The sequence below is a fragment of the Anopheles marshallii genome, chromosome 3, assembly GCF_943734725.1.
Source record: "Anopheles marshallii chromosome 3, idAnoMarsDA_429_01, whole genome shotgun sequence".
Lineage (NCBI taxonomy): Eukaryota > Metazoa > Arthropoda > Insecta > Diptera > Culicidae > Anopheles > Anopheles marshallii.
This window is the reverse complement of record NC_071327.1, coordinates 43,232,158-43,304,246: the sequence shown is the minus strand read 5'-3', so window position 1 is coordinate 43,304,246 and position 72,089 is coordinate 43,232,158. Positions and strand designations below refer to the sequence as shown.

The 72,089-nt window shown below is 40.7% G+C and overlaps 5 protein-coding genes and 1 pseudogene across 5 annotated transcripts; 3 read left to right on the top strand and 3 right to left on the bottom strand.

Annotated features, from left to right (window-relative positions):
- Positions 1-2,321: 2,321 nt before the first annotated feature.
- On the top strand, positions 2,322-9,108 carry LOC128714870 (uncharacterized). The gene is made up of 7 exons (XM_053809752.1): positions 2,322-2,334; positions 2,448-2,901; positions 2,971-4,538; positions 5,778-6,004; positions 6,230-6,408; positions 8,048-8,241; positions 9,089-9,108. Exons 1-7 carry the CDS (start codon positions 2,322-2,324, stop codon positions 9,106-9,108), a joined length of 2,655 nt encoding a protein of 884 aa, XP_053665727.1.
- Positions 9,109-16,304: 7,196 nt separating this feature from the next.
- Positions 16,305-21,026, top strand: LOC128711880 (DNA-directed RNA polymerase III subunit RPC1). Its single transcript, XM_053806766.1, has 8 exons — positions 16,305-16,348; positions 16,414-17,377; positions 17,463-17,669; positions 17,760-19,023; positions 19,120-19,555; positions 19,647-20,174; positions 20,252-20,759; positions 20,838-21,026. Exons 1-8 carry the CDS (start codon positions 16,305-16,307, stop codon positions 21,024-21,026), a joined length of 4,140 nt encoding a protein of 1,379 aa, XP_053662741.1.
- Positions 21,027-21,908: 882 nt separating this feature from the next.
- LOC128714056 (CXXC-type zinc finger protein 1-like) lies at positions 21,909-23,596 on the bottom strand. The gene is made up of 4 exons (XM_053808933.1): positions 23,564-23,596; positions 23,358-23,479; positions 22,204-23,271; positions 21,909-22,131 (listed from the first exon to the last, which is right to left on the bottom strand). Exons 1-4 carry the CDS (start codon positions 23,594-23,596, stop codon positions 21,909-21,911), a joined length of 1,446 nt encoding a protein of 481 aa, XP_053664908.1.
- A 3,987-nt stretch (positions 23,597-27,583) lies between these two features.
- Positions 27,584-54,495, bottom strand: LOC128714053 (uncharacterized). Its single transcript, XM_053808931.1, has 20 exons — positions 52,743-54,495; positions 52,349-52,598; positions 49,018-49,072; positions 47,962-48,942; positions 42,164-42,346; positions 41,927-42,085; positions 41,628-41,837; positions 41,415-41,568; positions 41,181-41,351; positions 38,897-39,074; positions 38,610-38,775; positions 34,721-35,125; positions 32,989-34,060; positions 32,577-32,926; positions 30,000-30,115; positions 29,561-29,648; positions 28,171-28,810; positions 27,964-28,099; positions 27,749-27,878; positions 27,584-27,673 (listed from the first exon to the last, which is right to left on the bottom strand). The coding sequence occupies exons 1-20, from the start codon at positions 54,493-54,495 to the stop codon at positions 27,584-27,586; spliced, it is 7,287 nt and encodes a 2,428-aa protein (XP_053664906.1).
- LOC128714054 (putative per-hexamer repeat protein 5) lies at positions 43,137-45,252 on the top strand. The gene is made up of 3 exons (XM_053808932.1): positions 43,137-44,214; positions 44,281-44,427; positions 44,501-45,252. Exons 1-3 carry the CDS (start codon positions 43,137-43,139, stop codon positions 45,250-45,252), a joined length of 1,977 nt encoding a protein of 658 aa, XP_053664907.1.
- Positions 54,496-57,719: 3,224 nt separating the features above from the next.
- LOC128712641 (ornithine decarboxylase 1-like) lies at positions 57,720-59,244 on the bottom strand (annotated as a pseudogene).
- Positions 59,245-72,089: the final 12,845 nt, after the last annotated feature.

Sequence of the window (72,089 nt, the reverse complement as noted above, 5' to 3'; positions counted from 1 at the left end):
AACATATTTAATGGAGACAATGGAGTTTTAGAATGTATAATTTTCCCTCTTTTTTATATCTTAATTCAATATTCCTAATTCAAATGCACTAGTAACTAGCAACTCCATGTAAATTGTGACATTTATTGCATTTCTTTTTTTTATATATGTATTATCGTATTTGTGCTTTTTGTTTTGTTTGTTATTGGCCGAGAGGTGAATGCCTACCGCTAAGGCTAGGCTGATTGCCCTAGAAATGAATTAGGATTTTTTATTTTTATTTTACATTACCCATATTTTCACAACATTGTTTTACATTACCCATACATTATCACAACATTGTTTTAATCTTTTAATGTCTTTGAACCAATGGGACTGTTTGTTACGTCAGAAGAAGTGTTATCGTGTATAAAGACTATAGAATGTTAAAGCAACGATTCTTGGATACTACCGAACCGCGCCAAACTCATATTTAAACTAGTTTTTTTATCTTACTATATTATATATATTTTTATAAACTTATTTTTAAAGTAGAGCAAAAATATGCGGTGTACATGCAGTCTTCGAGTTACACTATTAAAGGGGACCGCAATAACCCCCGAAAAATTCGTGTAAATCGAATCCGGAATTTTCGACCCATTCTTCACCTTACTGCTTAGATTTTGAGCTATAAATCAACTCAACTGTCAATTTTCCAAAAACCCTGTATCTGCGAAACCGTGTTTCTCGGGAACTATCTGTACCCGATCGTAGCATGCTATGACTTTCGGACTGTTTAGTCATTTCCTCATCTGACCAAACTTTTGCATGCTCATAATTTAATTCGTAATTACAATAACTTGTTGAATTTCCCTGTAAATCCCATATTATGCATTACAAAGTTGTAACTACATCTAGATTGTAGATTACAGCTGCCCAGTCGCAGCCTCTAATAGCATTCATTGTCTAATTGCACAACCTAATGTCCTGTATCCAACGGTGCAATTCGAAGCCATCAATTGTTACAACACGTAACCGATTCTTTGCTGGCGCTTGCCCCTGGAAACTACGCATTGAGGTAATTTAATGTTTTAATTGAACTCTTCAGAGTAAAATAACTACGCGAGTTTAAATATTATTCTTCTGCGGAATGAATTTAATCAGCTTTTGATTGTATCAATTCAGTCTGGATGGTCAGAGAAATCAAGTTTATATTTCATAATTTCGAATTCTGCACTATGGACAAACAATCAACAGATGTGACAACTGGCCAAAACGCTCATCACAATGACAGCCGTCAGTCACAGCTGTCAATAAACACAACACAACCTTGCAAACAAAAATAGGAGTGTCAAAAATTTTCTCCAATGCAGTGCGGTGGTGTCGTTGCTTTGTTTTCTTCTACTTGAAGCGTATATTTTTACATCCGAATTAGGTGGGCACTTTTAATTCGAAGCGTAAGGTAATTCATACTGCGTCCAATGCCGAGTGTTTATCACTGGCATGATGCTACGGACTACGACAATTGGTTACGCGATGCTGCATCATGCGCGGAGTTTCAGTCCGATCGCTTGAGTACGTGTGCGCCGTTCGTGCAATGGTATAGGGTTAGAAAACATTGAAGTTAAAAAAGGAAGAAATTGCGCGATGCTTGGCATTTCAAAAAACTTTACTATCAAAATATCTACACAACATAAAGTACCATAAAGTCTGCCGATGCGTTATGTGACAGTGTGGCATGTTTATCGTAGTGTAACAACAAGCTTGCACGGAAGAAAAAAGAACGTATAATAGCAAACCAGTTTGTATTGCGTCAATTATATGCCCTTCAATCGGGGTTGAATTGACTTAAAATTCGCTTTCCTTGCCAACACGAACGTGGACAGCAAATACCCAAAGACGAAAGTTTGCTAGCGCATCATTGCTTACTGGAACAAAACAATGCCAGGAAGTAGAAGAAGAAGTGTAATCGATAATGAATTAGTGATTAGACATGCGAAGAAAATATAGATCCGCGGTGTGTAAATATGCCAGATAGGTGACGAGTCTTGATAAAATGTTCAGCTGTTTGTGTTCCGACTGTAATCTTATTCGGTTGTGTGGAATTCTAAAAGACACGGTTTGTATTCTAACGCTATCTATATATTTGCTTCGTCTGCTGCGTCTTTTACGAAGAACACGCACAGAAAGAAATATGCATTGCTAATGATCAAAAGAGTTTCAACATGTTTTTATTACTTTGTAGTTTGCTGACAATGTTATGAATATTGGTTTGTGTGGGTGTGATTGTAACGCGATAAACAATTCAGATTTGATCATTCAAAAGATACAGTGCAATTAATTAGAGCAACAACTGCGGTACAATGCATGTCGCAAGTAAGTAAAGTTTTTTGTGCATGTATTGATTCTTTATTGTAATTGTGCCGGTGTTAAGAAATCGATACGCTAAAAAACGCAACAAACTAAACGTGTCGTATGTTTTCATTCAGGTCTTGAAATGATACAACCTCATTTCGAACCGGCATCCATCGATTACCAGCAGCAACAAACGCACCACCAGCAACAACAACAGCACAAGCAACAGGAACAACAGCACCAACACACAGCACAGCAACAGCATCAACAGCAGCAGCAACAACAGCGCCAGCAGCAGCAACAACAACAGCAGATTTCCAAAATTATCAGCAACCCTCCCCCAGCAATCGTTAGTGCCCCAAATGGAACAACGATGTGCGTCGCCAAGCTTATGATTGGGCTAGATCATGCACCCCACGCATTTAATGTGCGATCGCGTGTATTGGGTGATGGTGGTACAAACTTAAACTATATTCGTACTGAAACAGGTGCTATAGTCACGCTAAGAGGTCGGGGATCCATGAATCTTGAACCACAAACAATGCAAGAAGCTCCTGAACCATTGCATTTGTTCATTGAACATCCGTCGTAAGTGTTCCAGAAAGTCGCTACCAGAAGTCCACAAGCAGTGATTAAAATGATATTTTTTTCTTTTAGATTGGAAGGGCTGCAGAGTGCCAAACAGTTGGCGAAAAATTTAATTGAAACTCTACAGGAAGAGCTCTCCTTTTTCCAAGAGAACAATATTCCTAAAGCAAACTTTCAGCTAATACCCCAGTCGAACATAGTGCAAACGACCCAAGTCACGCAAATGCCTCCGATCATAAGAACCCAACATGTTACGCAACCCAATGGTATTATTCATCAACCACCACCGACAGTTCTTGGTCCACCGCCTCCAAATTTTGTGCAACATCCACCCGCTTTGCCACAAAGTCAGCCACCTCCACCGCAAATCATTCAGCAAGCACCTACAATAATACAGTCACACGTGCCAGTACAAATCCACCAGCAGCCGAATAACGTCGTAATCTCACAAATCCAAACCACAGCGCCTCCAACGCAGATTGCAAACGTAAGCAATCCTCCACCGGGGACACAAATACGTCCCCCTATAGTGCAGATCAAAAACTCACCTGCTGGAACCCATTTGTCTCAGCCACCGCCAAGCATACAAATCCAGCAGGCACCGGCTGAGGCTGCCCAGCAGATCATTGTCAATCCAGCACCGCCATACCAGGTGCAGTATATACAGCAAAATCCATCCATTCAGACCAGCAGTGGTCCCCATCCGAGTGGACAGGTTACGATTCAGCATCTCATTCAGCCCCAACCGCAGCCTGTACAGGGAATTGTACAAACAACAATACCTCCGCCTCAATTCGACCACTTTCAGCGGCCACCACAAACTCAACAGATTATTACTGTGCAGGGTAGCACAGCTTTCATGGTTCCGCCGCCGAACATTATTCATCAGACGGCACCACAACCACAGAATCAGATCATTTTCCAAACACAGCAACCGATTCTTACACACCATCCGCCGCCGGAGTTGGCCCCCATGGGACCACAAGCGTCCATTACTCAACCAACCGGAATGCTCATAAACGGGGCGGACGGAAAGAAAGTTGGTGGTCCTGCGGAGTTGCAAATCAAGCAAGATTCGCTTAAGCTCGATGAGGGTCCACCTCCCGGAACCATCTTGCAGCAGATTCCGACCAGCGGCCAACTAACTAAAACCACTGTGATTCCTGTTTCGTCGATACCGGGCATACCGATCAGCCAGCCGCCACCACCGATCATGTCTGTGCCTCCACCGACAGTGCAACATATAGTCGGCAATACGATCATTACGTCGCAACCGAATGCGCCAATCAGTCATGGTGGGATTCCGCAGCAAATTTTTAGCCAAATACCTGTGTCGATTCAATCGTTTGCTCCACCTCCCCAACAAATGCAAGTGAGTGGGTCTCATTTTGTCGTCAGTGCCCCACAACCATGGCCTGTGGTAACTGCATCAGCCGCAGGGCAACAAATACAGCAAGTTCCGGTTAGCACGGTGCCGAGTATACAGATAACTACACAACCCATGCGGAACCCGAATGAAATTCACATCATAAGCCAACCCACAATTATTAGCGCTGCAGAGTACCGGCCGCCGGCGTCACAGCAGCAGCAAATCATAGCGACTAGTGCATTTAATCCACAAATTCAACCTCCGCAAGGTAAGTTAACCATATTGTGTACAGTTTAATTTGAAACGCAAATGAAAAAATGTTGAAACAACATGAAGCATTTAAAACAATAGCTGCGAAGTCATGTCTTTTTATGGCCCTCTTCTAAGTGATTTCTTTTTATTTTTATATATTGTATAATAACGGCTATTCGCCGATTAGTAGAATTTGGTAATTCTAAGATTTTGCTAACAAACACTCTCTTATTGATTCTGTTAGAGTAACATTCAATTATAATAAAGCCATCGGTGTAATTAGACAAAAAATGTCATCGATCTGCGTGGTATGATGCAAGCGTCGCCGGTCTTCACACAAAAGGGTCCGGACCAAAATCCCATTCGAATCAAATCCCCAAACGCAGGAATTGACTATCCAGCTACGGGTAAATAAAGTCACAGACAACCAGAAATGACATGCCTTAGACCTCTTGAGATTGTTGTGCCAATAATGAAGAGGAAGTCATTGGGCTGTGGAGGTATCAATCAAATTACCGGTAATACGGGGGTCGGCCAGTACAACAAATTTATAGTAGCGAAGAGGTTCTTCCGCAACAGGAGCCAGCCTTTCAGTTTCATAGTTATCTGTAGAATTAATCCAGTCATCTGTGTAATGAAAATTTTAGCAACGAAAGGTTCTTGAGAGAATCTGGAGTGCATTAACCAACTACAGAGAATGTATCATCTACATGTTGGGATGCCAAAGAATCAAATATCATAGCTGATAGTGCATTATTGTCCTCGTGTAAGAATTATTAAGAATTAATCAGGTTAATTAGTTCCAAAACATTTTGTATCCACGAATCTTATTTGATTAGTGTACATTACATTGAAGCTATGCACTCTGTAGGCCAAATGGATGATGTGTTCATCGATTTTAAGGCTGTTCAGCTTGATCTCGGTGAAAATTACGATGAACACTCAATGAACAGTGCAAAACCGTGATGAATGAGGATAATAGAATGAATTTTTTTATAATGAAAAACGCAAAAGGCTTCAGATGCAATGTTTGCCATTCAGGGTAGGTTTAAAAGTCTATCGTATTACATTGTTGTTATAGTACACGTATGCTATACCTGGACCGAGCGTTTTTGAGTAATGCTCCATTGATCGCGATGTGCGCTTTACGAATTAAGTGATCAGTATAATTGCTGCAGCATGGCCATATTACTTATTAAAAATGTATTGCTCTTTCCACAAACACTATTGATGTATTTCATTTTCGTTTTCAAAGGTGTGCAGGTTCAATTTCACACGGTGCCACCGCCAACTCAGCAAATCATCACCAGCTTGGCTAATGCACAAACGCAACCTCCCCCACAAGCACCACAGTCGCAGCTGATAGAAAATCAACAAGGACCACAGCATCAAATTATAATAAATGCCCCGATTCCTCCACAACCACCTCCACCGCCACCGTCATTTACGGCTGTACAATATTCTACTCAAGAGGCTCCAAAGGTATTACTTGTATATTAACTTTATAATTTTTAATAATTCTATTATCACAATAATGTTGACATTCACATATGCACAGCAATAAGCTTAGCATATGCTTGATAATGCTGATCCAGTTCTCGAGAAATGTCGTTAGAACAAGGAGAAAGTAAAAGTTTCAATTCTCGAGTTTATTTTTTAATCTTTACCATATCTACATTTATTTTAATTACTATTCTTATATTGTAGCCTAATGTCGAACAGTTGCAGCAAAGGCCACCACCCCAACCACAACCTCCACAGCAGCAAACGCCGCATAGCTTAACGACGCAATCCCAATCGCATACAATTATGCTGCGGCCAGGCCAAAAACGCAAAATATCAGATGAAGATGTTAATAAATCTATGCCACCCAAAATAGGCATGGGGTAAGTTTGAAAAATTTGCTTGTCGTTTAAAACTAAAGTCATTTTTAATTTTTGTTTCGGCAATATGTTCATTTTAGTTAATTACTGCAATTGATAATCTGTTTCGACTAACGTTTCCTCAATTGAACCTAACAGAAAATGCACCCATTGCTGCTAAATGTGTATTATTACATTACTGCACTGATTACTGCTAAAATACAAAGTTATGATTAAACTAAATACCCCACAGAAGAATTCGTACGACACTCGTCTTGTTGTAGGTTTAGTAAATATGTTTAAGTGACTGTAGGTAGCTGATTCCTGTAAAATAGGAAATATTTGTTTTCCCTCTTTAATAATTTATTTTTGATCACAGGCTTTGTTTTGATACTACTGCAACTGTATTTTATATATATTATAACACCTTTGTTTTGGCCGAATAATCTGAAATGGATATTATTTTTTATCACTACTTTTCTGTCAAATTTGGATAACATTTCAATAACCTAAATAAATTAGAAGATTTCAAATTATTTGTGAATTGAACCAATGATTGCGATGGTTTAAATTAATAAGTTAATTGCAAAACAGAACAGGTCCTAATCGTCGTTTATAAAATTAACAAACACCTGAACACATAATACGTCTACAACACATTTACAAATACAATGCTGTATTTGCTGTACTTTGCAATTAATGTAAAAAGTTTATTGAATATTTCGTCACCCGAAACCCGTTTAATGAAGATATTAAATTATATAATGACAACACTCTTTAGGATTGCAAGCGATAATTCTACAATATTACTGGAAACAATTAAAATTACATTAAACGCAGATAATATTTGAACTAGTATACGGACATTGTAAAATAGAACTGTGGTGAACTTTGATTGAATCGCCGAAACATAGCTTTGAGTGGTACGGTTAGTGCTGTACAATGTGTTGGCGTTATGGCAAATGATACAAACAATGGCTTCATGAACAAATAATAAGTTATAATTTCCAGGGTAGCGATAGATTTTTAATTGAACATTAAAGATAAGTTGACTGACTATTTTGCGCTTTTAATATAAGTTAAGTTTTAATGGAATTTTGATTCATAAACCGTATTTTCGCGTCTATAAAACAACTTTTTATATCCTCGATTTTTTGATGAAAAGTAGAGATGGTGTTATACAAAAAGTTTTTTTGTTTTAACATTTTTTCCACAAGATTCTTGCCAGAAATTTCGCGGTGGTGATAAAGCTAAAGTGGCACTTTATACGCGTGACAATACAGTATGTGTGTATAGGTATATATTAATACAATGTACATATATATATGCCTTATAACAAGCAGTTTATAAGTTTGTTTATGTATTTTTTAAAATCAAAACTTAAATGTTACCTATAGAAACAGCACTTTTTTTTAAAGCACAAATGGTATTTAATTAATTTGTACATTTTTACGCGTTTTATATCTTAGCTCAGGATTAAACTGAAATATAACAAGAAATGGGTCAACATATACAATTGAGTATAATTTTGCTGCAGCAGTTATATTGGGTTATATCTTTCATTTAAAATCTTGTTTTAATTATTGAATCATATCCTGTTATTATAAAACTATTATACTATTACACGCTTGTAACAATTATTGAAATATTTGTCACTTTAAAGTTCGAATTATGGGGGCAATATGTGTAGGATGAGTGGTGCCGCAAGGAATTTGCCAGTAGGAAACAATGGCGGGATCTTGACGGCCGCGCAAGCCAAATGCATAATGTCATCGGTATCGACTGGTACAGCAACTACGACATCTACATCTGGGGTCGGCTTAATATCTTCTCAAATATCTGCTGATCACTTAGTAGGTAAAGTATCTGGAAGTTACAGTGACTCGTTTTCATGTATTTTATGTCTACATGCTACATTCATCCCGTCCCTATCAAATATATTCGCTTGTAGCCACGGTCGTTTCATCCAGAACAGTACATACGTTTATCAGAATTTAAAAAATCTAAATATCAAATATTAGTTGGATTCTCAGATAACATTTCTTGCCATGTAGGTGAAGTCTACTAGAAACAATAGATAAAACTATATCCTTCGTTTAATATGACAAAAGTTTTTTATCATGTTCCATCGTGGTACTAACTGTTATTATTTGCATTACTGTTTGTATTTGATTCTAGGACTCTCAGTAATAATTATTTCACCAGCAGAGAGAGAAAATGTATTGTCAGTCTGTTGCGTACATACGCGCATAGGTGCTAATGCTTACCGATAATTGATATTAGAAACGTAACTTTACATTCCTCAGGCAAATCTCACTATTTTGTTTTACCAGGTCATACGGAGGATTATTTCATATAAGCATTTATTTTTGGCCAACATTTCCAAACATTTTATGAATTACAGCACTTTATGAAAAATTTCAAATGTAATATGCGATTATGTATGTACACCAGCATTTAAGGCATTTTGAGACTTCGAGACCATCACGCAGACATAACCCCTATGCAATGAAAAAGTACATTCTTGTCCAAGTATATATTCCCATAACCTTTCACTTACATAATCTTTTTTTACATATTGCGTATCCTCTATAGAAGCTATGATATAATACATTTGTGATATTCGCTTTATTCAGTGCGTGCCTGTCTGTATTTTCTTTTTTGCATTTCTCACTGGCTGCTGTTTGGGGGAAGCTGACCACAGACTACAGACGTCAAAAATAAACATAGGATCTCTAGGCATCCCGGCTGTTTCAATCCAGGACGGCAATCAGACCAGTTCTACTGTTTTGGTGCAGTGAAACCAATCGCATCGCATCGTAACTGTTAACCAGATGACAACTATGTTCTATAGTAGCCGGTCGTATTTTAAACGCGACTAGTAGAGTAGAATACTTTTCAATTTGTCTGATATCCAGCGCTAATGCAACGGCAACGTAATAGCATCATCAAAAAGAGCACAACGTTGTAGGATACCGAACTACAGCAACTAACAGATTGTATATCTGATTGGTATTGTTAATGTGTTGTTAAATAATTCACGCTATCCTTTTTCATCATAGCAGTGATCAGGTTACATGTAACTCCGATGTTCTTAGGCCACAAGTTTACCCTGAGTGCAGGACAATGTGCAGCATCGCATCTTTTTACAGCCTGATAGTAGTCTCTGCTGGCATGTGATTCTCTAGGGAAACGACATTGTATGATAATGTAATTAATTCTATTTCGATTTATGTAGTATGTACGTCAGTTTTAAATTAAGTTTGATCAACAATAATATCATCATGAGGTAGTAGCAAGCTCGCTCTAGAATCAACAGTTGTATAGGTTAATTTATAGCGACTGTTTTGTATCCAAGCTTTGAATGACCGATGAAGAAGGAAAGTCAATAGCGTAAATGAAAAGTGTCACTAGTGGTGAGCTTCTAGGAAGTGGTGGAATTATTTATATAATTGTGAATATTTTTTCCCAAATTTTGAAAAAAACAGATATCCATTATCGTAAATCATTATTAACATTATTTTTCTTTCTTTTTCTTTATTCTTATCATATCCGAACAATCAGATTGGTTACTCGTAACTGCTACGGTAAGCGTGTAGACAGGTCAAAGCCAAAATACACTTTCTCTTCGTATCTCTTTGCTTCCTTTCCATACATCTTCACCTTTTTCTATTTCGAGTTCTCTCCGTCAATTCGTTTGAAATTCTCTTGTATATATTCTTGAAAAGTTGTATGTTTGGTCGGCTGGCGTCTAACCTACCAAAAACATAGCTCTGCAAAAAAACAGACACGAAGGAATGTGCCAGGTTCCGGCTAGACAGTGAGCTATCCTTGGCGTCAACTTATAATTGATCAGAAAATTCGCTCCCATGTGTGATTCGATACGACCGATCCGGATCCGCCTTGGGATTGGTCAACTGTTGGGTGAATCTGATTCAGATTCATGAGTCAGAATGAATCTTTGAACAGAATGAATGAATCTGACTCTGTATTCCAAAAATTCATTAATCCTAATAATTCATCAATTGAAGATTCCTGAATCTATAAGGATTCAGAAAAAATTGAGGATTGAGAAGAGTAATCCATATGAATCATCAACGAGGACTCATTATATTTCAGAATGATACTTCTCAAAAAATGAATAACGATGTAATTATAGTAGAACGTCGATGTGCATCCAATGCGAAATGATTCGACATGAGTCGAGACATCATCCGAAGGATCGCACGATCTACAGGGAGCAAACCGAAGCAAGGAAGCAGAGACACCTACGGAGAGACCGAGAAAAGGAATCGCCCGAATTCATCCACCTTACACATGTTCTGCGAACGAGACAGGAAAAGTTGCTGTGGAGTGCGTAGGAACTCATGGAAAGAGATGGATCGGTCGGAAAAAAAACACCTTATCTGACGCCTGATTTCGTCAATGAATCTGCCTTCTCATTGCCGGGAATTCCACAATGCGAAGGGACCCAGATTAGCAATAATCTAAACGCCTTGATGAACAATGCATCGAACTCAACAATATTTACTTCAAAATAGTATTGGCTCTTAACAGCCCTTGGAGTTTTCAGTGCTTCAATAACTAAGACTATCTGTAATGATACCGTCGTCGTCTGCTAATTGTGTAAAACTGCAGTTGGGTGCTAGACAAGAATCTAAACTCACTCACCTAAAAATTATATAGATGGGGAAATTCAAAATTATAATTCAAACAGGACCCTTGCGCAAGTCCATGGTAGCTGGTACGTTTCAATTGAACCTTAACACTGTTAAAATTCATAGCTTTTTCCGACAAAAGATTGAAAAAGAAGTTATTCAATTTTGGTCCCATCCCACCACTTACCAATTTTTGACTCAATTTGTTCAGAAAAACTGAGTCAAACGCCCGCTGTAGTTCTAGGAAAGGAAAAAACCATTCTTCTGTACAGAAAAGAATCATGCTTTCAAGGAGTTTCCTCAGGCACGACAACAGAGATATCGGACGATATGAGTCGACGATGGTGGTTTACCAGGCGTTTGCCAGGCTTCAAGATAGTAACAACTTTCACTTCTCTCGATGTTGAATTCCAACATATGGTGGAAGATTCTCAACAGTCGTTTCTTGCCCAATGGTAGGGTTTGAAGCAGTTTGCTACGAATTGCTACGAAAGTATATAATAGCTCCACCATGGCGAATGGTGAGTTGCAACATTGGGTACCAGGCGCATCATGGATGAAATTTTCCCCTGGAACAAAATGGGGGCAAAGCTTGTGAACTAACTCGTTAAGAAATTTGCAGGTAAAACATTAGATCTCGTTGGAATTGTTGCTCTTTCGCATCCTTCTAGCCATTTTCTATCGCGAATTTAGCGAAATGGAAGGATCTCATCTTATTCTTATTAAAAGCCGCTTGGCAGTCATTGTCCTACCAAGGAGGGAGTTTTTTTTTTATTTCCTTGCTTGGTGGGTGCCCCTTGTTTGAGCTTCAAGGGTGCCCTTGGTTACAATTGAAACAACATTTTCATACTCCTTCACAGAAGTCAAATAGACTCCTACAAGAGAAAGCTATGCGACTATTAATTCGCCGTATCGTTTCCAGTCAATATTCCTCGTTAAGTCATATTTAACGGGAATTCCATCGACAGGACATCCTCCCTTGATGCAGGAAATTTCTATCGGTAGGTGATCACTTCCGATTCGGTCCAGGATGACCTTCCAACTAAAATCCAGGGCCATAGCTAATGGACATAGAGACAGGTCCAGTGCACTTTCCCTACTTTTTGGTGCCGCCATCCTAGTTGCCTCTTCTGAATTGCGAATAGAAAACGCAAACCCGTCGCAGAATCTGTCGCTCTCGTATATCATCCTTATCGCTCTCCCATTCGATGCCATGGCAGTTAAAATCTCCCAGGATAAAAAGCGGTCCAGATAAGTCCGTTGCTAAATTTCCATGATCCTCTTTGAACTTTTAAATTTTGTCTTTTTCATTATTGGCAATCGGCGGGATATACACGGATGCAATTGAAACGTAAATATCGCCAAGTTTAGCATGTATTTCAACTGTATGAATAAATTGTATACCAATCAATACCCCCACCCCTGCAGATTCGATCATCACGGATTATGTTATATTCCGGAAAGGTTAGCGTAATGTCTTCCAATTAGCAAGTTTTACAGAGGGCGAACACATCACAACAGCGGCGGATCTAACGGTAGGTGGAGTAGGCGGCCGCCTAGCCACCTTTTTTTTACTCGTGCCATCTCTTGACTCTGTTTTTGAGTATTAGTTCGCCTTTTCCGCGACTCATGATACTTATATTCTCTCCTTCATCTTCGCTTCCTGTGAAGGGACCGTTGTATGGTGCTGCTAGTGTCTTGCTGTTTTCCTCTCGGACTAGTACTTGATCTCCTGGTTTAAACGTTCAGCCATTAGTTGTTGCATTGTAGTAACTTTTACTTTTATTTCCTTGTTTTTCATTAATCGATTTCTCAATTCTTCATGAACTATCCTTAATTTGATTTCTAATACTTTTGCGTAGTCATCTAAGTCGTATTGCACTGTTTGCACTTTATCAGTTGTTATGTTAGATGGTAGGTTAGCTTGTCTCTCATACATTAAACAAAATGGTGTGTATCCTGTAGCGGTTTGTACGGTGTTATTATAAGCAAATGCATAAAATTTCACGCACTTGTTCTAATCTAACGCTTTTTCTTCGCTTTATATTCTTAGAAAGTTTCCTAATTGTTTATGTGAATGTTCGAGTACGCCTATTGTTTCGTGATGATAAGCGGTCGATTGTAGTTTCTGTATTAGCAACACTTTACATATTTCATTAAATAGTTCTAATCGAAATTCAGTACCTCTATCAGTACAAACCATTTCTGGTACTCCACACTTTAGAACGACTTTTTCTACAAAAGCTTTGGCGACTGTATCAGTTCTTTTTTTTGCGATAGGCATGGCTAAATGTTGTTAAGTCGCATTGAGTTGTTAGGAGGATTCAAATCCATGACGGTTAACTAACAAGGTCTAGAAAAATCTTTTCCATTGTTCTACTGGCAGTACCTGTTGTTTTTAGAGGTATTTTAATCGGTTTTCTTGATTTATTAAATTGACACTGTTTGCATTTTGTACACATTTCTTTAACATCTTTATCTATTCCTGTCCAAGTATCTCGATCTGAGAGAATTTCGATCGGATTTCCGAGCGTTTTTGGATAAACCAAAACATGATCGGAAAACCGATCGAAATACAGTATTTTTCGATAAAACGTTAATGTTTTGGGAAGGTTTCGAATATTCCTTCGATGAGCTTTACCATTTTATTTAATTCTAGTACACATTGTGCCATCTACACAGAAAACAGTCTCCGCATGCGTAACTGGATACCGGCACAAAACGACAGGCCTCGTCCTTAGCGGAGTTTGCCATCTCCGCTCGCGCCTTTCGCGCTTCTTTCTCCCGTAGGAGATCGTCGAGTAGATCCAGGACATTGCGAAGTAGCTTAGGCTTAGCCTTCACCACTTCATCCTGACGCGCACTCTCTACCAAGGCCCGGAACTTCCCAAAGACAGCTGTCGGGCCGTCCTTTTTGGGCTTCTTGGCCTTGCGGTCCAGACCCATGCTGGCTTTCGTTAAAGCCAGCACTTGCTGAATCAAGAGCGACGTTGACGCATCATCGTCGCTCTCCACTTCAATCACTTCGTTATTTTAGGATTATCGACTTCAATGTGATATGGGCCCCAACTCCAGTCCGCTATCTCCGTCCGCTAACTGTAGTCCCTTCACACGATCCCGGGGTTGCCTTTGCATGCAGGGAGATCCCACGATGGTTGAAGTGTAGCCTCCATGGGGCTATATACCAGTGCCAGATAAGGGTAAAGCAGGGCCTTGGCTCACCTGCACCTACAGTGGCCGGGTGGCTAGTCCGGCCGCAGACATCGAGCGCAACTGAAGATTTGCCAGGTTTTAACGGGGCGGAGACGGACTCACCATTAATCCAGCCGCCGTTTCAAGGAGATTCCACCCTCCCTTACTAAGGGATAGGCCTGGTTCATCCGCCAGCTTCTAAGCAATCACTCCAGCGTGTTAATAATCTATGTATCCAACCATTCGAACCGTTCCACTTAGTATGCAAACTGGCACGACGATCCAGCTACATTCCGCCCGGGGCCACGAGGAGGTGGGAGACAGATTTTCCCGGGCAGCTGAAGCATGCTTAGAAGAGCTGCAGTTCAACCATCACGATCGCACTTTTCCGGACTGCAAACCAGGCCGCAGTTAATCGAACAGAAAAAAACAACGTGCAGTGTATAACAATTGTTAAAGTAAGCCGTTGGTGGTCTAAATAATGTTATAAATTGCTGTATGAAATAAATTTAACTACGGAGGCCTTTTAGTCACGCTCGATGGAAGTGATGCCGGGGCGATGTTTACGAAGCACATGATGAATTCAACATTGGGCAGCGACATAGGCTAACCAGGTACCAATGGCCTGGTCATGTCATTAACACGAACTCTGATCCACTCGGATCGGGTAAGAAGTGAAGGCATGCATGCGGCATATTTGCGCCAGATATTTGAATGAGTACTACTAATTACCTCAATAACCGATAAACCAAACAAAACCCTGTTCATAGTTCGGCGGCGGCACCGGAACATCAACCTGCCCCAGGATCAGATGGGTATACACATAGATCTAGCAAGAGACACACTCAGGGCGTCTTTCTTGCGCACTAGCGCTAGATACACCGGGAGATCATACGGGGCGAAGCAGATCAAGCAGCCTATGGAGATGAGGTTACATGCGTTCTACATGATAACGTGCGTCCTAAAGAGCTGAGCATTAAAGGCCATTAGATTTCAATCTCCAGTTCGTCGCGGGTACATGGAGCCCCCAGAAACAGCTTCTTTCTTCTTTTCTTTTGGTTTGTCCAATCCCAAATGTGGCTGCTTGGGTACATTTGTATACTTGCACGAAGTTGACAAAACCCCCACGGCGCCGCGCGATGACATTGGTTAGATGTCAGGCGTTCGAAATGTACACTTGCACTTGCACTAATACACTTGCCACAGAATACACCAGCCAACTGCCACTTTTTGACTACAAGACGTGTCCATCCGGGATGGGACAACGTCAGCGTTCGCCTGCCGGGGGTGTATTTGTGACCACTTCCTTTGCCATCCAACTACTGCGTGTGGCTAACTGTGAAGACTTTAGGCGGTCAACGACTGTACGTGGATCTGGAGGATCGGGCCAGCTCCACCGTATTGCAGGACCCGTCACTCCCTACAGCGTTTAGGCCATTCGTCTCACCGTTATTAGCTTTAGTCACTGACACCGATAGGACTCGTATGGGACACACGGATTTAGGTTTGGCCAGATCTACATCCGGCTCCTATGCATCTCGCGACCCCTTTGCGGACACAACGGATTTTAGGCTTGACCTTCCGGTGCCGACAGAGTAAAACACTTTCCAGTTCCTATACATCTCGCGGTCCGCAGCCTTCTCAATTAGTTAGGAAACACTGAGTTAGTGAGGTCCAGTGTATCCGTATCCAGCAGCGCCACGGGGAGGCTTGAGACAGAAACAGCTTATAGTACGCGTTGTTACATACGGTACATTAAAGAAAGAGAGAGAAACTAGAATAACCAATGAAATTTAGTTCCACTAATGCTCCAAGTGAACATGAATTACGAGAAAGAACAAATGCGAAGCAGTGCTATGTAGTATTTGCCACTATGAAACGCAACATTCGGCATAGGTTATCAAAAATGCCGCGCAGCTCTTCGACATTAGCACACTGTGCGGTACTGTCGCTCATGGCCAACTGTCATTCGGGTTGTTTTGTTTGTGCATTCGCCGCACGCGCTTCGGTATTGTGCCGGTGTAAAATACATGAACGATCGCAATAGTTGAAGCCGAATTCGATTTCAAAATGCCAAAGGAGCAGTTTCGTGAAGCGGATGTAGTTAAGAAAATGTAATACTGGTAAATGAGCTTCTAAATCGTTGAATATTTACATGTGATTTTGTTCCGTTCCGCAGATCGCAAGTTTCGTTCAATATTGACAGCCCCCAGCAAATTCAACAGGAGGCTCATCTTCATGTGGTTGCAAAGAATTTGTACAATCAAAATGCGGAACGTACACCAGTTGCGTACGGAGTACTGGACCGACGAATGGGAGTAAGTCAAAAGGAAGCCACCTGCGAAACATGCAAGAAAGGTTTAAATGATTGTGTGGGACACTTTGGCTACATCGATCTGGCTCTGCCGGTATTTCACGTGGGCCACTTTCGTGCTACGATCACGATTCTTCAATCGATATGCAAAGTATGCTCTCGAGTAATGTTGAAGGAAGAGGAAAAGAAACAATTTAGCGCTCGACTGATGAATCCCAATTTATCATACTTGGCAAAGAAGTCTATCCACAGTCAGGTGTTGAAAAAAGCGAAGAAAAGCACCAAATGTCCCTACTGTAACAGCTTGAACGGTCCGGTAAAGAAAGGCCCAGGACTAATGAAGATAGTGCATGAACCATTTCGTGGAAAGAAGCCGTCCGATCCGTTGGTCACCAATGCACTTCATCAGATGCAATCCGCAATAGAATCAAATCGTGAACTTTCGCAAACCGTCGTCGGTCCTGCTTCATTGTCAAAGGAACTGAATCCGGTAGAAGTTTTGGATTTGTTTCGAAATATTCCAAAAAGCGACGTGCCATTGCTCGGGATGACATCCGCACAATCGAATCCGGCTGATCTAATTGTCACGCGCGTTTTTGTGCCCCCGGTTTGCATTAGACCGTCGGTTGTATCGGAAGTAAAGGCAGGCACGACGGAAGACGATTTAACAATGAAACAGAGCGAAATATTACTCATCAGCGACGTGATTGCAAAACACATGATGACCGGCGGTAAGATAGAGCTGATACAGGAAGATTGGGACTACTTGCAACTCCACTGTGCGCTGTACTTCAACAGTGAACTGTCCGGTATCCCGCTTTCGCTAATGGTAGGTAGATTCGCTACCAATGCACGACATAAGCATTCTATTGTTAGGTGAAGTTACTATCATTGAATTATGCTTTGCTTTCTAGCCGAAAAAGCCCACCCGCGGAATCGTTCAGCGATTAAAAGGAAAACAAGGCCGTTTTCGAGGAAATCTTTCGGGGAAACGAGTGGATTTTTCAGCACGTACTGTAATTTCTCCCGATCCTAATTTGATGATACATCAAGTGGGTGTACCGGAAAAGGTAGCAAAAATTCTAACCTTTCCAGAAAAAGTGAACTCGGCCAATATTAAGGTAATTAATAGATTTTGAATTATTATTAGATGTGTAAGTTTGCTCCATATAACATTAGTCCATATGTATGTTTTATTGTCGATTGGACAGCGTATGCGGGACTTGGTTCGCAATGGTACCGACAAACATCCGGGAGCAAACTATGTACAACAGAAAGGGAGCGCGTTCAAGAAGTACCTCGCGTATGGAAATCGCGATAAAGTAGCACAAGATCTGAAATGCGGTGATATTGTCGAGCGCCACCTAATTGACGGTGATGTCGTGCTGTTCAATCGTCAACCCAGTCTGCACAAACTGAGCATCATGTGTCACGTAGCAAAAGTTCAACCGCAAAGAACATTCCGCTTTAATGAATGTGCTTGCACGCCCTACAATGCTGATTTTGATGGTGACGAAATGAATCTTCACTTGCCGCAAACGGAAGAGGCCCGCGCTGAAGCGTTTGTACTAATGGGGAACAAGTCAAACTTGGTAACGCCACGCAACGGAGAGTTGCTTATAGCCGCCACACAGGACTTCATCACCGGGGGATATCTCCTTACGCAAAAGGATCAATTTTTGACCCGCGAACAGGTGATGCAGCTAGCCGCTTGCATGCTATCGGGTCCGGATTACAACATGGTAATCGATTTGCCACGACCAGCCATTTTGAAGCCACGGAAGTTGTGGACTGGTAAGCAAATATTCAGCCTCATCCTGAAACCCAACAGCCTTTCCTGTGTGAACGCGAACCTGTCCACCAAGGGACGAAACTACACAAAAGATATGGATCTGTGTGTGAAGGATTCGTGGGTAGTCATAAGAAACTCGCAGCTGCTATGTGGTGCCATGGACAAGGGTACACTAGGTTCCGGCACGAAGAATTGTATATTTTATGTAATTCTGCGCGACTTTGGCGAGGATTTTGCGATTCGATCCATGTGGAGATTGGCACGGATGGCATCGTACTTCATGATGAACCACGGATTTTCGTTTGGCATCGGTGATGTTACACCAAGCCGGCAGCTACTGGAAGAAAAGCAAAAACTATTGGAAAATGGATATCGCAAGTGTGACGAGTATATAGCGGAGATGAAGAAGGGAACCTTGCAGTGTCAACCTGGTTGCACTGCGGAGCAAACGCTGGAAGCTGTCATGCTGAAGGAACTGTCCAGCATCCGTGAGCTAGCAGCAAAAGCTTGCTTCAGGGAACTACATCCAACCAACAGCGCACTTATTATGGCCCAATCGGGTTCGAAAGGATCGAACATCAATATCTCACAAATGATTGCCTGTGTCGGACAGCAAGCTATCAACGGTAAACGAGTACCTAACGGATTTGAGGACCGTGCGTTACCTCATTTTGAAAAGTTTTGTAAGTATAACCCTGTCCATGAAAGAATACATACTATTCATGAACGATATTTATTTTACAAATCATTCATCAATTGTCATAAATCTTTTCATGCAGCTAAAATTCCCGCCGCTCGTGGTTTCGTGCAGAACAGTTTTTATTCCGGCTTAACACCGACCGAATTTTTCTTCCACACCATGGCTGGCCGAGAAGGACTTGTTGATACGGCGGTCAAGACAGCAGAGACGGGTTACCTACAACGACGTTTGGTCAAATGTCTTGAAGATTTGGTCGTACAGTATGATAGTACCGTTCGGAACGCCATTGGTGAGGTAGTAGAATTCACCTATGGTGCTGACGGCTTGGACCCTGTCTACATGGAGGTGAAGAATAAACCGGTGGATATTGATAGACAATTTATGCATGTGCGCAATATGCTACCCTACCGCGATGAATTGCCATTACGCGGAGAGGAAGTGAATAGTGTAGGAAAACGAATTTTATCCAAACCAGAGTTTTCTAAATGTGGTGAAAATTTTCGCATTGAATGTTTGTAAGTATTACTTATGGTTCAGAAGGAAAGTTTTCCGCTAATAGAGGAAATATGAAGCTACTAATGCTAAATATCGTTGACATGATTTTAGGGATTTTTTGCAAAAGTTTTCCACCCGGTTGACGGCAATTCAACGACTTTATCGCAACGGACCAAAAGTATCAATGGAAGTTGAGCGCACTACCGCCGGTCAGCTAGAACAATTTCTGTTGGAAGTACGCAACAAGTACAACAAAGCCATAACCGAACCGGGCACGGCCGTTGGTGCATTGGCCGCACAGAGTATCGGCGAGCCCGGTACACAAATGACGTTAAAAACTTTCCATTTTGCTGGTGTTGCTTCCATGAACATTACACAGGGAGTTCCTCGTATTGTCGAAATTATTAATGCCACCAAAGCCATTTCTACTCCAATCATAACTGCGGAGATTGAGAACAACACCAACATGGAGTTCGCGCGTAAAGTAAAAGCCCGCATCGAGAAAACAACACTGGGAGAAATTTCGTCCTTCGTAGAAGAGGTATATAAGACAGACGACTGTTTCCTTTTGATTAAACTCGACCTAGATCGCATTCGAGTGCTTGGTTTGGAGGTGAATGCCGAGACTATACGTTACTCGTAAGTGTACCATTGATAAGGGTTATTTCATTTTCTCATCGTTCTGACGTTCATACATGTATACCCTTTCATACCAGGATATGTACGTCCAAACTAAAGCTAAAGCAAGATAATGTGGATGTTTGTGGGGCTTCAATTATTACTATTCGACCCGATAGCAGCAAACACAGCCACAGCTTAAATGCGGAACTGCAGCGACTCACCACAGCGATACCGAACGTGGTGGTTGCAGGATTGCCACAAGTATCCCGAGCAGTTATCGCCGTCGATGACTCCCGTGGCACGGCCAAGTATCGGCTGTGCGTGGAAGGCTGCGGGTTACGTGATGTTATGGCCACGTTCGGAGTGATTGGAACGCGAACCAAGAGCAATAACATCCTGGAGGTGTACCAGACATTAGGAATAGAGGCGGCTCGAACTACAATTATGACGGAAATCACCGAAGTGATGGAAGGCCACGGAATGAGCGTGGATCACCGACATATAATGTTGCTAGCCAGTCAAATGACGTCGCGTGGGGAGGTGCTTGGAATAACACGTCACGGTTTGGCAAAAATGCGTGAATCTGTGTTTAATCTTGCGTCGGTAAGTTGACACCGGTAGTTTTTAGATTGATTTGATTTGTTTAGTATCAAGATTCTAATATACCAACTGTTTCTACAGTTCGAAAAAACGGCCGATCATTTGTTCGATGCGGCATACTACGGACAAACGGATTCGGTAGACGGCGTCTCGGAGCGTATTATACTGGGTATGCCCGCTTCGATTGGTACCGGCTTGTTTAAGCTTATTCACAACCACAACGATACGCAGCTGGAGCATATTAGCGAGCCTATTTTTAACATGGTGTAAGTAGATCGCAGATCGTATTGGAATTATCAATAAAATTCCTTCGTGAACAAATATAGTTATCTGTTTTGTGCTAACATGCCGTTCCGCATACAAATGACAGTGGATCCGAATCCATCGCTGATTTTTTCACTTTTCTTGCTCATGGAAGCAGTTTTAAATTTTGCCATCTAGAAACGTTTGATAGTTTTTTCAACAGAAAATATGTTCACGTATATGAATTGAATTTTAATTTGGAATTGTAGCGTTGGAGATGTATTCTCATAATGTACATTATTACCATCTCTTCCATTCTTTCCGAACTCGCAGTTGTTCATCTGAACCAAATTCCCATGCATAAACGTGTCACCTAGCTATTTCTTCCGAGAGGTAAAGAGTGATATCTCACTAGTCAAATTGAGCCATTGTTTTTAAGTTTTAACTTCGATAAAGGAAAAAGAAACATAAAGGGTTTATGTTCCCTTTCGTCTTTTAATCTGCTCTTTTGTTTTATTCAGCGAACATGCGGGTTGTGGAAGTTTCTTATTTCAATGTTGATTTTATTACACAACGTAAATTAGATTTCCGCTGCTGAGCAACTGTTATTAATTTAATAATGTGAATATCATCCGGAAAGTTGAATATCAAGTATTTCAAGGGCTCATAGGATTCATTCAAAAAATGATCTAGTCTTCCTACCAATCATTCAACAAAAAATTAAGTTTTATGTGAGTTTTTACCTTATCGGACGTTTTGTAAACTCTAACAAATGTACGCGCGGCTCGATAGCACGTTAGATGCCTAGGTCATACGAGGTATGTAAGAATTTGTGAGAAAATTTCTTACATTCATATATTCAGATAATACCTTGCGTTATTACTTTAGTGTAACAAACATAATGCTTGTCTAAAACTTGCCAGTGCACAGCTTTTCCATTATATCATGGTTGTACGTTGAGTGCAACATGAGTCCTAGTACTCCGGCTCGTGATGCCATGGCCTGGCGGATTTGTCTCTCTTGCTCAACCAGTTCGTCCATTTTTAACCATTGCCGTACTCGTTCAAGGTCTATTTCAGCACGTCGAATCTTTTCCCACACATAATGTTTGAAACAAGATTTTTTTGGAGCTCTGAAAGGGAATCGAATGAAATGTTAGCTTTTTGCAACAACAAACAGATGCCCATTTTCAATGGCGACTTACCGGCAAAATTCACCCGTCAATTGAAATACATTTCGCACTAAGGGGCAGCCGCAAACATCCGTGTCGTTAATCTTGGGGTCCTTACAGTGTTCCGGGCACAACACACGAAGGCGCTTGCAGTAAGTTTTGCTTGCTGGGTTGTAGAAATCGCAAAACATAGAATTGCCGTCGATACGCGTTTTAAAGATGCTGCCAAAGCTTGCCTGGCTCTCGTACTTGTTGAAACATTTCTCCATATGCCGAATCGCGGTTTTTGAATGAATTTCATGGCCACACGTTATACAGTACATCGACATTTCATCCTCCACGTCGGTATTTTCCAAGGCATTCGGATCCAGCGTGCACCGCTTTGCCCGTTCAACCAATAGATCCAGCTCCGCATGTCGTTTGTCGAGCTCTGCGAGCGTGGCTCTAACAATCGCTTGTTTCATACGGATCGACTCCAGCGCTTTTTTGTTTTGTTCCTCGCCAACGGCCGGGCTCAGCGACCATTCTTGGATGCGCTGAGGCAATACCTGATAAATCCGGCTTGTTGCCAATTTCATGCCACACTCATCCGAACAATATTTCGATTGAGGTCGGGCAGTCATAATGCAACCGGGACCAAAACATTGCCGATCACCTTCTAGTGCCGGATTTCGAATCAACTCTGGCGTAAGCGAACGTTTTCTTCTCTTGTTTCGACCGGCGGCTTTTACAGCGGCCCGATCTTTTTTTCTAGTACTAGAGTTGCTACAGATGCGCATCTCACACCGTTGTTTGCGGCCGTGTTTTGAATGATCTAAACAACCGTCACAGTTACCACAATTCGCTGCCAGGCAACCATCACAGTTTCCGCACCGTTTTTCCCAAGAACTGCCAATGGGTTTTTCTTTCTTTTTCTTTGGCGGCTTTTTTTCCTCCGGAATAGGTGTTGGGCCAGCCACTGGGACTAATCGAAAGACCGTTTGCAACGACGGATCTTCTTCCTTGCATCGCTGGCAGTAGTAATGCTTAATGTGTTTTGCTTCCTTTTCCGAAACATTAATGCAATCGCCGTGATACCACTCTTCACAAGCATCGCAACCACTATTCTCGAAAGGAATGAACAAACGGGTGCATGTTATTCGACTATCTCATAAACTATCGTATCAATATTAACAAAAACTACTTACATCATGAACCGCGACGAGTCTGATGATCTACATAAGCAATAAGCCTGTCCATCTTGTTTGTATATAGTGGCGATTTTACTTTTTCTTTCAGGCAAATCAAACTCCTTGGCAATTTCCTCCTTCTGCAAATGATAAAACGTATCACAGTAAGAATAACTTTGGTTCAATTACGTGAAACATTCCAAGTTTACGTTGCTGTTACTTACAGATTTTTTCTTCCTTTTTTTAAGTTCACTCATTGTTGCTATATTCTTTTCAAAAAGTTTCAACGGAATTCACAGTACTATCGTTCTAAACGGCGAAATTCTTGTACTTTTCCAACAATAATTAAATTCCCGCTTCTCTGCTTTAGAATCTGTAAATTGTTCGCTGCTTTGCGAAGAAGAATGTTTTGTTTCCTATTTTGCGTTTATGCTTATTTTGACATGTGGAATCAGTGTTTATGCTTCATGCTTGAAGTGTGTGGTACAGTGGAAAAACTCGGTAAATTTGGAGTAACAGAATTTCACACACGCTGTTCCAATCGAAGTAGCGAAACATAAAGTTTTCCGGTTTGCATTGCACGTAGAGTAACGAGGGACATTGAAAAGTTTGTAGAATGTGCATCGCAGGCAAAACGATGGCAAATTTATTGTTACGTATAATTCCATCTACATAAATTCCTATTCCCTAATCGTATCCACAAAGCCGATACTCGTTTTGGCAAAAATATAGTAAAATCTTAAATATTAAATAAAGTCCACAGCTAATAATCAAAATCTTAATGCTAAAAATGAGCAAAGCAGCGAGAAAATCATTCCAGAGAATGAACGGGTGTTCTACAGAATACCACAGCTAACTGCAAAGGCCATTTGAATCAACTAGGGTAAAATTTTCCAATGTTGCAGCGCCATCTCTCGATTTTTTTTTTCGTGGCCAAGACACAAACCCAAAAGATATTATAACGTTATAATTCGTTTGTGCTAAAACGGCAACGGATTATACAACGGCAGAACATTTTTAAATATTAAATATGTACAGTGGAGCGCCGATTATCCGTGCCTATCGGGACTGGACAGTTGCTGGATAACCTGGCTTCTCCTTTTTATGATACTATTTAGCGTATCATATATAATGATGTAATGGTAATCAGACGAAAGCCTAAAAGGGAAACATTTAGCTTTTGATTATTTAGGGAAATTCAAAGGTTCCCCCTGCATAGAAGGATATACAGTCGATATTCGAGATACGCGGAGAATGCATTCCAGAGCAATCCGCGAATCTCGAATATCCGCGTATCTAGAGTTTCATTCAAAACATCGTGATTTTGGTAAAAACATTTGTTTTCCTTTATTGTTTGAGCTCACTTTATCTTATAAAGTTGGGACGCTCGAAGCCAGCTATCGCAATCGAATCGTCCGTTGCATAACTTTCACATAATTATCGAATTTGGTTCTACCTGAAAACCAGAGCGCTTGAAAAAAAGAATAATGGGTCGAAAGAGAAACTTATTGATCCGCCAGTTTGTACAAGCTAACATGCTCAGAAGGATGTTCGTTATAGCTGATTGAAATTTTTCTCAATGTATTCTATTGAAAGTAAAATTTCGAATAAAACTCCCATTTTTGATTTGCTTAAAATTCGTTAAACAATTGATTTATTACATTACTTTGTTTTGTGAAGATGTGTGTCATGTCTAATACTTCATGTCGAATTGCAGTTTAAGGCAAAATACTGTTTTGTTTGTTTGTTCGTCTAATACGATGGTGACAGATTTTTGTTAGTAGCTCCTTGTGTTAATATTAATGTTCTCACGTTTTACGTCGTACAACCCGTTGCTCAATGTTACCTTAATTTTGCCTCTGTGAAACTGTGGTTTACCTTATGCAAACTACCAAATTGCCATTGTGGTACATTAACTCAAAACGTTGTTTTTATTCTCGCCTTTCGCTTGTTTCTCTATCCTTGTTCTAGTTTATTGTGACAGTTATCACAAAATTTCATTGACCGATTTTCATTTCATTTACCAGCCCGTTCTACTTTCAATGTTAATAGGCCACAATCCGCATCTATTCTGAATGGCTTTTAGAATTAGCTACGTGAAGAATGATAAATTGCATTTATTTATTGCAGATTTCATCGACAACGACACCGGTGACGGGTGTGTGCATGATTACCGAACTTGAAGCGTTTTTTGAATGTATTGTATAAATCGTTATTAAAAAGACGGCTTTTTGATTTTTCTATTTTAAGTTTTACAAATTCAATTAGACGTATCTATTGGTAAGTAGTTTGTTCTTTACGTGTAAAGAGTTTTTCGCTTACCTACCATGCTTTTCAAAGTTAACTACCGTGATGCTTGAATTTGTAAGTTTTTTTTTTAGTTACCTATTGCATTGGTACTCGATCTATTGTTTGCAGTTTGCTCTCGGTTAATAATTGTGAAATGTACATTGTAAAGCTTCTTTTTTGGCGTTTTTGTTTACTTTTGTTTTGTTACAATCTGTACACAGTGCGTAGAACCGGTTTTGTGCGAATGAGAGTCAAAGCTTAAGCGATTCCTTGTTTCGTTAGAAGCCTTTGCAGTTTGCAGGCTTATTATTTGTGTGTTTAAGGACGAAAAATAGAAAGGTAAATTTGGATGCATTTTACCATTTGGTGAGTAGTAAATTGTACAAAAATACATTTTACGGGAAAAATACATGTGCTGTAAAACAGATCACCACAAAATCATTGCTACCGTGCAAATCAGTTGGGATAATCGCATTGCACAAAGGGATTTTAATGCAACGTAAATAACTCGAATCATATTAGTATTCATCATAGTTTACTGTGTTCGCTGATTCAATAATGAATTTTTTTTTTTTTTTTTTTTTTCGTTAGAACGGCCTGGCCGTATCGACTTATTTTACCACGTAGCCGGATAGTCAGTCCTTGCTACGGGGGATTGGCCCGGATGGGATTTTGGTCCGGTCCGTTCGTGTGAAGACCGGCTCCGCTACCATGACGCCACCGGGCCGCCCATTCAATAATGAATTAATTTCCCAAAATAGTTGTTAGCTAAAAATATGTTCACAATCAATTCGAAATTGTATAACAATGCATATAAAATAAGAAGCTTTATTGTTCACTAGCGATCCTGACATGAAGCGTAATACCTGGTCTGATCGCCTTTAGTGCATCTGACCTGACCGTTTTGGGCGTATTAAAAAAAATATTTACCTTCATTTCACATTCACAGCAAAACGACTTACATAGAGTTACTAGGATTCCGGACGGGTGGCCATTTTGTATTGTATACTCGTGTGAGCGGATGGTACATATTCAGCTGGACGTTAATATTGACGATAAGAGACTGAGAAAAAATATACACTTTGCGAACATTTCAACCGGCTTTTCTGATGACAATGTAGTTTGTTTTTGCAGAGGTAATCGAACAATTTACGACAAAACAGTAAATCGATAAAACCTCGCAATCGATGATTGTCAAGCCGTACCGTTTTATCAAAACATCTCTAATAAAATACTACCATTTCCCAATTTTCCTTTCTACGCGCCGAAACTGAATGTAAATGATGTATATTATTTGTTGTAGCGACTTACATCACCGCAAATAATTAATTATTTGAGAAGAGTGGAAATGTTCTAAAACCGTGTGCATATTTACAGAATCCGGATCTTTAATGCGTTATCTTGGAGCAGTGATGCCATCTGGCACTTGTCATGTGCAGTGCACGCATCTCTGTTTCTTTCTCATTGGTTATCGTTTCGTAAAGTTTCATAAAGAAATTGTTTGTTTGTTTTTTTTTTATACTAACAAGGTACCCAAAGTACGCGAGATTAGTTTTTGTTCCTGTAATTTTTGGTTTAAATTTCTGCTGTGTCGAATAGTATTCTTGTTGCTTGAAATGCTGCAGTATTTTTCTTTTACCGTTATTAGTTCTCTGTGCCTTCAACTACTGTTGAGAAAATTTACGAACATAAACGTTTGTTACTATTTGCCACTACACTTTAACTATACATAAAATCAGTACATGATGGTATTTGATTCTAAAACAAGAGTTGTGGGTTTTACGCATAGTATCATAAATGTTTACACAAAAAATGTAAAGTTCCACAGTTACTAGTGTAGCAAGTGCTGAATTTGCTACGCAGTTACAGCAGCGACGGATCAATTAGGTTAGCATGAGAATGATTTGTGAATAGTGTTGTGCAGAAAGAACATCGTGCGCTAAAGCTTGATTAGCTTAAGATGCGCCTGTTGTGAGTTCCTCGTGGAAACTGGCGCGTCGTCTTTTGCTCAGTTGCCTCCAAAACCTTCGATCGAGTGATTTCACCTGTACGGCGCATGAGCAAAATGGAAGTAATGTATTAAAATGAATGTAAGCTAGAGGGAAATGAGCATTGTATACCGTTTCCTTTCGGGGAGAATTCAATCGGCTCGGATCGGAATGGCACGTGGCACTATCTTCCGTACTGTCCTTCGAGGTCAAGAGTCCCGCCAGTTGATTTTCCGAGTTGCGTCGATACAAAAAGTTGAATCTGCGCAAGCAACGCATTAAACATTCTCATTAAACAAAATCACCTTTGTAACTAGCATTATATTGGATGGGACAAAGATGCTTACAGCTTACTGGTGTGTTTTGTGGTCGTATTAAAGCTAGCTACTCGTTTCAGCTGAGAAGCGTTGTGATTGAGCTGGGTCATACAGTAAACTTTCTCCCGCCTCGCCAAACGTTCCAGGTCCGACAGAGTCCTTTCTTCTGTGAAGGTAAAAAGTGTGTTTCATGCTTATTAGGCCGCAGCCGAAGAATCCAGTTTCGTAGGATGTTACCTCGATCCGCAAACCCAAAACTGCTCCAGGTAGCTGGGGCGGTAGCTTTTCGACGGTGCAGTATAGGTGTATCCATCTTTGAATTGTTTTGCTGATATGATGAGCTCATTCCGTTTTTCATAGCCTGGTTGGTCGCTGAACTGTGCGGTTCCACCGTGGTCGGTTTGCTGACCGGGGTCGATGTCGCCACCGCTTGAATGTTCATGTAGCTGCTCACACGCGTCACGATACGATTCATGATAATGTCCTTCCCATTCATCCGATGGTATGTGGAGAGGTCGCGCCCGAGAATTGCCGTCAGGTCCGGTCCAGGACTGTAGGTGAGCAGATCTTCGTCGCCGAGAATGTCGTGATTCAGTGCCAAGCGCATCTCGAGCCTTGGGCTGAGCCCGATCGGTACATTTGCCTTGTCGGCGAAACGTGCGGTATCGCTTGCACAGGGTGTCACGGTGCTCGGTAGCTGCACAGATGCATAACATCTGTCAGCAACACTCCCATAGTTTTCGTCTGGAGTGGTAGTCTTGATCGTCTCGCTCCTCTCGGGCTGCGGGGTCGATGACGGCGTCGTACTTACCGAATCGGTACCGGTGGAATCGTTTAAATCCGCATAAACCGGAGGATTTTTTTCCGAAGCTTGCCCCTGCCAATTTATCGAAAGTAAATTACCCGCTAATTATAAGATATCTACGCAATCGAACAAACGAGCGAACAAACGTTAGTAGTTGGAGCTAGATGAAACAAGATACACACACACACGCAGCCACACGCACAAAGACGCAAAATGGTTTTGCTTTTTTACACTGAGAAGTTGTTGAAAACAAAACAAAAACGTACTTGACTGACTTGAATTTGAGTTTTATTCTGACCAAACTCATACCTCACGCATTACACAGTGTTCTATACTGCATAGAAGAAAAGTGAAACGGCAAGAATAAACTAAAAATTTGCAAATTCTGCATCATTTAGCCATTAGTCAATTCGCAAAATTGAGCTGTTCTCTTGGTTCGTCTTACGTTTATGTGTTAAAAACGGGATTGGTTGTGCAATAATTGAAAAACAATTGTTACAAACGCTACTGAACACTTCATTGAACAAATACTGCCAAAAAATAATAGATGTTTTGTGTGTTTAATGTGCCTTGCGCTTGAACGCTAAAAAATACAATATCCACTACCAAAAAGAATCATGCGTATGCTTCTACATTTCAACCGTAGCGTTCAAGTACCGTAAGGGTGATCTAGTAATACCATTATAAACTGCAATAAAACCTACAAATGAAAGTGTATGCATCAAAAGTATCATGCCTGAAGATGAAAAGTGAAAGTCTAACTTATACTTAAGAAATGATTTTGTTTGCTACAAATTACAAATCGTACTACTCATATCCTACCTGGTGATCGCGACCGCTGAGTGGTTTACTGTCATCATCTGATTCCGCACTCTCACTGTCCTCTTCGAACAGTGGTTCAAGCTTTCTTCTATTTGTTTCGAAGAGTCAAACATATGCAATTCCGCAAGTATTCACAGAAATCAAACATTTTTTCAGCATGGGGTTAATGGAAGAATGAAGAAAAACCATCTATACTAACAGATCAAAGAAATTCGTACAACGACTCTCCATACTAAATCATTGCACAGTGTTTGTACTATCTATTCTTTCTCTACTTTAATCAGAATATATTGGTTCTAAACTATCTAAATTGAACAGTTTTGAGACCACCGATAAGAAAGATTATAATTTTCTATCAATCATGGACACAGTCACAGGTGAACTAGATGATCTATAATTATCTTCCTAGCGCTGGTGTCTATCTCTAGCGTCAACATACCTTGGCAAAAGTCCACGAACAGCACTTGCCGTCATCGGAGGCGCCATCAGCAATTCGTCCATCATCAGCTCAGTGTCATCGTCTCCTGTATACGACGAAGATGACTTGGTTGGGGACTGGTTTTCCATATGAAAGCAAACACATTGAGAGAAATTGAGTGGTTAGCTACTGTGCAGTAAAATAAGAATCCATATGTAGCTATTTTATGTGGAAGAAGGCTTATCATTATGTAGTCTAGGTTTACTAGACGTATGTTCATTATTTTACGACTAGTTTAGTAGTAAAATTTGTTTTTATTTAGTACTAGATTATTAGAGTTATATATTTTAAAACTCACACCTTGGGTAATTTGATATACGATAAAAACATGAAATTGAATGCACATGATTGATAAGTTCAAACAATATCCCTATGCGACAGCATCATACCCTGTGTGACAACTCGAATAATTAGAATGAGAGATCCGGTACCATCTATACAACTTACTGGTTTTCCGATCGTTAGCTGGAGTGTTCAACCCCCTCTTAACAGGCAACTAGACCTTAATCAAACTTAAATAACTTAATAAATAATAACTCTTTTGCAACACATTGTGATCTACTGGTTAGCCCAGGGGTCTCCAAACTACGGCCCTCGAGAGTTTCCAGTGCGGCCCTCGGCGCTATTGCTGTTTTAATGCTAATGCCATTTTAATGAAAATGTCTAATTATACAAGGAATAGGAAAGTTGTAATATTTTTTAACTGTTCAAATATTAATTACTGCAACAGTAGTATTACAGTAGCATTTAATACCACAAAAAGGTGAAAAAATCATCTCGAGCGCAACATCTGTGTAACTTACCCGCAAGGTACAGGGTTTTACAACAGATAGAATATGCCGAGTTCAACTTAATGAATCGCGTAAGCTTATAAGATAAACGGGGCGATTGATAGTGAAACACAACACATTTTAATGAACCGCAAACGCTGGATATGGAGTCACGGGCACAATTTCTTCCTCTTCTTCTTTTTCGGTACAACAATCTCAAGAGGTCTAGGCCTGCCATTTATGGGTTTCTGTGACTTTATTTTCCCGTAGCTGGATAGTCAATGCTACGGGAAAATTTACAATTTTAGTGCTTCGGGCGCACAATTTAGTGAATGTCAAATCCTGCCGGGCTGTTTACGTACCTGTCGGATCCAAGAGTTGAGATAAAATTTATGAAATTAATGTACTAAGTTTTACACGAGGCTTGTTTAAAATGTCGATTAAAAATTATGATGATGATATTATTGGTGATTAGTTTTCTTACTTAATTACTCTTGAATCAGCTTGTACGTAAACAGTCCGGCTGGATTTGACTTTAACTAAATAGTGCACCCGGTACCATATCCAGATCTATTCGCTGCTTCTGTATAGAACAGTTGTGCCAAAACTTACTTAAAGAAGTTACAAATTTGTCAAAACAAAAAATTATCTTAAATGTACCACAATGGTATCGCACTATTAATCTGCACAGAAAAACAAACTCCCTTCTTATTGTAAATTATATCGACCATATTTATCGTAAATATTACAACAAATGCCAGATTAGTACAAATTCATTTCTACAACAATTAGTAGAATAATCTCGGAGTAGGTTTAGTTAATGTAGCTAAATTAGGTTTTCTATAGATGTAAGTTAATTTAGTATTTGTTTTTTCTGCACGTTTTTTGTAAATGAATTTTCTCACATTATCAAGTTCAAACACTAACTATAAAAACAGAACACCTGGTTACGCTAAAGCAAAAATTGTCTCAATGCGGAAAGATTATTAATCGTACCCATTACTCTAAATTGACAATGTTATGTCACATCAAGAATTTGTACAATAAAGAAATACTTAACTAACTAACCAAATCCAGTTCTAGCGATTCAGTAAAGTTTCTTGTGGGAATATCTATCTTCATGCCTATCCTATTTGTTTGTGTTCGATAAGTTGGATTCACCATATCCTCTCTAATGTGAAGCCCTGTAATGTGTAAGTGGCCCCGCGCTATCATAGTTTTAACCAATGCGGCCGGCGGGTTGAAAAGTTTGGAGACCCCTGGGTTTGTCAATAGGCTGATGTCGAAGTCGATATTTATCCACAGATATCCGATCGAAGAAGATCGCATATTCTTAATGATCGACGAACAACCCCACCAATCTGTGACCTAACTTGCGGTGCTTGTTTGTTATTAACAATGGAAATGTTGATTATAATCTACACAAGCATAAGATCAAGCATGAATGCCATCTTCACATTTTCAGTTTTACTTTACTCAAGCCAGCTGCTGCTGCTAAACTGACTCTCGTGCTAAATTGACAGGTCTGTACAACCATTTGAAATGTTGACAAGAACCGCCAATGGTTTTATTGAACTCGTGTGTCTAAAAGCTATCCTCTATATATTGGCCGGAAGTTACTCCTCTGCAATTTGTCAGGTTAGTTAGGTTTAGATCAGTTGAATAAGATGCAAGGTGATCCTTGTTCAACCAAATTTCACAAGCTTCATGAAGTATAACGTAAAACATGTGAAAGATACAGTTATTATTACAACATAACCAAACTTACCGAATGTGTTTGTTCAATGCTTCCAAATATCTGCATATCGTCATTTTCACCACCACTGGTAGGAGTACCCCAAACTTCCTCCCCAGAAGTGGCCGACGTTTCACCTTCAATTGTTTCCTCCTCATCGCCTCCACTGCTCGCCGCATGCTGTTCACCGGGGCGCTTTTCTACGCGGGTTTTCTCCCAATCATCACCATTCGCTTCTGGCTCTTCAGTACTGTTGTCGCGACGTCCAAGATACCGATCGATGAAGGCGCGAGACTCTTCGATAAAGTTGCCCGCCCTGGTCGTCCAGTTCAGAAATGTCTGCGTATTATTGTCGTATACTTCTTTGGTAACAATTTTAATGTCTAAAGAAAGGTTAAACATATTAACAGCGGTCGTAAACTACCAAATCGCACAATACACTTACCACTTTCCGAATCTTCTTCTGAAGAATATGTCTTGTTATCGTCCGTATCCTCAGACGGAACTCGCTCCAAACTCGATATTGTTCCGTAGCGTTTCAAACCAGGATTCAATGCACGATATGGCGGTTCGGCTATTTCATCCTCTGGTGAATTATCGGGCGAATATTCATCGCTGAGGGTTCCTTCGGTCATGTGTGTCGAGTTTAAACTACTCGGGGCTAGCTGAAGTTGACTTCTTTCAATCGTTGTCCATGGCGACGGTGGCATAACCTGCCGCGTATATGTCGCATTGCCTAAAGCATCCGGTGTCGGCGGTACTACGGCAATGGTTGGCAATGCCTCGAATGGATCTATATGAACTAAAGATGCTGCTGGATTTATTTGAGCCAATCCAATCAACCCCATCAACGACCACTCGGTATCATCGTCCTCGTTATTATTATATACCACCTGGCGCTCATCACGACCACCAGTGTCTTCACCAACACGTTCCTTCAACGAATGCGGATAACCGTTCATCTTGCTGGTATCCTTTGCATGCTGAATAATTATATTTGTGGTGGTGGCTTCACAAACATTATCTAATATTTTAACCCGCTCATGCAGTAGCTCGTCGGGGCTGAGAGTACTTTTTTCGAAATCTTTTGGTGTACACTTGCAATGGCATGGTGTTTGGCACATTGTTTTATAGTTTCCGTTCGCCGACAGTTGAAGGTGTCGTTCCGACTCTCCTACCTGTTTCACATGAACATGCGATGCCTGTCTGTTACACATTGCACTCTCAGCATTCGTTATGTGGCTAGCACAATCCGCTTCCTGGGCCGCAGCTCTTCCGCGCATGGTCAATGTGCTTGACGAGGATACGCTGGACGTTGAGTTCGGGCTCTTATTGAGGCTGCTACCGGTGGTGGAGTTTGACAAGCAGCAACGATTCGACGGAGTACTGTGGCTATGCTGTACAGTTAGTGAGTTGCTACTTGGTGAATTTAGGCGGCTTTTGCAGTTTTTGTGACACTGTCGACACACAGATATTGTGTCCAATTTGTTGCTTAATGGACTTGACCTCACAGTTATCTGTGTTTAAAGAAAAGTAAAGTAGTAGTTATTGTAGAAAACACATAATTCATTCATCTGTGTTGAGCTCTATTGGCTCATAGTAAATAATTAAATAATAATTAATAAATCAAACTTCGCACCGCCAATATCACATTAGTTTTATGTCAAAGTCGAATAATTTATTCGGATAGTCACATTCGTTTTTGTTTTTAGTTACATTTTTAGTAAGCATTATCTTGGCTATGCTAAAGGAGATGTTATTTTTATTTATTTATTTTTTATTCAATAAGAACGGCCAGGCCGTATTGCTAACGAGATGTTATTTGTAATAGTATAAATTGTAAGCTGCTAATGATGTACCGCACGGCCATATAGGTAAGCCATTCAAAAACAATTACAGACCGGCTCAGAAAAACATATTGCTAACTAAACCCGGATCTGGTTCCTTTTCGAACATGAATGAAACAAATGACTATCGCTGTTGATGAATAATATATTCATTTTGTATATGAAGAAATGATAGCATAACTATGACTTCACTCTGGTTTACTCTCTTAGCTGTGTGATTAAATACATTTGTAGTAACATCTCGTTCATCCAAAAACAAAAGAAACGATTCATAACGGTGTTTCGCACAGCAAATTAATGGAGCGGTACAAGTTGTTGTTTTATACTTACTTGACTGTCGGATGTTGTGCTCTTTGAAACACTCTTATTATCATCATCATCCTCAAATGCTGAATTGTCGTCAGTTGTCGGTTGGCTCGCGGGTCCATTATTTTTGCCTACAATCCCATTACTAGTACCATTGCAATGGGAAGCGGATCTGTAAGGGCTTCCGTCAGCATCGACCAGGTTCAGTTCTTTTGAGCGATTATTCACTTGCTCTACCGACCAATCTTCTACCAATTGCTCGGGTTCGGAATCTATAGGATCGGATTCGATGATCTGTTTATTCAGCTGACCTTTCATCCATTGCGCCAAATGTAGAGCACTGCCCTGCGGTATGCCGGTTTTATTGAGCTTTCTACACTTTTCATCGATAAGCTCTTCGACTTGTTTTGGAACTCTGCTCAACCTTGACTGAAGGACGCATCGCAACAACAACAAAAACCCGTGGGCAATGTAAGATAGCGTGAACAAAATGTGTGAAAGAGAGAAAAAGAGACATAAATTAACGGAAAGGACATGCATTTAAGGTGTACATCTGAATGGAAAATAAATGCTTTTGCAAGGGTAATCAAGCTGCCATACTCTCTAAAATATATCCACTATATTATGTACTTGTGCAAAATGCTATCACACATCAAGTTGGACTTGTTCGATCGGAACCTTTAGTTCAGTACGATCAGTATTAGCTGTAGCTTTTCTAACCTTACTGTAGGGTTGTTTGACGAACCAAAATAATGAAAAGGAAAATAAAAATCAATTTCGTACGAAAAATTTAACGCTTGTTATCGTTTTATGACTAGCACAAAGGCGGTTGCTATATCTAGCGCAAAAATGCTATAATGCCCAGTTAAAATTTGTACATATACATTATGGATTTAAAGGTTTGATCACGCTCAATTTTAGCTGAGGTTTAGGCCTTATTTAAACAAATCTTCTTTTTTTTTCTTTTTGTTGTTGAATATATCAGAATCAACGAATGGTGTTCCTTAAGATTCCGCTTCCCAAGCAATACCGGACTGTTTTTTTTGTGTTGTACTCAAAATGAATTACATTTCCCACACATAGTATAATTTTTGTTTAGCTGATCAAAGCTTTGGAACGTACGTGACGTCTTTGAAGGACACAGCCTGTTGCACATGGAATGAAACTAACAAGCGTTTAATTTTTCGAACACAATTGTATTTATTATCCTCTTCATTTGCATGTAACTTTTTGTCTGTAAATGGATGTACTAGCTGATGCTGCTCAACTGCATCTACTATTTCAAAAATGTTTTGTTTTTCAATCAAAGTAAAACTGTCCCCAAATCAGAAGTGTCTGTATTTTTTCACATTTAGATTGTTCTGATAGCGTTTTGCCCTGTTTAATTCCTCTTTGCAAGCTGTACTAACCCGTGAATGCCTAGCTTAGTGATTACGATCGAGTTTTTATGGATAACATTGCACGCACATCTTGGCTTGTTGGTAAATTTGGTTTAATCTAGCTCATACAGATACACGGATGTTTGTTTAGATGGTCTTAATGGATAAAGGTGAATTGTTCGTATAACGTATTGCCTGGATCTTGTAGTGCTTAGCGCCACATTAAATCTAGTACCTTCTTAGCAGATACACACACAAACAGACATTTATCTATAAATGCCACAAACGGCTGATCAATTGCGTTAGTATACAGTGTTGTAAACACGGTTAAATTGCAATAAAGTTGAGATTGTTTCCTTTTAACTACCGAGCTTCAAATATAACGAGTGTCTATGCTGTTTACGATTGCACTAACAATCTGTACTATCAATGTAATGATTATCCTATAGATGTTTCTTAATATTTAAAATTGCTATCAAATCACTTATGGTCTTAAAATGACATAAAATGGTTAAATTACTCATCTTCCAAATCGTTCCTACAGAACGTTTGCTAGTTGCTTCCATCGAATTTGGAATAGTGATCTGAAATTTTATACTGTACGAGATGAAGCTAAAAAGCAGACGGATCAGTAAATGTAACAATAGCATGAAAACCACTAAGGATTGCAGTGGGATTTATGTTGCAAAGGGTGTAAAGATATTTCACAAAATATTTCCAAAGTACAAAATATGATAAACTCGTAAGAATCCAGAACATCTGCTTCAATCATTTGTTTGTTTATCAGCTAATGGCATCTTATGAATACATGCAATAGAGTTTTATGATACCTTAAAGAAATACATGCATAATTCCAATAAAATATATTTGTTATTAATGAATCGAAGTGAATTGGACAATCACTTTGAACATGTTTCACTTGAAAGGTAAACTAAAAACTAATCTCATAATATTTTTCACCAAGTCAACGGCCATTAAAATATGTTCCAGTACATATTATGTAACATTTCATTGTCAAACACACCTTATTGCGGCTGTAGTGTAGGAAATTGTAAAATTCACTCTAATTCACCAACAACATTTCCTCGATTCTTCACATTGATCTCTCCCATACCTGAGTTTTTATACTGTTGGAATTAAATTAGATGCAATGTCTGATGCAACATGTAGTCGGACACGTACAATCAAGCGTTAAAATTTTAACAATTAATATATACTTGCTATCGTTATTCGTTGCTTATGTAGTAATGTATATGTGGCAAGCTGCACCTGGTGATTGCTTACGGAAAACAAACATAAATGTCTACACCCATTTTTTGTACATGAAAGTCTTTTGAATCTTGAGACTCTTTTCATGATCAATCAATCATTCGAATGAAGACGGATGAAATGGACAGATACCCATAGATGGACGGCGGTACAGTTACTGTCAGACAGCTTGCACTTATTGCCTTTTATTCGCTATGATCTTTCGTAATACCCGAACCAGCGATATACCACCGATCTTCGCATAATCTATCTCGATTCGATTCACCTTGCGATCGTTGATAATAGTCGCAATACTCGCGAAAAACTAAATCATCCGCTTTTGACTACAAATCCAGCAGGTTCGGTGGGGTTGGTTGCGTGGGAAGCATACCGAACGGATCGTCATCGTCGCCGAGGAATTCTGTTTCCGTAACATCATTACCAAACGATGGATCGCAATTCACCTGATGGAAGTCGAGATCAAGCTCAAGCAAATCCCACGATCCTCCGTATCCGCTGGCTAGAAGGTATTTACTGCAATCGTTGCCTTTGCTTTTATGGTTAGTCTCAATCGGTGATACGGTGGCGCTGGGTGGAATAATCATTTCTTTAAAATCGTTCGAAAACGTATCAGACACCTTATTAGAGGACGATGGCGATACGTTCGGGGGCGGTGTCTCGGGCGTGGGAATGTAATCATCTTCCATCACCATCGAATGTGCGTCCTGATCTGATTCATCCCCGTGGTCGATAAACGATCGCCCAACGGAACTGAGACTAAACTCAACAATAGATCGCATGTTGTCACGTGAACCACGTGAAAAGCTGTGCAAAATGCGATCTCTGGTGGAAACAGAAAGGGTTCCACCTGACTGTGCCTGACTGTTCTGCAAATCCTCACTGGACACGTGTTTTGACACTACACCACCCGCAACTATATTGTTCAGATAGTTTTGATTTATCTCATCCGCTGTACATGTGGAACCATCGGATTTATGCATGCCGGCCATCCGTGCAGCCGAATCATTCGTTGCGTTATGATTTGTACCATGCTGAAGCAAAATTAATTCGGGTAACTCGGATATCGAATCCTGCACGGTTGCTAACGATCGATAACTACGACTATCTACTGTGTTACTTCGCCCGCTCAAGGTTGAGTGTTTTCTGCCACTACTTATTCCTATGCCACTTAGTACCGTTGTGGCAGCGTTGTGAAAGCTAGTATTGCTAATGTTACTATTACTATGACAATATGTTGCTAATGGTAATGAGCCTAGAGAACACACCTGTTGATTTTTGAGGTGAATGCCATCCAACGATGGTACCTTCACCGAGGATGCCGATGTAGCCGTCGCGCCGATATCGCTTATTGGTACAAACGATTGCAAAATATCCGGTGAGTCAAGTGGGCTGCTTAATGGTGTTGATCCTAGAGTTGCATTTACTAAAAAACTGCAATAGGACATTCGGTAAAAAAGGAAAACGAATAAATATTATGCTAAAACTAACGCAACAATACTATTATACTGCTTTAAAACCTGTTATTGTGTTTACAAAACAGACAAATACTCACATTTGCCTGGTTAGCAAATTTTGCCACACTGCTTTCAATTCGGTCGACGGAGCGCGAAGTACAATGTATCGTTTTTTGGAATTTTTTTTCGGTGTCCGCGATAGGTCCGGTGCACAATGTACCGTGGGACTTTCAATTTGTCTACCGTTGGGATCTATGGTGATTCGGAATTCAGTACCTGGTGGAGTAAACAAACATTAATTCAACATATCTTTGCTTCATTTATATTGTAAGAAATAAGTTAGACATTTTAATTTCAGTTTTCTTGTCCTATTCGGCAACAACATTTACAATAGCTTATGAAAACGTTCTGCATGTCTGCATGATCCTTTTTGACAAACACTGAGTTGTTAAGACCTCGCATGACAAATCTAATTGGGCGCATGGGCGACATTGTATTGGTAGCGACGCCGGTCTTCACACGACAGGTGCCGAACCAAAATCCCGTCCGTCCTAATCACCCGTATCCGGCTGCGTGGTAAAAATTAAGTATAGTAAGTCAGAAAATGGCAGACATGTCCTAGATGGTCGTTACGACAAGAAAAAGAAGATGACCAGCCCGGTCGTCTTAGAGTACGCAAGCATTATTTGGTTAATTTTTCATGGTAACCAAATCGTAATTGTACACAATACTCCAGAAACAAGTTGGTCATGTGAAAATCGGTGCCGTCAAATACACCACCGAGCGGCCCCTTATAGAACCCTTTCCAGTTTAAAATAGTTTTCGAAACGTCGCTATTCTTATGCAGAATGTTAATTTCAGCACTATCCGTAGGCTCCATCAAATCTCCTACCCATGTTCGTATTTCGCAATTTACTATTTTCACCGTCATATTCACTTCGGGAAGAAGTGCTTTAATAACAATATCAGGTTGGGGAAAAAGAAATCCAATTCTTTGCGTGCATTTCATGATTTTATCACCATCCTGTTGAATAAATAGTTGCCATTTTAAAGATAGTTTCATGATGCCTCTCTCACGCGGTCTTGGTCTTATTGGTCTAAGGTCACGGTGGTCTTATTGGTGTAAAACTCAAGCATTCAATTTTTTATAAACTTAGTTTGATCTTAACTTTTTATCACTTAGAAATTTTTAGAATGTGATAAAAAGGTGATAACCGCGTGATAACCAGGCCCGGACTATAACGTTGATCATTAAAACTTCCCACACAATCTCCCTAAGGCGTGTCTCTACATACATTTCGGGCCTGGCATTATCCAGGGCCTCGCCTCTTTTTTTCTCCCATTCTGGCCCTTTTCCGGTCAATCGCTAGCTTCAAAAAGTCTAGTAACGTCTAGTACAGTCTAGAAAGACTGTAAAGATCTGAATTTAGCGTTTGGCGTTTTAGAAACAACTCATAACAAATGGTTGGTTCCCTTCAACAAATGGTTCCCTTCCAGTCTCCCAAATTCACCAAATTCCAGGCCGAATTCACGGTACAGCTTTGCCGTTGCCGTCCTGGTAATAATGTACTTGTAATATACTAGTACGCATACTAATCTTTATAATAAGAAAAACTGAATTCACGAACACAACCATACATTTGTACTATAAAAGGTGTTCCAGCATCTGCAGGAGATCATTCTCGATCGTGAATGAGTAAACGTAAGATCCCTAGACCACCACACTGGTTTGAACATCGTTTGAGCTGCTTCAATGCGCTTTGACCATATTAGCTTTGGTAAAATATTGTCATATTTGACTAGTTTCTCGATTTCATCACTTTTGAAAACGGTTTAACAGATCGATGGAAATTCAATCTATTATGGTTATTCATTATTCCATTATGTCCATCCACAATCTACGATCCCTGAATTGCGTTTTCGACTATATTAAACAAAAATTGTAAAATGTACCAAATGTACTCCTTGTTAATTTTCATTTTGTAACGCCTTCTGCTTCTTTTCTTGGCATAACTAGGACCCACTAATTTTACCCCACGAAACCCGGTAGACAGTGCTTACTGCGGAGTATTGTTCCCTATTTTTGGATCGCTCCTGTAGTGTGAACAACTGGTCGTCCCGTGGTGAATCTGGTAACGCCGTAAACGTAAACGCCGAATGAATTGTCCAAAAACCAATATGGTTTTTTTAAAATTAAAATGTCCTTCAGAAAGAGCACAACTTTGACCATTTTGAATTTTGGAAATATTGGTCGCCAAAGTAATTACCGAAAAACATGCAGTTTTTCCCCAACCTAATATTTCAGGTAGAGATTAAAATGAGCCGTGAAGTGTGGACGTGTCTTTACTATCGTACTACATAACAATGCTACCTATAACTTACCTTTTTTGCGAATGTTAAAACAGGAATCAGTTATTGTAGATAGTGCTATCGGTTCCTCGGTGATAAACAGCACACGGTCTCGGCTCACTTTAGCAAACAACAGGATGTCACTAAACAGCAGTGTCCAGTAAGGTTTTATAGAGCGTCCCTCAACACGTGACAGATCTCCACCTGAGCAATAAAGATAAACATTTAGCCACCCAATCATATACCAGCTCTACCATCGAGACGCACCAAAAATCCACTGCCGTCCATGCGATGCCAACTGAAATGGTTTGCATTTCGTGAACACCATTCGTGCCTCGAGATCCTGTAACGTTAAAAGTGGACGCCCTTCGCCGATCGGCTCCATAAGTCCTCCGCCAACGGTTATTTCACGGTACGCAGCCTGCAATGGTGTGTAGCCGCATGATTTTACACCCTCTAGCCATTTCGCACACAACTTACCTGCAATTCGCTTATGATACTGCTGAAATTATTATGTTCTTCGCTATCTACACGACAATGGGACGCTATCATTTGCACTAATTTCAAAATTTCCCTAAAATGCTGAAGCGGTCGATGTATGAATGTAGTTAGATCTGGACGTTTCCTTGGTACCGGTGGCTCCGTAATGAATTTCATAAAATCACAGTTCGAATTTCTTGACTTGTTGACCTACAGAGAAAAAAGTAAGGGCCATGCAGTAATGTATAATGCTGGTTCGCAAAAGATTTATTTACAATTTATTTACACCTCAAACTTACCAACACACAATCAGCTTTCTTCAGTCCATTGCAATACTTCCTGTAAGCTGCACAAAGTGCTGTGCTTTTCGATAAATAAACGCGGGAAGCAAAATGGATTTGTGGTTCGGTTTCGTCCTGAATTATTTGCTCCAGAATATCTTCCGATATTCGCGATAGCTGATGAGACGACACATTAAGGCCAGATATTTAATAGTTAGTAATGCCATTAGATATCAAACTGTAAGCTAAACCAACCTCGTCAATGTTTTGGAACAGGATTTTGTGATCGTTCGGTGAGATTAAGTCTTTTCGTTCGCGTAGCGGATTGACAAATCGCTCGATACCAAAATTGATGGCGTTAATAAAATGCTGTTCACGGCTAATCAGCTGATAGAGGAACTTGCGGCGATGATCGTCAGGAAATTGTTGAACAATTGACTGTAAAGAATAGAACCACCATTTGGAACGTTACATGAGTATGATAAGCTGCCAAGTGACCAATTTATGGCAACTTTGATGTCGTTGTGCCCTTTGATACTAGTTGATACTATTAAACACAATAACTGAGCTATTCGTATGTTGAGATATTTTAACTATCAAATGCAACATTATTTCAACTCTATGCCACCACAGCAATCAACGACATCCAACTAACTTTTAAATTAAATTTCTAATGTCTGTAGAGCCAATTAAACAACTAAGTACAACTATTGCAAAAAGTAAATTTTACTTCCATTAATTTTTGTGTAAAGGCGTAGTATCGTAACGGAACGATATATATAAAATATTAGTGTAAAGTTGAAAATGTCAAGTGTAATTGGTAGTAATGTGAAATTCTACAATTTATTCAAAAAACTTCAAACCGGAAATCTCCTGTACGAAAACGCAGTTACTAACTAGTTCGGTTTGCTTAACCTTTTTTTTTCTTACTACTCTATTTACGTATTCGTTCAGTTTTCTTGTGAACCTACAAACGACCCTTTTGTAAGCGATACAAAAAATGCCGCGATTGTACACTTGTGATGCCATTGCCTTCATTTCATGCACATAATAGAACATTTGTTAGGTACGAAATTTTCAACAATACAGAAAGCTACAGTTTTCATATAAAAGGCCGAGAAGATGTTTTGTGAGTTACTCAGTACAAACACAATTTGTTTCCTTATACCCGAAGACCGTTACTTCCGACGCAGCCACATATCGGATCAAACGAACGGACTTAGGAAACATGCGACTAACTTTGACATTCATCTTGCTGGGAATTTTAGTTCCTCTACGAGCAGAACCGCAACTGAGCGGCGGATTGCTTGGAACTGGCGTGGGTGCTAACCCCGGGTTGCTGGGAACTGGTTTGCTATCAGCTGGAACCACAAGTGGATTGCTAGGATCAGGACTAGGCGCTACCAACGGTGTTCTGAACACAGGATTGTTGGGAACCGCTACCACAAATGGAGTGCTAGGATCGGGACTTGGCGCCACCAACGGAGTTCTCGGTACTGGATTACTCGGAACCGCAACCACGAATGGGCTATTGGGATCCGGACTGGGTGCTACCAACGGTGTTCTGAACACAGGATTGCTGGGAACCGCTACCACAAATGGAGTGCTAGGATCGGGACTTGGTGCCACCAACGGAGTTCTTGGTACTGGATTACTCGGAACCGCAACCACGAATGGGCTATTGGGATCCGGACTTGGTGCTACCAACGGTGTTCTGAACACAGGATTGCTCGGAACCGCTACTACGAACGGATTGTTGGGTACTGGACTAGGTACAACCGGTGGTGTTCTCGGTACTGGTTTGCTAGGTTCGGGAACCGGAACTACCAGTGGATTATTAGGTACTGGAATTGGCACTACTGGTGGTCTTCTTGGTACTGGTATTCTCGGTGTAGGTGGTGGTGCTACCACCACCACTGTTGCTGCTACAACAGCTGCGACCACGACCACCGCCGCTTCTGCCACGACCACGGTCGCTCCTGCCACGACAACGGCCGCTCCCACCACGACCACGGCCGCTCCTACCACGATCACGGCCGCTCCTACTACGACCACGGCCGCTCCTACCACGATCACGGCCGCTCCTACCACGACCACGGCCGCTCCTACCACGACCACGGCTGCTCCTACCACGACCACGGTCGCTCCTACCACGATCACGGCCGCTCCTACCACGACCACAGTTCTACCAATTACGACCATTGCACCGATTACGACGACCATTGCTCCAACTACAACTACCAGCGCACCAGCAACCACAGTTACATCTGCTCCAACAGGAACTGTGACATTCAACATTAATGGAAGTACGTGTTAAAATACTATTGTAACCATCTTACAGTTTGAATTGAACGTCGATCTTTCTCCAATAGGTATCATCAGCATAGCTGCTGGAGATCAGGCAACTATCAATGCCATCAATGCTGTCTTGGCAAGTTCATCGACCACCGTTGCAATGACCACAACTACCACCGCTGCACCATCATCTGGAAGCACAGTGTCGTTTAATATTGGCGGATGTAAGCATCCTACAACTTCAATATCTTTCTCACAGCAGATTTGTAACAAAGTGTTCCTTATGTCTTTTCCCAGCGATCATTACTGTTAACGCTGCTGACACTGCTACGATTACAGCGATCATTCAAACCCTTAACAGTGGAACCACTACTACCGCGGCTACGACGACAACTACTGCCGCCTCCGTGATTCCTGTGACAACAACTACTGCCGCTTCCGTGGTTCCTGTGACAACTACGAAAACAACAACTACTGCAGCATCAGTTACAACGTCTAGAACCACAGCTGCTCTTACGACGGCTAGTAACTCTGCATCATCAGGTGCTTCCAATACTGGTGCCGCTACCACAACTGCTCCGAATGCTGGTTCAATGTCCATTTCAATTATTATCAACATAAATGGCCAGTTCGTATTGATCACCTCAACTAGTCAGAGCCTTTTGCAAGTGACACAGCAAATCATGCAACAAATAGCAACCCCAACCACCACATCCACAACTGTGCAGACTCCGGTCAATCCAGTGCAGCGGACACCGGCGCCTCCATCCAACAATGGTGTAGGTCGCCCCGGTGGCTGCATGAGACGTCGCCATTCATCGGAGGAATTCAGAGGTCACCGTGGATTCCATGGTGGATTTGGCATTGGTATTGGAATTCGTGGACCGCTCGGAGGAGGAATTCAGGCTGGAATCGGAGCCGGTGTAGGAGGATTTGGCAGACATCATGGCGGAATCGGGGCAGGGCTGCGTGTGCAGGGACCTCTGGGAGGCGGTTTCCAAGCCGGTTTCGGTACTGGAATTCGTACCGGTGGCCACAGACATGGGTAAACTGCGACATGTGAAACATTACTAATCTACCATTCACTATTTTCCTTACTCGTACTACCAAACTGCAATAAACGAATCCATGCCAAGGAACGGTGATGAATAAGGTTCAAAAACCAAAAAACCAATCTTTTTTGATGTGTCAAACAAGTGTCTAGAAACCCAACGAACTAAAGACGCCACTCTACAAGGAATATAAAGAGATCTTAAGAATGTAAGAGGAAGTGGTAGAGTTTGAGGATAAAAATAACCCAAAAATATTCTGATCGTGTATGGAGCTCTTCTGCTGAATATACTAAAAAGGGTGAAGATACAGACTCCATTGGACTGTTTTGTTTTGACATTCGGGATTATTGCCATCAGCTGTATTATTACTCTGTACTGCATTATACTCCAACCACCGTAAGAACCACCACCTCGTTAAAGCATTCAGTATCCATGGAGAATCATAAATTTTAAATGAAGGTGATACCACTTGTAGCCTTGCTACCAAATGTGCGCAAATGTGGTATTCAGACAGGTGATTGCCGCTTTAAAGTTTTCAAAATTTCATCCTCTTCTTCATCGACACAACAGCCTCAAGAGGTCCAGGCTTGCCATTTCTGGCTTTCTGTGACGTTATTTACCTGCAGCCGGATAGTCAGCCCTGCGTACGAGGGATTGGTCCGGATGGGATTTGGGACCGGTCCTGTCGTGTGACGACTGGCGCCGTTACCAATACACCACCAGACCGCCCAAAATTGGATCTGTCCTGCATAAAAATATCAACACCGGCAATAACATTGCGCTGAAGTGTGGGTTTTCAATCGGTCATGTTACAACGTGACCTCTTTCTAGGCCATCTACATTGACATAACTGACGTTGACGCATAACTGTGAGGGGACAAAATGACTCCTGTCGCAAGCTGCGATTGCTGAATGGTTGAAGCTACTGGTAGTTAAGGAGCAAATGCGAAACTAACTGAAACACTGAACACATATTATAACTAACTAACGAAATAATGTGTGAAAATCATACACCTACAAAATGTGTTTAAATAAAAATAACATTCATTGCTTATGTAACAGTTTTGTATTTTATTTTCAGCGTTAATTAAAAAAAGGATAATTTAATTTTCAGAAACTAATAAATACTAAACTAAATTGACCTAAAACAGAACAAACATAAATTATGCTAGAAAAAAAAAAACAAAACTTAAAAACACCTTAAACATGATCCGTTATGAAAGTGTACGTTTTGAAATTTTTGCTTTTATCGCCATTGTTTTAAATCCACAATCATACAACCTCAGTCATACGGGTTCACCACCGGAGCCGAGTGAAACCAAGCGCGATTCATCGTTCATTCTCTTAAACTGAAAATATTGTTAGGGACCGAGCACTACTGATCAGACATAACTAACCGCTGGAATAAACTTAATTTCTATCCTAATCCTTGATATCGTTGGGTTTTATGTATCGATTATTTCACATGGTTCATTACCATTGGCTATCAGTTGTTGATGAAGCTGATCCGGATCGAATAGATTACGTAGCCGATGTTATACTTCTGATGATGTGTTAGGTAAGGTTGATAGTAAAAACTGAAAGGTGTTTTTTCCGATAATAACCGGTGGCCTTTCAAACAGTGGAAAATATAAAACAGAATATCTTTCGATGGATCCTAACTATTATCAGCGCATTTGTTCCTCCTACTACCATTACTACTGCTCCATTGGCTTTGGTTCACCATCGGTTTTGTGCTTTTATCCTAAAGGTTATGTTAATTTTAATAAGAATATCCGTATAAAAAAAAAAAAACAAACGACTAATTACACGGTAATTTTGATTAATTTTTCATCTAAAGCTTATCGGTGTTTACACCAACGAAAAAACCAAATCGATGCCCTTCTACGCTAATCGCTTTGCGGATCCCGAGCACAATGTCGACCGTTTATTAGGCACACCGTTCTCTTCGCACGTGTTGGATGTCCAAACCGAACAAACCAGCGGGCGTTATCTAATTATTGCAATTTTCCACAAATATCAGTCATTTCGAAACCGATGGTGAACCCGATCTGATCATCTTTTTTACTCTGTGATTCCGTAAAGATCGATAGTAAAACAAAAAATCGTAAATTCACTGAATAAGCTAATGAAGCGTGATTACAGCTAAACACGCATATGCCCCAGTACCACATTTACAACTGTACACCTAAAATCAATAACAATCAAGCCATTAGTACAACCATGGGTGGCAGGCTCACAAAATTATTAGCTTTGGCAGCTCAGCTCTTGTGCCACTGTATACGTTATTTGTGATACTACGCAACCGTGAGGCAGATAACAAGGTACACAAAAACATTGTGTAGGAGAGCAGTGTCCTTAACTTATGAAGCGTATTTTTCCAACATTTTCTGAAGACACGTATCTTGTATGCAACGCGCGTTATTCACTTAATCCTATTGCAATCTTAAATCTTAATCCTTACGGATCCAATTGATGTCAGGGTGTTTTCTACTCGCAACATATCCATTAAACGTTGGCAGTGATTGTGTTAATCCGTCTATCTAAATGCTTTTGCATGTGTGTTGTAATTGAACCTTTCTTTGATAGAGTTTTCTGTTTTACAGTGGAAACATCATCAAACGGTCAGATTATAACCTTTGGATATGATCTGGTCCAAAGAAAGAGCGTTCGCGATAAGATCTACACGAGAACACCTTTACCTACCTCTTTACTAAAAGTGACCTGTGGTAGATGAAGTTTTCGCTTGGCGGTTTCAATCGAAATATTCGAACACGCGGTGGATGATCGAGCCACGCCAAATGGAGACGGGGATGTTCTCGCGAATGGTTCACTTTCATCCGGTTGCGCTAGAACACCACCACCGGCAGACACGTTGAGCAAAGTGATGTTTCCCGTGCTGTTCGTGATGCCACCAAGATTCGAGCTGAGCGTTTGTCCAGCGGACAAGTTGCGCAAACCATTGGTTCGATTTTGCAGCTGTAGTCCACCTGTCGACTGTGGTCGACGAAAAATCTCTAACAGCAGCGAATTGCCTTGTGTTCGAATCAGGTTTAGCACGTCCTGTTCGGGCATCGTAACCACATTGTGCTTATCGACGAACACCACATAATCACCGGGCAAAATGCCTGCTCGATCCGCCGACAGACCCGTTTCAACCTTTTCCACTCGGGGCGGATGAGTCCATACGATGGAAAATCCAAAACCTCGATCGCCCGTTCGCGCCAACCGCTTCGTAATGGTAAATGGTGTCCGACCGGACGATGTTGCTCCTGTCATTGGTTTGAGCGGACCACTAACGGCACTGACCGAGCTACGGCGAGGAGTGGCCGGTGTTGTCTGGCTCCCTCCGCCACCGGTGCCGATCGTCTGTGAGGCGTCGGGAGACGGATCAAGTTCCAGGAAACGCAGAAACAAATTCTCATCTGCATCACGCTGGTGGATGGCTTTCTTACTGAGGCTAATTTGTTCTCCGCCAGCATTGCCAATCGTTCCACCAGTTGCTCCGGCAGCCAGAGACACAGTTGTAGAGGTAACTGTGCTGGTTGCCTTTGCGCTACTGCTGTCTTCAGCGTTCATTAGTTCCTCCATGCTGGATTGTGAGTTTTCACACATTGTTTCTAGTATGGGTGTAGTAGGATTCGTCAGACAGGATTGCGGCTGCAGTCGGTATGTTCCATTAATGCCCTGTGACAACGAAAACATTTAATTAGCATCAAGGGCAACAGTAGCAGTGAACAGACATATTAAATGATCACTTACCGGTGCAGTAACATGTTTTATTGGGAATGACATACATCCTAAAAACTCACTACGCCTGTAATATTAAAGAGAGAGAAAAACATAATTAATTAATTTATATCACAACGTGACGATTGGTGTATGTATACTGTTTGTATATTAGGTCAATGTATATTAGTTCTTTGCGTTCATTGTTGCGCATTGGTTTTACTTTCTATAGTACTCCCCATAATCTACATATTATTCACAATTTATGTCATTTATTTACTTTTGATTTGGTCTTGACCTTGCAATGGCACGCTGGTGAAAGTACGTCATCGATATTTTACCGAAATAACACGCGCTACGAAATAAGAGCACAAATATAAGTAAAAATCATCTGTTCCATTAGTGTGATGTAGAGTCAAACAACTTACTCTAGCTTTGTATTGCTTAATGATTGTTATAATTTGCATTTGCATCGTTTGCAACAATAATACTAACGATTTCATGTATCATGGGAAATACTACTGCTATTTAATTGAAGTATGTATAGTCTATATCCGAGATACATGCATAATGCGTTCCACAGATCCGCTAATCTCGAATTTCCGCGTATCTTGAGTTTTCCTCAAAACATTGTTTGTATGTCGTATCAAGGGATCGAATTATTATATCCACGTTACGAAACACATTCAAAATATTAATATTTGTTCGATAATTATGAACGTATTTATTATAATAAAAATTTTTTATGTTTTTGATGACTGGGATTATTTATTAAACATGCTGATTCGAAAATCAATTTTACATACAAAAACCTGCGAAATGTCAGATTCATAAAATCCACGTATCTCTGTATCCGCGTAAGTCGAGAACCACGTAACTTGGGTATTGGCTGTATCCAAATGAATAGGATGTTTTCAAACAATAATTTTGATATCATTTATATAACACTTTTTTGTTGATAGAACATTACGAAACATTGTTTGCACTTGTTTATAGTTGCTCTACATAATGTTTAATGAAGCATTTTTTGCCAACTTTCTACCGTGTAGTGTTGACAAGCTATCGGCAAGAGAATTCAGACCCATAATTGAGAGATGGAATGAGTAGGGCAATGAAATTAGAGCGCCTATTGAAAGCAATATATTTGCATGATGGCTTTGAAGCTTTCATTTAATTGGCACCGGTTCAAATTGTCTACGAAGCCTTCCAAGCATATGTGGGCAGTTGGTAGCTCGGCACGAAACATGCAGTCAGGCTGGGGTAATTCTCCAAAGGCTGAATGAAACATTATTCGAGCCACCGGTAGCATTGCCGGTAGCTGACGTGTTGAAAGGTCACAGCATTTTGTATGCTTTGCTATGGTTTAGATATTTCTGAAGGATGTGAAAAGCGTCTAGTCTTGAGAGAGGTCAGAGTTGTACCAAATTTTAAATAGCTGTCTAATATACCATATCATAACCGAAATTCCAAAGCCATACAGCTCAAATTGTTGGTTAAGAAAATGAACTCTATTATTTGACCCAGTCTTCTATTGTGAAAAAAGTAAATGAAGAAAGAAGAAAGAAGAAAATGAATCATTTCATTTTGGTAAAATGCTTTAAAGCATCTTAAATTTGAAACTCGTTGACTTCATAGCTGTAGATTAAAAGTTTAATATTGCATATTGTCATTTTAATATTGAACGTTTTTCTGTGAAACAACATCAAACCAACAATTAATTATCAATTTCGTTGTTTGTAAATGAAATTATTTTTCAATGCATCACTCATCGCTTCGTAGATGAAAGAACGTGGAATGCTCTAGGTTATTTACAATACTTTTTTTATATCATTTGAAAGTTTGTTTGGTTTTTTTCGATAGATGTTGACAATCGTGATTATGATTCGATTCGTTTTGTTCACATTTAGCAATTTTAAGTTGAAAATCCGCCTTCGTTCACTTAGAAGTATTGTTCAAAATGCGGGAAATGAGTTCTGCTGAAGCATTCCTTTTCACAGTAGGCCGAAGATCAACTTACACTTTTCATTTACTAATTATTACTGTTTGTTTTATATGTTATTGATTACTACGCCACTATGCCCGAATATTCACAGTCCCTGGTCTACTTTTCCTCTGACGATTACATAAAATGAGGTTTTTCTATATCCGTTGGAGTAGCTATACATGCTTACACTTACACATTCGCACTTTACCACCGTGAAACATGCGGGTCACCAAAGCGCAAGCGCCTTTTAAAATTTAGTATAATTGATGCTCTTATCGTGGCAGCTCTAATTGTTCCATACATTTTTATTTGTTTCAACCTTGCACAATAAAACCAAGACGAGGAAGATTGTTCCTCTCGTTGTTCTACAGTTCATTTTGGTGGACTTGCTTTCTTAGTGGACGGATACTTGCTTATCATTCTGCATAAATGATTGCAGCAATGTGAAGCAGAGTAACAAGTTCATATTTTGGTCGCACTTCCACTCGTACTATGTCATGGTGTCGCAGTATTCCAGTATATTGTTACACTGTTGCTGCATATGCCTTGTCGTCTTGTCTTGCAGGGAAAGTTGATTTTTTCTAATACTTTCGAAACACACAGAGCTGACAGTACTGCTTAACACATTCGCAAGAGCTCCACCAGGAAGATCTGCATTCAAACACATAAAATATAACGTTTTCCACACATCGATAATGTAGCACAACCAATTTTGCTGCGTTTGGCGAACAAATTTTGTTAAGCCTTCCGTTTTTGCACGCTCGCACCTGCACACATACTATCACAACCATTATCATGGAACATCCTTATTATGAGCCCCCATCCCCTCCCTCTCCTGATACTGTTTTGTGCACAAATTACTTTATTCCATGCCCGGATGCTGTTGGTTTCTCACCTAAACGTTAGAAATACTGCACTATTTTCAACTGAATATCATACTACTGCAATGCAACCGAAACCAGTTTCATGTGAAACGGTCTTTGGAAAACCACTAGTCGATAGGTCCCTGGTATTATTGGGCGGAGAGATCACACCAAAAACAGTCTGGAATGTACCCGGGAGCTGAATTTGAACTGTGTTCGTATGCACGGCCTGCCGCATAAGCAACAGCGACAGCGAGTGTGAAAGCCCGAAAACTAGGACCACGCATCCCGTAACTCCGTATACTGCAAGTGGACACATGCGCAAAAGTGCAACCAGCTGAGAGTCGAGAGAGCGATGGGCTGTGAGAGATTTTGCCGACATTTGTGTACTGTGCCAGCGGCAAACTTGACGTCGTTCGACCGTTCTGCAATCATTCGTTTATTGGTAACCAGTCGTTCTGGATCGTTGCGAATGGTGAAATTGTATTCTACAATGCTCATCCCACGTTACACTTACTTATATTCCCGGTCTCGATGCCACACGGCTAGCTGTACGCGACGCTCGTCGTTTGGGTGAATTTCGAAATGGAAGCGCTGGTCGTAGCAGGGATTGCTTGAGTTCCGGTGCACAGTGGTCCGTTGAAAGCCTACATCCGTGTGAGGCGCTCCAAGATTGATCAATGCCACCTTGACATACGCATTAATAGCATTGCTGCCACCCGTACTGCTAGTGGAAGTGTTCCGTTGCAGGTCTTTACAACGAAGAACTGTGAAAGAAACCAGAGGCATGCGGAAATGTTATACCCTGTAGCAATGATCATGTGTGCCATAAGCGCACCCATGCCAAGTGAATACGGTTCGTTTTAGAACACTAAAACGGCGTCAACGATGCCATACCATACACCACTCACCGTGTACGTGCAATCGCCGATCCTGCTCAAGATAGACGCTAAGCTCCAGTGTACCGCGCATCGCACCAGCACCGATTGACGATCCGGTCAACGTGCTCGTTCTGGAGCAGCGCGAATTCGTCGACGATGCCACTGATCGTCGCTTTTCGATCGAATCCTCACTGGGCGTCGGGGAGAAGGTCAAACATTTTCGACTTTTTTCGATCGATCCTCCGGTCGGTGTCGAGGTGCCTTGCAAATCGATGGACCGTATGTCGGGTGTTGCGTTGGCCGACATCATTTGTTGGGACGGATTTTCCGCTCCCAATCGCAGGTGATCCTCGCGTACAGGAGTTTGCATCACATTGAGCTGGCTGAGTTTCGACTGATTGCAGTGCATGTGGGGCGTTTCTGGACTGCCCGCCTGGCAATCGTCCAGCGTAAGTTCATACCCCTGTGTGCCCTGCTTTGCGCTATTGCAGACAGCTTCAAGCTTGTGCTTTCTTCGGACCGCTTTCTGGCGGCGCAGGTGGCACGCAGCATCTAGCGGACTAGCGGCAACGTATTTGTGCAGTGATTGACGCACATAATCAATCTTGGCCGTGTGTTTGGCAGCCATGCAATGCTGATCCTGCTTGGAATCAGGAGTTTTCACCTCCCGTTCGTTGATGTGGCTTGCCGTTTCTTCCAGTATTATCGTTGTTTCTCCTTCCTGCCGAAACAACCGCGGAGCGCACCGGAGTCCGAGGTATAAGTCAGCCGCAGGATCATCTGCAGGCGTGTAGGTGGGCGAAGATCCTTTCGATTGCTTTGATTTGACACTCAACGATCGTTTTGGACGTGGTGTTGTCCATCTGCTGTCCTTCTTGGCGCTCTCCAGTATGGCGTCGATCATCTTATCGAGCGTGAGATCGCCCATTTCTGACGAGTTTAGAGACAGCTCGGAATCTTCCATGATTTCTATTGACGATGGCGGTGGTGGTGGCGGTGCTGGCTGCGGCAAACTGTTGACCGTCTTGCCCACGGCAAGGGGTCGTTTGAAGTTGATTTTATTAAAGCGTAATTCGGACAGGCGCGACGACAACGGAGTCAAACATGGGTTCAACTTGTCCTCGGTAGGATGGCAAGGTAGATCCTCAACGAGCGGCAGTGGTTTCGTGAACGTTTTAATCCGTTTCGCAGACGGCTCCTGTTCATCCGCTGGGAAGTAACGACCCGGTTTGTCGAATTCAGTCAATCCCAGCCCACGAAGCGCTAAGAACGGAACATCCTTCACGCCACAAGGAGAATACTCAATGTCGAACGTGGGCAGTGTTGTAGCGTACGTTTCACGAACACTCTCCAAGTGCTCTTTTCGCTTCAGGCCTGACGACAAGGGCGAAACGGCTAGTGTTCGTTTGCGACTCTGAGGCGTAGTGTTTGACAGGCGACAGGGCGTAGTGTTCGGAGTGATGTTACTAACATCACGCAAAGCCATAGAGTACGGTGAACCAGCGCTCCGTCCCATCGCAGGATGCGGCGTCGAGGTAATGCATTGATTTTCCTTATCATAGTTCGCGCAAACTTCACGGATAGGTCCTCCCAGTGATCGACGAACTTTCCTGTTTCTCGATCTACCATTCACAGTACTGTCCGTGTTGACGGTGGCCAAGCGCTCACTTAACGCTCCCAAAGAACGTCTCGCGTGTTGTCGCTGCTGCAATAACAATTTGTCCTGTGGGAGCACATTTTTTGCGTTGGCTTCCGAACGCTTTGTAACCGTCCACTTTAACATTTTGATCTGAAATGAAACCTGCGGATGTGTACAAAGAAAAAATAGTTATTAATTACAGGTCAACTTTTCATTGAAGACACGGCAAGCAAAGCAATCGTACGCACGGAAGTCGTCAACCTGTCGCAACCATGGGAAATTCTACATCAACTCTCGTTTCACATTGCTTTACACACACACACACATATTAAAGTACCCTTATGACATGCACTGCCCATCGGGCCAATTAAAGCAAGCAACACAGTGCATCGTAACATTACGAAGTCAAGGATGACATCTTGATAAGGGCAAAAAAACAACGGACATGTAAAAAATCATCTCTTGATTTCCCGACTAGTTTGCTACGGGTTTGTGCATTTGAGCTTAATATTCTTACTTCCTGCCTGGACAGGATATGAACAACTTCAATCCACTTCCAGAAGGGGCATTGAAATGCTACAGTAACTTGAAATGCCTGTGCACTGGGAGGCATGGTTTTTTGAGACAAGTATTCATAAAATTTTTGTGGCTTTGAACTTAAGAATTGCCCACGATTGAAAACAAAGATCGTGTGCAGTATGGTGCGTTCTCAAATCAAAACCCAACGAGTAACTGACTTTATCGTTACGTTCTACGTTACTGTCAACTCCTTCTACTTTGGCACTAAACGCTGTTATAAAATGCAACAGCTTTAGCATTTTTACTGTTGAATTTTCGAGCTGATCTCGACTCCCTTCTGTCAACAGTTTCCAAGGGCAGCAAGTTACCAGCATGATGCCATCGCTTGCTGCGCTGTAACAATAAACACTATACGGGTTAACCCATTTGCCCTCCGAGCTAAGGAAAACACTCTCCTTCTACAGAAAATTTGCCCAGCACCGCGCATCGGGATGTGTCCTTACCGGTGTTGCAAACTATGTTGACGCGTAAGGCAGTCAATATTGGGCAAGTTACAGTTGTGTAATAACCCCTTTAATATTCAGCATGTAACATGTGGATTACGCGCGCAAAGGAAAGGGCATTCAGCAGCAAACTCACTTCTAGGCTGCTACATCACGAATGTTCTAAACCGACAGCAGGTGCGTTAAAGAAATATTCATCGCGTAGTTTTTTGTCCGTTTTGTCCCGCTTCCTTTTGCTTTCTATCTATATTCATCGTATTGCGCAGTTCACCAACGGGCTGGCTCGAGAACGGCTGAAGTCATGCGAACATCCTGAAGAAACGGAAATCAACCGAATATTCGTTTCCTTGTAAGGGACGAAATAAAAGTGCACTGCCACTTTGTCTGTCTCAGACTAGTCTACCCGTGAATTGTTACTGTCAACACCTGCATTATGGATTTCAATTTCACTCGAGCTTAAAGCGTATGCTGACAACATTGTGTTTCCAGTTTATCCTGATAAGCAACCAAACAAGAGCTTCAGCTAACGAGGCAAACTAGAACAACATCATGGCTGATGCAGGGTAGGCCCGAGGAACCAAGACCCAGAAACGAGCGCGTAATTGATTATTTATTGACAGATCGTAAAAGTCATCCACTCGAGGGCTGGTGGCAAGTGCAACATATTGCGAAGGAACGAGCAAGTGTTTATTGTTATTGCATTTCATTGTTTTTTTTTTGTTCACGAAAAGCTGTTAACCAAATGTTTCATTGAGGAAGTATACATTGCGCTTTGTTTTGTTTCCTTTTGAGATAACTAAAATGGAATATTAAACTTCTTTTGGAGCGGTAAAGAAGTATTCTCTGAAATAACTCGTAAAGGTAAAGCAATTTGAAATCTGACAAATATTTCTTTTTTTTTAAGATAATAATTTAAAATCAGTCCTGCCGTTCGATATAAATAAAACAATAAAATAAAGATTAAAAATAAATAGTTTGCGAATAGCTTTTCAACAAATAATATTTGCATTTATTATATATTATATTTGTTACACATTTAGTGATTGAGCTAATGCAATCGGCTCGCGTACACGGTTTACAAAAAAAAACGCTTGTTTTCTTTTCGTTAAACGTTGAATCCCATTAATATGCTCAGGCTCTATGCATTTAAATGCACGAACACAAACAAAGTTCCCTGCTGCAGCACCACTTAACATAACAGTAATGCATGAGAAATTGTTTCCAATGTCCAATGGGTGAGATGTGTTGCATTAATGAGATTTTAATTTTGCTACAACATATCAACCGTACAGTACGGGCCGAATATTGATGGTTTGCTCACATTTTTGTGGTATCCAATTGTAGCACAGCATAATTGATCGAACGATCAAATAGATAGTAGGGGACATCTTCACCATTTTCATGCGCCGTTTCTCCTGCTTTTTACAACGTTGGTAAATGAATATAAAAAAGAGAGCCGTAAACACATAAAATACATCGAAACGTTTAAGTTGTTTTACACCAGATGTTCCTTACGAGTGATATGCACATATTTGTCCTTAGTGAATAATGTTATCAAACAACGCGTTTGTATAACAGACGTTTTATACCATTACTGTACAGCATGTAGTAAAAGATATTTTACTATATTTTTATGTCGATTAATATTCTACACATTAGAATTACAATGAATTTCTACAACTGGTGCTACCTATATTTCGCCATGTTGTGGTGAACATCATCTGCTCTCCCGGTTGTCCGTTTGGGTATAACAGTTCCATAAGAAAGAAACACAGCAGAAAAAAAACCCACCCTTCCGCTGGATACTCCATGCATACGGAAACACAGAATAGATCTTATCGCGAATCATACGCGACCGCACCGTGATCCAACGAATGCCATCGTAAAAGAACTACCGCATCGCAAGGGCATAGCCCATATGGTGCATGCAGCAGGGCATTCCACTGTGACCTATCGGTTACCTAGGCTTACCGCAAAACCCTTACCATTAAAGCCAAGATCAGCCGTATAAAACCGAAACAATTATTTCGCTTGAAAGAACGGGTGTAAACGCATTTTATGTGTACGGTACGCTCTTACCCGTCCCTTCCCACGTTACACATACGTCCCCTACGATTAGTCGGTCCCGGTCGGTCTGCCCAGATGCCTCCTACCTGTGTGTCGGGGCGTATAAATTTAAATAATAAAGTATATTACGTTAATTCTTGACATTATCAGGCGGTAGCGATCGGTAAACAGCAACGGCAGTACAATCTAAAAAAAAAGGTCAACTTCAGGAAATGGAACACAAAACAAACACATTTGCTACAGGAACGCAAGCTCATTGAGTCGACACAAGATTTTTTTTTATTGCTCGCCCATGTAAAACTCTAATGGTTTGATATTTTTACCGAATTGCTTGACAAATGCATCATTTAACAGAGCTTTTTCGATCATCGGTACATCTTCTTTAATTGGTTTCAGTTTTTGCAACAATTCCACAACACTTTGCCGCACGTACGGGACTACTTTCGGCAAATGGAACCCATTGAAGCGACAAGACATAACGCTGGCATATGCGCCCTCCGTTTCAAACACTAGTGTGTCACCAATAGTTAACTCCGGCAGCCGAATTCCAGCCACAAAAAAATCACTCCCATCACACGTTGGTCCAAAGAGTTTCGATTCCCGTTCGGGACCACAATCTTTGCGTGCCTTCCATACAACGATTTTCGGTTCTATTCCTCGATATTTCGTACTATAGAACGTGCCATAGATGCCGTCGTTCAAGTAGTACCCGACGCTGTTGATTGTTTCCCCGGTACGGATATACCGCTTACCCTGCACTACAGTAATGTTCGTCACCGCAGCAGCACACAAATACCGGCCCGGTTCGGCAAACACTTCCAACGAACCGTCCGGATAAAACTCATCTAGCGCTCTGTTGATGTACTCAGCGTACCGAGCAATGCTATCATCCTTATCACCAACAAAACCTCCGCCAATGTCTAGCACGCGAAAGTGAAACCCTATCGATGCGGCATAATCGCTGATATGGCGCCCAGTGCGAATTGCGCCATAAAACACCTCGGCATCGAAGCTCATCGAACCAACATTAAAGCACCATCCAACCACATTCATTCTAAGATCGCGTGCCCGGTCAAGTAGCTGTTGGGCTTCCTTATTAGCGTCGCAGCCGAACTTTGTACCAAGATTGATCTTACTATTTGTCGAATCGTAACGAAACCTCAGCAGCAACCTATCAACATGCAATAAAATAATAATTCAGATTAGTACCAACAAGAGCAAAGCAGCGTTTCACATCGTACATACTCAGCTTCCGGAAAATGTTTGGCAATCTTTTCCAACTCAAATTCATTGTCAAACACCGTTCGAATGCGTCGTAGCCGAGCTAGTTTTAGTGACGGAACACTTTTCGACGGTTGCGCGTAAATGATGCGCTCCGGCGGAACCCCCAATCCGAGGACACGTTCTAACTCGGGCTGAGAGGCACAATCAAATCCACCGCCCAGAAGTGCGACTGTCTGCACGATCGCGTCCGCATCGTTGCATTTGATTGCATAGTATTGCTTAACACGAGGCATTTGTCGCAACCATTCGGTGTACCTTGATACTACACTATCCACCTCAAGCACATGGATTGGTTCGTCGTGAGGCCCATCATCTACAACGCGGTTGATTAGGTCCTGCAGTGTGGTCTCGTCGTTTATCTGCTGTGCCGTAGACGTCAGGTGTTTGAAAACGGTTTCAAAATGTTTACTATCCATCTTACTGCTTGCGGAATGAGCGAGTCTGAATGGGTTGCTGAATTAGCACTAACTAGCAACAGTTACTTTCGGTTTTAAGAGTTATAAAGCTTGTATTCTAGCATCGCATGACTATAGTGGCTTGTTGATAAACCGTATCTGATGATGACCGTAGATTAGGGCTGATGTGTACACATACAAGATACAGGGTTTTTTAGATGCCAGAACAACGCAAGCGCCTATCACAGCAAGCGCAGCACTTGACATTTTATCGACCTTAGAAGACACCACAACCGCAGCAGGCATACTTCAATGCAAGCATATGATATCGCAATGAAAACGCACCTTAACAAAAAAACCCATACGACGGTATCAGCCAAGTACGATCCGATCAGTATAAACGCGCTTCGGGAAGGATTTTGAAAACCAAGCGATGTTTGTATTGTCCGAAGAAATGTTTACTGCATTTATCGACTTAAATATGCTTTAGTTTAGATCAAATTAAATATTCTTTAGATTAAATATATTTACTTTTGTTCTGGCTGTGAAAATCCATCCTAGGACACGTTTATACTCCTCGGATCGTCCTTCACTTCTATCATCCTACTAGTGTTGCGATAAGCTGCGCTTGAATTTTGAAGTCATGTGCTTGCATTGAAGTATGCCTGCTGGGGTTATGGTGTCTTCTAAGTCTAATTGAATTGTCATCTGCTGCGCTTGCGTCAATGTTGTGATAGCCGATTGCGTTGTTGTAGCATCTAAAAACCCCTGTAAAACATGACCCCAGACTGTCATTCTTATCTCGCAAACATTACCAACACTATTCAGACGAGTGCTGATTGCATCCCAAACGCTAAACTAAGCCTATCAGTCACTTCGATTGTGTTGAATGTCACAGCAGATGCTGCGAATCACGGTTTACGACGCTCCAGCCAGGCGCCATCCGTAGCCGCAAGGCATTTAATCGCTTTGCATCGGATTGCTCCGTAACCAAAACCCCGACCGATTGAGCAATTATTTGCGCAACCCTTCTCCTAGCACCGAGCCTCAAACCTCGCTAAGGCGATTGCATGTCCGCAAGCGACGGGAGTTCGTTCGTTCCTCAGCGTTTCGGTACACACACGCACAGTTTGTTCCTGGTCTGGTAGTCCGTGTCGACCGCGGCAAGGCAAAATGAGACAAGCCAAAGGAGCGTAAGATTTGAATAAATACAATGCACCGGCATTCGGTTTCGTAGACTTGAGTAGATTTTCCCAACTTCTTCGCGAATCAGAAGCTGCAGTACGGTATTCTTTTCTATTTCTTTTCTGTCAGCAATCCATCGAAATGCAAAATAGCAGCAGGAACAGGATTTAACCAACACCATTGAAACACACATACCCATTCGCGGCCTTCGTACAGCCGAACGCCACAGGCGATGCAAAATCCTGTGCACACATAAAAAACGGTGATCCTATTTCTTCATGCGTAAGATTGCGTACACATCTAGTGCGAACTGTAACTGCCACCAAACCGGGAATTTTACAAACACGCTCACATATCGTGGAGCTATAGTGCCTTAACTAACGAATTGCTGGCAGGACGTTTAAATACGGGTTCTCCACTCCTTACACAGAGCGTCTCGGTGACATTCATCTGCTTACCAAGGACGGAGATAGACGGTTCCAACTTTTTTGATATGTGCGGTGCGGTCGCTAGCGCGCGAAAAAATCGACTGTTGAAGTCAAGAGGGGCGGCTTTGTCAGGCCTTCCTCGGGTGTACGATTTCTTTACGTTTTTGTTCCATGTTTTGCAATGTGTTTGAAGATCTATGGCAGTGTGGTCTACAGTTGTCGCTTAACCTTGAAGCTGTAGAAAGATGATTGTACAGCTGTACAACGATCGTTGATTCATCAGGCTGCAGAGACTGTCAGGTATTCAATCGGTGCATTGTTTGTGCTTGCTTCATCATGCAATCGAAAGATTCAATGCTGTAGCAAGTAGACACAATTATAAAATTATATTTCCCTCCATGTTCTTGAGGATACTACAATACCAACACTAGTAAAAAGTGTAAAGAAGCTTCTGGTAAACACTTTGTTCTGGTATCTTCTGGAAAAAATACCATTAGAAATAATATTAATGTTATACAATGTATTTCATTGTTAGATGCAATGTTCAAAAACTTATAAATGTTGATAAAATTTGAAATGGAATAAAGTTAATAATATCAAATAAACAACTTGGCAGGTTGCAAAGTGGATTCACGATAAATTATTATTTGTTTCTTTAAAAATGGAACATCCAGCAAGTCAGACTGTCATCCTTTCCCCTGTACAGTTGCTCGGCCAAATCACATATAAAAAGGATCTACATGTACATAAATATTGTAAATAAATACATACAAAACCGCCAAAATTAACAGCTGTACTGAGAAGAAGGAAAACAGACTGATGCAACTTGGCCTGAAGGAACGTACACACGTCGGAACATTAGAGGTCCAAAGCAAAACAGGACGAAGCCGAATGATGAATGAGTAAAAGTGAAAGAAACTTCAATGAAAGGTAAATTGCGTTTGTTTGTCTGGTGATTTTGATCCAATTTCATCCCTTTTTGGGATGGGATGGCATCCGGAAACTCTACAACAGCAGACAGACAAACACATTCGCAAATCCCCTGTAACGAACCTTATTCAGCTACAAGGCAAGGAATTTCCGGAGAGGACAATGTGTAGACTTGTGTTTTTGCACCTTTACAAAGCCAAGTAGTCGAACACCTTTAGCGTGCTTTGGAATCGATTTTATTTCAAGATGATGGGACATTTTGCTTAAAAATTTCTTCTTGTAACAGTATCAATATTTGTTTCGACACATATAAAAAGACTTGTACGATTTGTATAAAAAGACTTGTACGAACTATGTAAGTTAACAGATAAACAATTATCGTAGACACACAACAACAAGGCAAAGCTCAATTTTTTGTTTGAAACTCAATTTCAAATATGAAAAGGCGAAGAAAAAATCGAAATTGTGCTAGTTTCATTACATCCCTATCTTAACTCAATTCTATTACATGAGAATTGCTTATCCTTGCTTCAAATTATCGAAAGTTTGATTTCCTGCTACTGTTGTATAGATGTTTTCAAAACCCTATAATACGGCTTTATTGTATATGCTCACCCAAACACACGATATCTTAAACAGTCTTCCCTTCGTATGTACCTATATGATCGCAACACGCTTATATACGGCTGCAGAAGACAAACAGCCTTTTACCAGCTGCAAAATACCGCAGAAAAATGAAATTGCACACGCTGATGAATGAAGAGCGACCTTCCAAATATCCGGTTCTTTGCGTGATGCTCTTACAATACAGCTAATGTGCATTGCGACCGGGTCAAAGCGAAGGGCAAAGTCTTACCGAGGTCTGCAAAAAAGTGCAAGTCTGCCAAAATGATCACACAAAGCCCAGCCATGCGTAGAGAACGGAACAGCAGAAACGGTAGACAGGTAAAACGGCAGTGGAAAACTACAGCACGGAAGTGATCTCCTTTTCCCACAGATTATACACGAATCTTGTTTCACGCCCGTGCTTTCACCGAACAGGGTGTGCCCGATTAATCTAATAGTGCCCAAATACAGAGGCCGACCCACTGCTCTGCTAGCATCTTGGGCCCTCGTTGAATGTGCTCTAATTTGGCGTAGAAAGAGGTGTAGTGCAAGAAAACATAAATTTCAAAATGTAACGCCATGCCATGAACCATTGTTGGGTTGAAAATTGCGGCACCCGAGGGTAAGATAGCAGAGAGCCGACCTCTCTGTCTCTGGAAACGAGTGCAGCAAATGGACCAAATTGGCAATGAAATTATTGTACAGTGGAACAATCAGGAAGTTAATTCCAATGACATACCAAGGGCCAGGCCTTAGTCATATTTCTAACAGTTGATTCTGCATCATTTTCTTCATACCGGTATGTGTGTGATCGTTCGGAAACTGATACAGTAACGCTTCTCTTCTTCTAGAGGCTGTAGTGATCTTGCAATGTGCTGAATTTTCCCAGCATATATTGTTTGCTACAGACGCACATAAGCGAAGCTTTGCCAACTTTAAAGAAATCGCCGAATCATCAACCGGAATCCGATAAAAGACAGTGCTATCCGGTTCCACGTCGCGCGTTCCGTCGTAACATGAACGCTCAGTGATACGTAGCAAAAAAAAAACTGGTTACATTGCTATTCATGCATTTACATATCTTAGGTCATTGAAGAAAGGAATCCAGAAAAGAAGAAAGGAACCTCGTGAGATGAGCAGGATCGTCACATTACAGGTTTCGAAATTGGCGAACCTTTATCCTTTTGTCCGTGGATCAGTTTTCTGCAAACTTCAACTACAAGCCACGGTTACAACCAGTTTGCTGTCTCAAGACAACAATCTTACCTGTCTAACCGGCTGGACCTACCAGTAAATTAACAATTGCCGTCGGCTAGACCAAAATGCAAAACGCACCGATCCTGCCGCTTACTTGAATTACGAATTTCATTAAAATATTGTTATTCGACCATTCCAATTTTTTGCACACTAACATATACTGGTTTTTTTGCAGTATTTAACGGGCTTTGATAGAACAACTAGACTGGTTTTTTCGATATGGTACGGACAATGATAGAACAACTGGAATGCTATTCATTTTGGTTTTTATTCGTATTTTATTGTAGTAAGCAAACACCCATCTTTTTCTCATTAGAAAAGCTCTGTTAACTATTTTATATAAACCAAACACCACATTCAATATCAGAAAGTATTGTTGAGTCGCAGTACAGTAAAGCAGCACTGTTACTGCTCAGTAAAATATCATCAAAACAGGGGTAGTGCAGATATGTATTGCATCTGTATGTTCATCGTTGCTGGTGGGTTTTAGCCGATTATATCCGACAGGGAAGGAATATTTATTTTATTATAATTGTTTCCAAATGCTAATGCACTTAATAACCTCCCGCTGCGTGTGTGTGCATCACCATTCTCACAGGGATGGCGAACCTTTAGGTTCATCAAAACGATTATAGAAAAAAACCATAGTTGAGAGATAAAAATATCACACCCCAAGAGGATTTTTTATACCCCACCGAGGACATATGAATGCAAAGGTCCTCCCTGTGTGTTGTGACTTACTTTTTTTGCATTTTGTTTTCCTTGTGTTAATTATTGTCTTCTAAATCTACGGTTCTTCAATCGTGTCACACACATATTGTACTCAATGCACATCTTTTACTCGCCGTTCTTGTTACAAGGACCGTTGACATACCGCGATATTCACCCTGAAGGATTCTTAACTTCCTATCTCTAACCTTTTTTTCGTAATTGAGTGCGTCCAACATATTTCTCGTTTTTTTTTACGTAAAATCATCTAGAAGACCTGTAGACCCTTTAGGCACATGATTGTGACATGGTTCAAAACAGTGCTAGACAAAAAAAATAACAGTATCGTGTAAATGTCCCATCCCTCTACAAAACTTAAAAAAAAACATACATACACAAAGGTTTCAATCATGTAAATCACAACGTTAAGATGCAGCTAGATTATAAATTACCATCATCTAGATTTTTTTATAAGAATGATTCCTTGCCGCAGTAAAAAATTGGGCTGAGGTGATACTCGAAAAAAATATACTCGTACATAAGAGAATCTTCACGAAGTGCTGCATCTAATGATAGGTCTTGAATTTTATTTATTTTTTCTATGAAATCCATATATGTTTCATCCACAGATTTTATTAAAAAATAAAATTAAAGAATATTAAATTTCTATTAATAGTAGTGAATGTTTTAAACTTTACCAAAGTTGAATTGAACTTATTTTTGGTTTTTATTTCCCAGCCATTCACTCCGCTTTTACCGCGGCCAATTTGCCCTATGTTACAAATTTATTGAACTGCAACCAATGATCGAATCACATTAATATCACAAATGTAAATGATATCGGAAATCGTTAAATTTACTGCCAACTCCTGTCCAGGTATAATTTATTAGGACTTGCAGCACTTTACAATCGGTCCACATCGGTCTGCTAACAGATGTGGAGCGTCAAGAAACCAGATGACATCACTCATAGAACATCACCCGTTACTGCGCACCGGAAGACAGAAAAAGGCTGTGGAATGTATGGCGCCAACTAATTCTTCCGATGACGTTTGTTTGACATGTAACCCTATACTCAAATGGGCACACAAAGTATAACCGTATCATGAGTGTATGTGCTCTGGTATCGTGGTATGTTTGATGAAAGTGACATTTCTTTCGTTTACAGCACCCTTCCAAGTACCGTTTCCTCACGGCTGTTGAAGCTTTCCCCGTGGTCTCATCCCTTTCCATTGCAACTACATTTTCGCGCTATATCCACGCAAGAAGCTTGGGTGCTTAAAATACTTTTCTCACTTCTCTATCACTGGAACCAGAAAGGCCTACATGTCCCGGGCCCGGTTGATCCTGATAAAGGGCCCTACCTACCCCTTGTATGACGAGGCATTGCTGGACCTTTCTACGGCGCCCTGTTCTATCCTGTTCGTCCTATGGAGGTATATGCACGTTAGGCTTGATTTCTATTTAGCCCTCTAGCAAGAAACCCATGTTATATCCTTTTTACCATGATAGGTGTTTCTCGTTTGCTCATATTTCCCACGAGCGGAACTATTTTTTTTCTGGCAATCAAAATAACTGTTCGTATTACTGCCTAGTAATGCACCAAACGTGATGCAATTACTCGTCCAAAATGCATCTACACGACCCAGATAAGTACAATACTTTAGCAAGGTAAAGATATTACTTTCTAGTTCGATAGCCGTTGGTGCTGTTACGTAATGGATGCATAATACGTAATGGATGAATAATAAGCACACTTATATTAAAATAGTAACATGTTTTTTCAACATTCTAATATTGTTGTTATATATAAAATTTAATAAAGCAACAGATGTAGATGTCTGGAAATACAAAATGAATAATGCTGAACAAATAGTAACATATTTTTAATATTATTATAAGAACTTAAGAAGAAATCATTGTAATTCACTAGCTGAAACACATTTTCATCATAATGCCACTAATTAAAATACGGAAAAACTATCCAAGCTATTGCCAATGCGCCTAACTTCTGCCATTGTTACCTGTAATAACACTTTGTCTTTGTGCCGTAATCACAAGCCTGACCATTACTTTCTTTGTCTCTTAGGACATCCCTTGAACAAAGCTATTATTTCAAATTGCACCTTGCAAATGGCTACTTTCCATCCCTAGAACCCTTTCGGCTATTATGGGCGTGCGCTGACCTAATTGTCTACGGCTACAAGCAGATCGGTGCATTACGCACTCGCGGTCACCATTGGAATCTAACCACCACCGTAATCCTCTTAATGGGTAATCGCGGAGTTCACACTGTCTTTACCTCGCACTGTCACGCACAAACACCGTCTAGCGGTTTCGGTATCTAGAGTACTTTACTTTCCCGCAAGTCCCTACTTCACTTAACCTTAAACCCCGCGAGAAAGACCCATACCTAACCTAAGCTATTGTAACATCTTCAAATAATAGCGCACGCTTTAACAACGAACCGCGGCATGCGCGAACAAGTCGCCTGCGTTGACCCGCGAAAAACTGCGCGCACAGTATCCATCTAGACGAAAGGGCTGCCAAACGAAGCCTGCCGCTTTCACCAGTCTATTATTACTTCCTTCCTCGTAAACTATCCTGGCCCTTGGTTATACAATTCATGGGTGAGTATTTGTTTAGTTGGCCCATGGCTTCCTGCACAAGCAAATGTTAACGGCACTCGTAGAAAGGTCCCATCTGAGGTGTTATGGTTCCTTCCCAGCCGGTCCAATGGTCGCAACCATGCAAAGAAACTTCATGTGATCGAGCAATGCACCGAAAGCTAGTGTTTTTTTTTTCTTTTATTCCTGTAGGCAAAGCTTACCCTTTCTTAAATGAAGGATTTTTAAAGGGTCTATCGTCCATAGCATCCAATGGTCGGATGTCTTGCCCACGAGCGTAGGGGCTGGCCATACTCGAAGGAGAGACGTTTTGTCGTTAATCACCTAAAAGGTAACCGTGCGCATCTAGAGCAAAAATGATCACAACGGATCAACATTTAAGAGGATTTTTTCGCTCCCAACTTTACGTATCAAGCACCCATTTCCAAGGCTCGAACGTCATTGAGGCTTCGATCTTACATACGAAGTTGTGTGTCATATGGAATCAGAAAAGGATGGAGCTTTTTTAAATTCCATTTTACCTGCATTTACTATACTGATTGTTGATCCAAAGCTGGCTCATCTTAATTCCAGCAATGCATTTAAACTGAAACAAAAGCCTTTCTTGCCTCCAAAGTACGGCTGCCACGCGCAAGCATCATTTACGCAGGCAGGATAAGCTAAATGAGCTCCGATATATGGTTCCTGTGGCAGTTTTTACGGCAGGAAAGGAATCTCATAAATTTTCTTCCATTTTTTCATGTTCCCAAACATATTGTGACAAACTGAACTGTTATCCCAGGATCGGTCCGTGAAGTTGGATTTCACCCCTCTTAAATTGGGCCACCTGAATCATTGCTGCTACATCCGTACAGTTTGGGATGTAAAACATGCCGTCACAGATTCTGCCAAGCCGGCAGCATCCATCCAGCTGGTACACGAGAACTGTGAGGTAGGTTTAAATCTTTAAACCCGATGCACTGGGCCTTATCCTTCGACCGGGGAAAAGAGATCAGACCGGGCTAAACCTGAGGTCTGCCAAGATGACACCAAGTGATACCGCTCCAAGAGGGTTGTGTTTATTTAAATATTTTAATTTTAATTTAATTTAATCTCTCATCAGCATACGAGCCGACGCAAACCCCTAGGGCACAGGGAATGCGAGCACAACATAAGTATCGCTTAACTGTAAGTGCGCATTTGAAAGAATGTTGGGTGTGTACTGTGTGTGTGTGTGCATCATTACTGTGTATATCTGTGTACGCCTCCTTCAGTTCCACCTTGAGCTCGTTTGCGTCAAATACAATTTCAACAACCAGAGCTTGATGCTTGCAAATAAAATCAATTTTAAGATGATTGGCATAGCCTGCTTTCTTCTTAAGAAATCCATTATTAAAAAGGGTAGCAGCATAAACGACACGCTCGTACAGCTTGATGGTGATTTTCTTTTAATTTGTAAACTATTGGTTTATTTCTTGGTTTGTATAGGAATGCGTAGGTGCGCGGGATATTGCACATTCTCATTCAAATTAGAGTCAATCTGAGGGTGAATATTATCCATTTTTTTTTATTAATCAAACATAATTGCATGCGGATTATAGTTAACTTTACATTGTGGCCTAAAGTGTTGGTTTAGAAAATCTGTTCTGGTGCAAAAATTAACCTCATTGAAATATGTTTCGCAAGTCAGTCAACGTTCAGTGTCTCCCAAATTATTACCTATTAATAATGTGACATACTACGATCACAGTATATCCAACCGTGTTGTACGTTAATCTACGATCAGCGATGATTTGCAAACATCTCGTTTTTTTACGCACACCCATATTTCACCTTAAGCCAAAACTGATGGCGATGATTAACTCTTTAAAGCCACTCTTTATTCATTTCACTCATCAGAGTGTCACAGATTGTATGTAACATCTAAAATTAGGGTCCCAACTGCATTTTATGCAGTGTGCCTTTTGCGTTGCGTGCATTTTATCCACGCCCCTGCTGGTTGGTCACCCCAACGAAGGAAAGCGCTAGTTCCTTTACCAACCCGTGCAAAAGTGTGCCAATATTTATGCTCGCTCCGCATGTTACTTCATGTCTATAATTCTGTGGGCTTCAATCCAACGTCTGGGGAAGAATGTTTGTGTTTTTTCACCATTTCTTTTCCACCCAAAACCATTTTACCTTACAGAAATTCACATTTGCAACAACGCTGTGATCACTGTTCGTATAGGTAAGTTTGACTGATCGCTTCAATGGCATCAGCTGAAAGGGTTACACCCTCTGCCTAAACCCAAAACCTTATTAACAATCACACCATCGTTTGATTTCGTCGGAAAATATGTAAAGGGATATACGATCAGTTTTTGACAGGATGATGGTTTTGACTTGTCAGTAACGTTACATTTCTCCAGCCTGTCCACGCGGTTTTCTCTCCCCGTAGCGCAAGGAGGGTGAAAGCAAATACAATATAATGTACCCTCATTGACTCGATGAACAACAACGCAACGTTTTTGGAAAAACCCAGCACATATAACGCGCACGACTTGTAGTTGATTCCAATGTAAATGGTATCACCATACGATTGAGTACAATTATGCTCCTATTGTCTTTGTATGAACCGATGAATTGCGTCCGTCTAATATGTATGCAGTCACCCTTCTGCAAACCAAACAAAACGGTTACACACATAAGGTTTCGAACCCTTGAAGAATGACAGTGTTTCAATACATAGTACCCAGATTTAATCCTACAAGTTTTAGACTGGACGCAGAATATCTGATTTTGTGCGCCTTTAGGTCTTTCGCCGTCAAGGTGCGGTCACGCTGCTGAGCACCCGTGTCCCATAAGAGAATGTTTGTTTGAGTAATTATTTCTTAAAGAATGACACCATTCCTCTAGTCCAGGAAGGTTTGGATCGGAAATAGATCACAACAAATGCAACCCTAAAACGAAAGTGTTCAACCGTATCCTTGCATAAACCTGAATAGGCCTATCCGGTAGTTCAATGTGTCATAGTTATTTAACGGTTCTTGGATCAACTTATTCAGAATCAATTTAACACAATCGATAATATTCTTCAAAATAGTTCTTTTGCCAAACCATGTAAAAATGAAATAGAAATGTCCAAAAATTATTCATTTTGATAAACATTTTAGGATGAAAATTGTTTTAATAAGAATTTTAAAAATGGAAATGCAGAGCGAAATGGGATTACATACAGGTGAATGCAGGCTAGTATATTTGTAGAAATTTTCAATCAACAAATGTTTCAACAAATTTTGTATGAATTTGGATAAAATTTTGATGTACAGTTGTAATTAAAAATTGATTTTCATCAAATACAGTAACATATTTTATAGTAAAAACATGGCTACTAACGAATACGCTTCTGTCACAGCATTATTGGATACTATTATTAATTTATTTCTTATAATTATAGTAGTTATAATTTATAATTCTCAAGGCATTGTCTACTGCCTTATCCCGGGCATGCTCGGTTGGGTCGCATAATATTGGTATTAGGTATAGACGAGTATTCTATTAACTACAAAACTAAGCAAACCAAAAATATATATTTTTAATGTCCGTTACAACAATCTTCCTCTAAGGCCGTATAAATGTTAGAACCCTAGGAATGAAGCAAGAAATTATTAATTAGCATTTAAATTATACATGTTTCCCTCCAGCGATGGTTTAAAATCCAATTGTTTTCCTATCAGTTGTTTTATTAGCCAATCCCCTTGTATCCAAGCATTTCTATATCTAGCCACATTGCAATTGCAAAACCGGGAGTTGTACATTTACGAACGTTTTGCGAATGTTATTACACAATTCAATTACAGCAATGCTCCGCACAATGTTGAAATACAATAGAAATTCACTATCAATTGATATTCACATTGCAGCGCGTGAGCCTTTTTTTGACCGCGTAATATCTTGAGGGAACGCAACGCGTATTATTCGCTGGCACGTTCTCAAATCCTACATTTAGGAGTTTAATCTCAAAATTTATAGCACATCATTTTTATGCTTAAAGTGTTGGCTGCTGGCGTTATTAAAGACCGACGAATAAAATTCCAAATTTCCGAACGGTGTAAGTGCGCATAACAGTCGTTTTTGAGAATTAAAATTTATAGACCTTTTCGTTTAGATACCATAAATCAGAGCTATTAAGGAAAGTGTTCTACAGTGGTGTTAAGCGCTCGATATAATACATTAATGGTCGTGGGTTCGGCTCTAATCTGGTTTATAGGTCGCACGTAACTAGCACTTGCTACTACAAATCTCTCGTATCGTTCACGAACATGGGGTGAGATTCACGTAGGACACCTTTCATATTTTCAACTACAATTATTAACGTTTCTTACACTGATTTTGTATCATCGTGCTTTCGAAATATCGTTAAAGAACGTTAATGTAGTTTTACAAATGCTTTGAATCAAACACGCAATGTAGAAAATGTTTAATATTTAGAAAACTTAATATTACTTTACACAGTTTTACAACTACAAAAATACTTAGCATCACAACATGTAATTTTTTAATGACTTAGTATTTTATTAATTATTATATCTAACGAAAAAAAAACCCCAGCATTAAATTTACAGTAACAGGTGGTAAATTTCAGGATAAGATTGTCAATGTTTTAATTAAATATTGCACTGCAACTGATTAGTTGACAGTAGCATCCTTCAATTAGCCAATGAAATCGAAGAGAATTAATCATGAATACCAAAAATCCATTAAGAAACACTGTTGAAAAACTCTGCGTACAATTTTCGCTTGTCAATGTGAAAAAACTTAAAAGGTCTTATCAGCAATGTGCATTCAAAGGTGCATTCAGCAAGTCGTCACGCAAAAGTGTTTGGTTGAATGAATTTCTCAGGTTATAACGACGACACGGTCTGCCCGTATGTATGAGTTTATATCGGTAATGCTCGTGGGACTTGCACCCGACACACCAACCTTACCCCATTTAATATGTTTCATAAACTAGCGCTACAAAACGAATTTTTTCACATACGAAATGTTTTCAACATACCACCATACGCAGGACCATGGGCAGAGCCGCGTATAATGCAATAACGCTCTGTTCTTCACTTTTTACCGCATGATCCCAGCTGTTCCATACGGTTGTGTGCTACGCGAATGAGTTTCATCGTTGCCTCTTCGAGACAGCTCACATGACTGACTTTACGCCACCGTGGACACGGCAATATTATAGAAGATCGGTGCATAAATTTACCGTCACGG

Bases quoted from the DNA above. Each gene is read 5' to 3' on its own strand.
- LOC128714870 (XM_053809752.1), top strand. The intron at 2,902-2,970 runs GTAAGTGTTCCA...TTTTTCTTTTAG, and splicing joins TTGTTCATTGAACATCCGTC to ATTGGAAGGGCTGCAGAGTG. The intron at 6,409-8,047 runs GTAAGTTTGAAA...GTCACTTTAAAG, and splicing joins CCACCCAAAATAGGCATGGG to TTCGAATTATGGGGGCAATA.
- LOC128711880 (XM_053806766.1), top strand. From the start codon at position 16,305: ATGCCAAAGGAGCAGTTTCGTGAAGCGGATGTAGTTAAGAAAAT. The intron at 17,378-17,462 runs GTAGGTAGATTC...TTTGCTTTCTAG, and splicing joins GTATCCCGCTTTCGCTAATG to CCGAAAAAGCCCACCCGCGG. The intron at 20,175-20,251 runs GTAAGTGTACCA...CTTTCATACCAG, and splicing joins GCCGAGACTATACGTTACTC to GATATGTACGTCCAAACTAA.
- LOC128714056 (XM_053808933.1), bottom strand. From the start codon at position 23,596: ATGAGTGAACTTAAAAAAAGGAAGAAAAAATCT. The intron at 23,272-23,357 runs GTAAGTAGTTTT...TTTCGAGAATAG, and splicing joins GACTCGTCGCGGTTCATGAT to TGGTTGCGATGCTTGTGAAG. The intron at 22,132-22,203 runs GTAAGTCGCCAT...ATTCCCTTTCAG, and splicing joins TTGACGGGTGAATTTTGCCG to AGCTCCAAAAAAATCTTGTT.
- LOC128714054 (XM_053808932.1), top strand. From the start codon at position 43,137: ATGCGACTAACTTTGACATTCATCTTGCTGGGAATTTTAGTTCCTCTA. The intron at 44,215-44,280 runs GTACGTGTTAAA...TTTCTCCAATAG, and splicing joins GACATTCAACATTAATGGAA to GTATCATCAGCATAGCTGCT. The intron at 44,428-44,500 runs GTAAGCATCCTA...GTCTTTTCCCAG, and splicing joins GTCGTTTAATATTGGCGGAT to CGATCATTACTGTTAACGCT.
- LOC128714053 (XM_053808931.1), bottom strand. From the start codon at position 54,495: ATGTTAAAGTGGACGGTTACAAAGCGTTCGGAAGCCAACGCAAAAAAT. The intron at 42,086-42,163 runs GTTGGTTTAGCT...TCGTCTCATCAG, and splicing joins TGTTCCAAAACATTGACGAG to CTATCGCGAATATCGGAAGA. The intron at 27,674-27,748 runs GTATACAATGCT...TGCGCCGTACAG, and splicing joins ATTCTCCCCGAAAGGAAACG to GTGAAATCACTCGATCGAAG.